The 54,665-nt window shown below is 39.8% G+C and overlaps 10 protein-coding genes across 12 annotated transcripts; 3 read left to right on the top strand and 7 right to left on the bottom strand.

Annotated features, from left to right (window-relative positions):
* Positions 1–5,842: 5,842 nt before the first annotated feature.
* Positions 5,843–11,112, bottom strand: LOC143431709 (multiple inositol polyphosphate phosphatase 1). Its single transcript, XM_076908648.1, has 9 exons — positions 10,990–11,112; positions 8,561–8,745; positions 8,334–8,465; positions 7,748–7,941; positions 7,557–7,667; positions 7,074–7,218; positions 6,806–7,016; positions 6,519–6,728; positions 5,843–6,080 (listed from the first exon to the last, which is right to left on the bottom strand). The coding sequence occupies exons 2-9, from the start codon at positions 8,721–8,723 to the stop codon at positions 5,843–5,845; spliced, it is 1,404 nt and encodes a 467-aa protein (XP_076764763.1). The 5' UTR covers positions 8,724–8,745; positions 10,990–11,112.
* Positions 11,113–13,260: 2,148 nt separating this feature from the next.
* LOC143431744 (multiple inositol polyphosphate phosphatase 1-like) lies at positions 13,261–15,574 on the bottom strand. Its single transcript, XM_076908688.1, has 8 exons — positions 15,400–15,574; positions 14,962–15,093; positions 14,703–14,896; positions 14,509–14,631; positions 14,301–14,436; positions 14,017–14,227; positions 13,738–13,947; positions 13,261–13,675 (listed from the first exon to the last, which is right to left on the bottom strand). Exons 1-8 carry the CDS (start codon positions 15,572–15,574, stop codon positions 13,525–13,527), a joined length of 1,332 nt encoding a protein of 443 aa, XP_076764803.1. The 3' UTR covers positions 13,261–13,524.
* A 3,084-nt stretch (positions 15,575–18,658) lies between these two features.
* LOC143431743 (dynein light chain Tctex-type 5) lies at positions 18,659–20,377 on the bottom strand. The gene is made up of 3 exons (XM_076908687.1): positions 20,231–20,377; positions 19,925–20,118; positions 18,659–18,824 (listed from the first exon to the last, which is right to left on the bottom strand). The coding sequence occupies exons 1-3, from the start codon at positions 20,375–20,377 to the stop codon at positions 18,659–18,661; spliced, it is 507 nt and encodes a 168-aa protein (XP_076764802.1).
* Positions 20,378–22,424: 2,047 nt separating this feature from the next.
* LOC143431812 (uncharacterized) lies at positions 22,425–23,754 on the bottom strand. Of its 2 annotated transcripts, none has more exons than XM_076908753.1 (5): positions 23,606–23,754; positions 23,230–23,450; positions 23,072–23,159; positions 22,767–22,997; positions 22,425–22,576 (listed from the first exon to the last, which is right to left on the bottom strand). In XM_076908753.1, the coding sequence occupies exons 2-5, from the start codon at positions 23,442–23,444 to the stop codon at positions 22,463–22,465; spliced, it is 648 nt and encodes a 215-aa protein (XP_076764868.1). In that variant the 5' UTR covers positions 23,445–23,450; positions 23,606–23,754; the 3' UTR covers positions 22,425–22,462. The 2 variants fall into 2 exon arrangements, with proteins under 2 accessions (XP_076764868.1, XP_076764869.1); XM_076908754.1 differs by having other exon boundaries at positions 23,708–23,743.
* A 2,759-nt stretch (positions 23,755–26,513) lies between these two features.
* Positions 26,514–30,461, top strand: Pig-g (phosphatidylinositol glycan anchor biosynthesis class G). The gene is made up of 16 exons (XM_076908686.1): positions 26,514–26,570; positions 26,634–26,791; positions 26,858–27,053; positions 27,121–27,330; positions 27,391–27,582; positions 27,666–28,008; positions 28,075–28,271; positions 28,341–28,580; positions 28,658–28,824; positions 28,898–29,082; positions 29,140–29,293; positions 29,358–29,652; positions 29,719–29,885; positions 29,947–30,139; positions 30,202–30,318; positions 30,363–30,461. The coding sequence occupies exons 1-16, from the start codon at positions 26,514–26,516 to the stop codon at positions 30,459–30,461; spliced, it is 2,970 nt and encodes a 989-aa protein (XP_076764801.1).
* A 697-nt stretch (positions 30,462–31,158) lies between these two features.
* Positions 31,159–38,939, bottom strand: LOC143431675 (transmembrane protein 94-like). 2 transcript variants are annotated; one of them, XM_076908598.1, is made up of 25 exons: positions 38,776–38,939; positions 38,569–38,703; positions 38,296–38,432; positions 38,028–38,221; positions 37,502–37,972; positions 37,263–37,424; positions 37,086–37,189; positions 36,912–37,006; positions 36,610–36,847; positions 36,036–36,129; positions 35,741–35,958; positions 35,440–35,675; positions 35,244–35,368; positions 35,035–35,183; positions 34,729–34,776; positions 34,222–34,356; positions 33,849–33,992; positions 33,637–33,781; positions 33,369–33,577; positions 32,358–32,532; positions 32,015–32,260; positions 31,709–31,946; positions 31,532–31,625; positions 31,297–31,458; positions 31,159–31,238 (listed from the first exon to the last, which is right to left on the bottom strand). In XM_076908598.1, the coding sequence occupies exons 1-25, from the start codon at positions 38,937–38,939 to the stop codon at positions 31,166–31,168; spliced, it is 4,191 nt and encodes a 1,396-aa protein (XP_076764713.1). In that variant the 3' UTR covers positions 31,159–31,165. The 2 variants fall into 2 exon arrangements, with proteins under 2 accessions (XP_076764713.1, XP_076764714.1); XM_076908599.1 differs by lacking the exon at positions 34,729–34,776.
* LOC143431862 (uncharacterized) lies at positions 32,651–33,295 on the top strand. Its single transcript, XM_076908843.1, has one exon. The coding sequence runs from the start codon at positions 32,651–32,653 to the stop codon at positions 33,293–33,295; it is 645 nt and encodes a 214-aa protein (XP_076764958.1).
* Positions 38,940–40,262: 1,323 nt separating the features above from the next.
* Med16 (mediator complex subunit 16) lies at positions 40,263–45,471 on the top strand. The gene is made up of 14 exons (XM_076908671.1): positions 40,263–40,334; positions 40,553–40,699; positions 40,818–41,016; positions 41,075–41,321; positions 41,393–41,548; positions 41,624–41,796; positions 41,861–42,188; positions 42,253–42,460; positions 42,533–42,707; positions 42,768–42,914; positions 42,979–43,192; positions 44,972–45,081; positions 45,139–45,284; positions 45,348–45,471. Exons 1-14 carry the CDS (start codon positions 40,273–40,275, stop codon positions 45,469–45,471), a joined length of 2,436 nt encoding a protein of 811 aa, XP_076764786.1. The 5' UTR covers positions 40,263–40,272.
* Positions 45,472–45,794: 323 nt separating this feature from the next.
* Txl (Thioredoxin-like) lies at positions 45,795–47,510 on the bottom strand. Its single transcript, XM_076908647.1, has 4 exons — positions 47,355–47,510; positions 46,766–47,033; positions 46,092–46,375; positions 45,795–46,029 (listed from the first exon to the last, which is right to left on the bottom strand). The coding sequence occupies exons 1-4, from the start codon at positions 47,450–47,452 to the stop codon at positions 45,816–45,818; spliced, it is 864 nt and encodes a 287-aa protein (XP_076764762.1). The 5' UTR covers positions 47,453–47,510; the 3' UTR covers positions 45,795–45,815.
* Positions 47,511–49,306: 1,796 nt separating this feature from the next.
* On the bottom strand, positions 49,307–49,894 carry LOC143431741 (uncharacterized). The gene is made up of 3 exons (XM_076908685.1): positions 49,768–49,894; positions 49,520–49,649; positions 49,307–49,436 (listed from the first exon to the last, which is right to left on the bottom strand). The coding sequence occupies exons 1-3, from the start codon at positions 49,892–49,894 to the stop codon at positions 49,307–49,309; spliced, it is 387 nt and encodes a 128-aa protein (XP_076764800.1).
* Between the last annotated feature and the right edge of the window lie 4,771 nt (positions 49,895–54,665).

The raw sequence follows: 54,665 nt of genomic DNA, 5'->3' as shown, positions 1-54,665 counted from the left end.
TCGTTTTCGTTATGGACATAAAGTGTGGAATAAAGGGGATTTAAAGTGCGTGCGATTCTTTGATGCTCGCAAAAAAAAAAAAGAAAAATGACAAAAGAGAATATTATGAAATATTTTCAAGATTCTTTCATTTGAAACAGAAGCTTGCGTTAACATAACATAAACTTAATAATATTTATCCATTGTAAGAAGCTGGTAACATTTAATAAAAATTATTTGAATGAAACTTATTTTATAGCAATTATTATTAATCTTAAATATTATACTAACTTATATTCCTCAATTACAATTTTATTTTCTAACTAATTAATTACATTCAATAGTGGATCGTATATAGACACTGTAGAGGCTGCAGCACCCCCTATTTCTCCTTTAAATCTCTCTTTATACTTGCACAACACATAATTATTAATCTTAAACATTAATAATCCCTCAGTTTATGAAAAATAAAATAATCTTAATAAATATTAAAATTAATTAATAAATATCCCCATTAATTACAGCCACGAGCCACCATTGACTATATTTCATATATAAAAAAGAAAAAAAAAAAAGAAAACCAAGAGCAAAGAAATATTTTTAATCAAATAAATTGCAATAATATTGAGAAACCTTTCTTTTGTTAATTGTGAGAAATACCCTCTGGCGATTAGTAGCGATGGTTCTATATATAGAACGCAGGCTGGTGGAAGTGCATAAAGCGAAACTCACGTAGAGGGTCGGAGGCGTGGGGTGATCAGGTATTGAAACAGCAACTGGGGTGTCCACGTTTACCACGCGATCAATTTACAAGTAGCTAGAAACGATACAACACCAGACTGTTGGTTGAAACGTGACGAGGCTATTGATTATCATAAATGAAGGAACTAAACTACGCATCCTTCATACTTAAAAAAAATAAAAACTCACCAGTGTAATTCGATTAAAAAAAAATATCTTAATAAAAAAAAAACTTAGCAGTGTAATTCGACTAAAAAAGAATATTTTAAGTCCTGAATATAAATTAAACCAAAAAGAATATAATATAATATGAATTTATAGCTTAGATATAGTTGCAAAGGAGAAAATGAATAATGGCGTCGAAATGACGAAGGGCAACAGACTTTCACATGAAATTATTACAAAACTCGATCAAATGAACCGAAATATTCGCAAAACTTGTTAACTTTCATTCATGAAATTAATATTTGCGACGTATAACTGAGCGAGACGTTCGAACTTAAATAACAAGTTCCACGTTTAAGTAACAAAATTAATTCTCTGTTTGCAAACAGAATACAATGTTTTACATAATATTCAATCAAAAAAGCAGTAGAAAAACGTGTGAAAAACCATCAATACATGTATACAACACACGCAACCAGTTATATTTTTCTTTCACTCGCTCTAAGACCAAACGCTGAGTCCACCATTTTGTTTATACCCACAACTCCACCAATAACGATTAAACGATCACTATTCAAATAAACGTAACGATTATAAACACAGAATGTACGTAAGAAAATTAAGAAAATAATTAAAAAACAATTCTTAGATTTAAGTTCGCCAAATTCTAAGGTTTAAATTCTTGGACTTAAGTTCGTTCGACAAAATTAAGAAAGTGATTCTCACTGAATAACAAGAAATTTAAGTTCGTTCTGATTAAATAGAACGATCTCTCGCGACAGCCACGATGCTCGATGCTCGCAGCATTAAAAATAAAGCGAAAACAGCGTCGACGGTGGCTGGTGCGAGCTTACGTGGGCGCTGACTGCTGGATTGAATGACACGAGGGAAGGAAATAACAATAAACGGACGGCGAGTCGACGCGAGACATCGTTACACGTGTCTGCCGTTCTTTTGTTAGAGAAATTTAATGCAGACCTCGCTCACCTCGATCGTTTTCCGGCTGCGATGTCGTTCGATGGAATTCCGTTCGACGATCATCCGGTTTTGCCTCGTGGGAACTGAGATCGCTGAGAAATGAACTGGTTTATGAGGAACGCGAACTCGTGACCCGCGCGCGTCGCCGGTCGGTTCGACACTGAGCGCTCGTCGACTACTTGCGCGACTTCGTAGCGAGAATTGAGGGTTGGAGTGGGGGTAAGTTGAAGCAGCGCTGGCGGGGCACTGGCGAGCGAGGGGACAGAGACGAAAGTGTTTAGATGCATACGTGAATATAATAAATATAAAATATCCTTTTAATTATTGTACAACTTTGGAATGTTAGTTTTTGTGCAGAATTTATTGTTTTACTTTACGATACTGATATTTCTACGAACTAGACTATTTAATATTTATGTAAACCAATTTACTGGAACTGGTAAGTGGTGGTCAGAAATGTGTACAAATATAAAATATAAATTATTGTGCAACTATAGAATTTATCATTTTGTTTTATACTATTAATAATTCTTCAACTATGATTTTGTATATATTATTATATTTTCTTTATACTAGAAATTGGATTATTTAATATTTAATTAAAAATACTCATTTTTCAAATATATAAATTTAATTTCCTAGAGAATGAAGAAAAGGACGAATTTAAGGACCAAACATTGCAAAAAAGAAAGATATGTTCAAATAGCATTTTTAAAAATATTAAAAATACCTAAAATATAACTACAACATTTAAAATTACTAAAATTCCTCTCTCTCTCTTTTTCTCTTAATAGAAACTAAAAAACTCTACACCAAAGCTTACTTAACAGCTGTATTAAGAATCGCAAGAACACAATCATCTCTTTTTGCACCCAGAAAAATGTTTAAACAGAACAATACTAATTCTTAATATTATTACTACATTAGTATCATTATTGTTATTATACTGATGATGATTCTGCAGTATTGAGTATTGCACAATAATTAATTTGACATACAAACACTGTACTACTATCCTTTTACAATTTGATGACTGAAAAGGTGTAGCAGTCTTGCTGCAAACAAATTGAATCCAACGTTGCAGTCATTAATATTTAATGTTTAATTTCCCAGGATTGTGCAGCTTCGTAGTCGAATTTTACAGCAGTGCAATGCGGTCAAACATGCTGAAAATAAGTTGGCATTTCAAGACACAGCTAAACTACAGGTTCATTAAGTTCTCTCTGACCGTAATATTAGATTGTTTAAATATCCTCAGACAGTAAAAACAAAAAAAAAAAATTAAGATTTCTGCAGTGAAACTGGCCTACCAGAAGAAAACGAGATGATTTACAATTTTTTTTATGGTAATCTTCACCATTGTAGCTGAGAAACTGCTTATTGTGTGCAAACAACAGCGCCAAACACGTAACAATATCTGCAAACCCAATATCTCTCAAGTAGAACTCTTGCTGCTCGGATATCCAGGTACTCGAAATACTCGTTAGGTCTCGAACCACGTTTTAAGAACCGCAGGTACTTGAAGACGAGCACCAGTGCCAGTACTCGACTGTCCAAAGTCGAGTTTATCTGTTGCAGCCTCTAAAACGTGACGATTCTCTTCTACACTGACATTCAGACCAAAAGAAACGTTTGTACTCTTATAAGAGTACTAATTCTAGGACTTAAATGAATTAATTTAGCTTCATAGAGTTTGTACCCTTATAAGAGTACATTTCTTAGAGTTTGTGCTCTTGTAAGAGTAGTTGAAGTTAAATTAATTAATTTGGCTTCTTGGAATTAGTGGAAAGCTGGTGACTGATTAGAGACAATCGAAGCGACAGAGACTTAATTTTTGCAGCCCAGAGGCAAGGTAAATTTAAACATTGAACGCACGTAGCGTCGTCTAGAAATATCACGGCACTATATCAACTTTTTCACGTATTAAATTCTCAGGAAAATTCGTTACTGTTAGAAGTCGACGCGAACGAACGCTTTTTGCCATTTTTGCAGCTGAATTTTGGACTCTGTGGCCAGCTTAGAGAAGATCTACTGAAACCACTGGGCGAGATCGTTGCTCGTAAATATCCACGAGTGGATTTTACTGATGAACCTTTACAGTTATTGCTTCTGATATACTCTGGACCATCGTATTTCCTTTAAAAGTGGCCAGAAATTGGAACTGCATCGCTTGTCGATCAAATCTCTCACTGTACCTTGAAATTTTCCATATTCTCTGCTTTCTAAGTGCTCGAACGGTTCTCTGAAATGCAAAATATGGCTGTCAATCATGTATTCTTGCACAGATCTTCTTCTGACGTTTGAACGTACCAAATTAACGTTCTCTGGGATGCACAGAGAGGCGACAATTTCCCAGGAATTGAACAGTTCAAAGAAATATGAGCAGCTGGCACGGTTTCAGGCATCCAGCATTGTAGATCTCGTCAATTATTTCAGAGCTGCCTCGAGTGAATCCTCCACCGTCTGAAAAGTATCTTAAATTAGTTAATTAACGACTGCTGCAGTTTATAAGTAAATTCTGGGAGAGTAAAAGAATTATGCAATCAAATCTCCCAGCTGTAATTAAGAAACGTTCACTGCTGGTCGTGCAGAAATGATTTCAACAGCGTCGAAGGCTCTTTTAGTTGATGGTTTTCAGCTGTGCAGGCGGAATACTCAATTAACTCTAACATTGTCGTCCACTTATCGGTAATTTGCACGCCCAATGCAAATTTTATTGACCATAGCCCAGAAACGTGTAAATCATCCTTGACAATGCATTACTCTCTGCAGTAATTCTGATCTTATTGACCACAATCATTGCAGTCCAAGCTGATGCACCGACCAACGTGTTCACATTTTTAAATTGCCTCTAATTAGCCAAAGAACAATCATTAAGTACAATGACAGACCAAGCAGTTAACAATTTCAATCGTTTCTGGCCATAAAAACAGAATCAGTCGTCGATGAAATAAATTTATAATCAAATTAAGAAGCTCTGAAGCAGAACAGTCGCTCGAGATTCCTATTTCTAATAACAATTACAACAATAATTAGTCTCTGAACCGTTTCATAATTTATTCGAGTACGAGTTACACAAGTGAATGAAGAGAGAACCCGCCACGTGGTTCGTACCTTATAATTAAGCGTACAGAGAGCACGTTAGAACCGCGAAAATGACGACGATCGTGCGTTAACACTTTGACCAAAAATGACGTCTACAGCCGTCAGGTCCTTGTATACGCAAATGACGGTTATAGCCGTCGTGCGTATTTTAATTAATAAAAAAGGAACAGCGTCAGCACGAAATGTACCAACGCGTACACTTGTTAAATTAGTGAGTAACGCATCTAGGAAAAAAGTTACAGCGTGCCAGACGGCGTATTAGTTGTCTTTTTTTAGCTTTGAAACATTTGAGTGTCCAGAGACAAATGACTGCTATAACCGTCGAAAGATGATTCTGTATTTCTCCATGAATAATTAAGTGAATACAATGAATTAGTGAAGCAAATGTCGTGTAATCGTCTTGACGGTTATAGCCGTCATTTGTTTCTGGAATAGAAGAATGACGTGCTGAGCAAATGACGGTTATAACCGTCGAAAGTTTTTTTTCTGGCAAAAACAGTGGCAAAATTGTGATAATTTTCAGCTCGAAACGTACAATTTATACTCGATTTTATCTGGCAGTTGTGAAAGATTGAAAAAAAAAATGTGTTTCTTAGGGTGAAGTCGAAAATGTGCGTCAAAGTGTTAAATATGTGGCTGTCTACTACATCACGAGTCGGACGGACGTAATTGGGATAGCATTTGCTATATCTGCGATGCGTAAACGACCAGGAGACGAGCGATAAACGACAACGAGGCGCGTATTTAATTACGTTACGCGATAACCAATAGAGGAGTAGAGGAAATAAATATGCGTGTTCGACGATGGACTCGAAATGCACGGTGCTCGATGCTGTCGATCATCGATTCGTTGATTTCTTTCTGTTATCTATATCTATTTCTGCGCGAAGACTAGAGAGAAGCATGAGAGGAGGAGGAGGAGCAGCAGATTTGGCGCAGAGACGACGCCGTTTCCGCTCCAGCAGACGTTGAGATTGCAATGCTTGAGGACTGGATTGAACTTCTGCTTCAGGTATTCCCAATCGCACAGGCCCACGTCGCATCCGTCGAGCAGGACCAGCTTCTCAGCCAAGTAAAACATCACTTTGTTTGGTTCGCTGCTGCTGTCGCATCTGTTAATGAAAATAGCGGAATCAGCTCTCTGATTTGAGTCCAATTTGTTTAATCTGAGCTCAGAGAATTTTGCAAACATCCAGTTTAAAGACCAGTCCTCTGACTTGAGAGCAATTTATTTAATTTAGACTTAAAGAATTTTGCAAATATTCAGTTTAAAGACCAGTCCTCTGACTTGAGAGCAATTTATTTAATCTAAGCTCAGAGAATTTTGCAAACATCCTGTTTCAAGATTAAGTTAAGACCAGTCCTCTGACTTGAGAGCAATTTATTTAATCTGAGCTCAGAGAATTTTGCAAAAATCCGGTTTAAAGACCAGTCCTCTGACTTGAGAGCAATTTATTTAATTTGGGCTCAGAGAATTTTGCAAGCAAAAGTCCAGTTAAAAATTAAGTTCTTTTAGTTTGTTGAGCTTAATAATTAAATCCAAGCTGTACCTGTAAAACACAGCGATAAGGTTCGCTGAGAAAGAGGACATGAACGACGTCCTCCACTGTCGTTTCGCCATATCCTTGTAATTGTAAGCGGTTAACTGCGTCTGATCCTTGTTGATGTTCAACGTGGTTAGCAGATTTTGCAGGCTTATGATATCGCTGAAGTAAAACACTGCTTTGGGTTCGCTCGAGTCCTTGTCCAGCTCGACTTTCCTGGAATTAACGAGTTAACGAGTCGTATTAGTGCGATAGCAGATGGAAACTCGATCGAAGGAAGCGGATGGACTTACCAGAAGTGATTCATCATATCTTGCAAAAGAGTGCAGCCCAGCAGCGCGTTGATTTCACGTCCGTATCCGGCTTTGTAGTAATAATAGAGATCCTCGCGATATTCCAGCACACGAAGCTCCTCCTTGCTGAAAGCGGCGCACCAGGCTGAGAGTTGCACCACTGCCCAAGCCTTCTCGTAGCGACACATATTGTACATCGTCAGAATCGACTCTGGAAGGTAAAAATTGCCAATGAAGCTGAGAAGAACGGCAGAAAAATTGCGATTACCTTTGGAGATGTTGTACAGAAAGCCAAGGCGTCTGCTGACGTTTTGTATCAGGCTCTGAAACTCTGGACCCTCTTCGAACCTGGTCACCTCCTCCATCGAGATGTTGCTTCCTCTGTTGTCCCATGTGTCGCATGATTTGTGCATCTGATGGAAGAATTCATCATTTTTATTATTTTAGTATTATTACCATTAATATTATTATTTTAGCATTAAAAAGTGAGGAGAAGATTGCATTTTTGCTGAGCACAGATCTGCTATTTTTTATTCTTTCACTCTGCAAACTATTTTCTAGCATTTCTGCTTTTTTTATTGTACAAACTATTATTTATTCTTTATTAATTTCAGAGCCAAATAAATAATACCAGCTCCTCTAAAAAGATTTTTGATATCTTCTGAGTTGTACAGTAGACATTATTAATTATTGTCACTGCATTTATGCTGTGATTTATAATTAATTAATGTCTGTTGGATAAGTAACTTACTGTAAGCAAAGTATCATTCAAAGAAACTTGTTCTGCCTCTATAGCGTGTCTATCACCAAACAATTTGTTCATAAAGTCTTCCATACCGCCACGAGCGTCTGTGGTTTTAAACTGAAAGCAATTTTTTCATTTTAAGTAATCCAATAAACAAAGTAATTGTAAAAATCTGATATATTGTGAAAGATATTTACTACATATTCTTTAGACGTTCTGTTCTCGCTGCTAGATTGCAGAAGCTGTGGAAAATTGCTTAACAAACGTCCAGCGAGCAGTTTCATGTCCTCGACGCCTTGTGGCGTCAGATCTTCAGCTCTCTCGGTTACGAGGTACTCGTTTGGCTTCCATTTCTTCAGATACTCCAAATCGCTGTTGCACATGCGACCATCTGAAAAAAAAAAGAGGACTCTGAGGGACTTGGTTCGAAATCGACGAGGCAGGCTCGCGCGACGAATCAATAAATCTGAAGTCAACCACTGGAAATATGACTATTGATCAACATGTAAAACTACGCGTGGCCAAGATCGATACAGAAAGGTGTCAATGACCTGAATTACCTGCTTGCGTTCTCTTCTACCAAAGTACTTCTCCTAACGAAACTTAAATCGAGACCAACAATCTTTAGTTTATTAACTTCTGCTTTTATTATTTGGTGAAAAAATCTACTCACTGTTGAAACTTAAATGTAGTTAAATTCTGTTGTTAGTTGGAACTTAAGAGACCAACAATTCTTAATTTATTAACTTCTGTTTTTATAATTTTGGGAAGAAATGTACTTACTGTTCCGTGCTTCGTGATTGTTAATGATTTGAGTCTGAAGTTCTGTTAGAGTGAGCATTTCTGTAATTTCTGCTTCTGTTGGACACTGTGTGCCATGTGTAGCGAACATCCAAATTTGTTCTGCACGGCAGTCTATAACGTGATTCAAATTTTAATGATTTCTCAGTAAACATTTGACAAACTGTGCATAAACGTGTGTTTATTAGCTAGATTTATTGTTTGCTTACTAGGTACATCTTGGAATCGAGTTTTTCCCGCGTGAACAAAATGGTAGGCAGTTTTGGTGGCCATGTACAGGTACGAATCCTTCTCGTCCGTGAAACAGAAGTCATGGTCGCGTGTGTAAACGTGATTTATTAAAAAAATCAGCAGTAGCACTGGTGCATTCATTTTAATACGTCGCTAACTAGATCTGCAAGAGGAGATGGGAATTTTTAAGTTAAGTTGAAAATCGTGACACAAGCAAATACAAGTCGAATGAAAGAAATAACTTTTTTTACTTAAAACTTTGTTCTCGGTAAAAGAGAATTTAAAAATTTGTCTGGTTTCATTAGATAAACGTCTTTTCTTGTTTTTGAGACGTCCTTTGCTATTTGTTTCAGTCAGAAAAACTAATTTCGAACTCGTTCTGTTCGAAAACGAAGCTTTCAGTAAAAAAATATTAAACATATTTTTAGATGCAAAATTATTACTAAATCAGTTGCAATACAATTCTTAGAACACCTAATATTATAAATTTAAATCAAAAAAGCTACGTTTCACTCAGAAAAACCATTTTTGAACTCATTTCTTTTAAAAACAAAGCTTTCAATAAAAAAATGTTAAACTTATTTTTATATGCAAAATTATTGTTAAATCAGTTGCAATATGATTCTTGAAACACCTAATATTATAAATTTAAATAAAAAAAACTAAGTTTCAGTCAGAAAAACTAATTTTGTACTATTTGTTTGAAAAACAAAGCTTTCAGTAAAAAAAATGTTAAACTTACTTTTAGATGCAAACTTATTATTAAATCAATTGCAATATGATTCTTGGAACACTCTATATTATATATTTCAGTTAGAAGAACAACGTTTCAGTCAGAAAAACTAATTTCAAATTCATTTCTTTCAAAAACAAAACTTTCAGTAAAAAGATATTAAACTTATTTTTAAATGCAAAATAATCATCAAATCAGTCGCGATACAATTTTTTAAACACCCTATATTGTCTACCTGAGTCAGAAAAAATTAGTAACAACGACCCAGGCCCGTTTGATAAATTCTCAGAATTCATAAAACGCTTTGTTTCGTCGGCGCACAGCGAGCAGTAAACCTACCTTTTCCTGCGCTGATGTCACATGTTACTTTACTGCCGGATTTATAAATTGCAACCAACTACACGTAAAATAGATCTTATGCAACCAATCGCATATTTATCCTTGTTCAATTTTTCAAACAACAGGTAATTACAGCTGTTTACATAATCCATAAATCTTTGTGCATTAAAACGCTACAACTGACCATTGAATAACAGATATTTCCAGCGTGAATGTACACATTTTTTTTGCCCAACGACTTAAACACCTGCGTGAAATAGATATTCGCGCGTGAAGGTTAACGATAGACGCAGAATATACTTGTGAAACGTGAAAGCCAAGAGCCTCAGTGTACACAAACCGTTCGCGAGCGGAATAGGAATCGAATTTCCTAGAAACTGTCCACTGGCTCGTATTTAGACAAAAAAAAAATTACCATCCGTTGGTGGACAGTGTTTGTTTGCTGTAGTCGATGACGAACGAGCAGCTGTGTTGCATAAGAAAACAGGTTGCAGCGAGATCTCGAGTTCTGCTGCGCAACTCCTTAACTTCTCAAGCGATTTTCAAGTGTAACTGTAACAATGTAAGCTGCTAATTTCCCTGTTAACATCGTCTCGCGAACGACAAACGCGGCAATGGTCGATTTTCTGTTTCAGGCTGGCTGAGAATCATTAAGAACCTATGCGCGAGGGCGGGAGAGGCTGTTAAAAGGCCAATTCAGGGATAAGTAACGTTCACGATAACGTAATTGGCTGAGGCTTGATTAGCGAAGCCTTCCCTCAGTCTAATAAGTCTACTTGTCCTACTTATTGTTAATGTCTTGTGTCCGCAAGTGCAGAAGCGTCGCGCAAGCCTGGCACAGATCTGATTCTTCCGGATAAACCTCGACGACGTTACGCTATTATTCTAAAAAAAATATAACGAGCATCGAATAACGGACAGTAAATTTCGATTTGACAATGAAGAACAGAAGTAGGACGCGAACGTCATGCTCGACGACCGCCGCAATAGCCATCGAAGCCGATTTAATTGTCCACAGAGCAGTCTATTTATTCAAATGGAGTCCTATGGTGAACTGCATGCCATTCGTGGCTCGAATGGAACCGATTTTGTCGCCCTGTTTCATCCGCGTCTCGCTTTCACGACTTTTCTTGACGCTACACCAACGATTTCACTTTTTCTCTGTACTCGTCGTTGCAAAATTCGCAGCTGTAATTGCTGTAACCACGCAGAATCGTGCAGAATAGTTTCTTAAAGGTAAGATACTGTTAGAGAATCGACGATTGCTGTTTTAGTGCGTTAAGTGGAGCGGCTAGCGTTAGAAAAAGGCAGAAAGAGAGAGAGAGAGAGTAATACTTTTCACTTGTTCCGGATCGCTGGAGTGCCTTGCCCTCTTCGACGCTCGAACGGGATTCTGTCAATGTTTCATAGCAGACACGATCGATCTTCCTCGCTGGGACTTAAAAACAGGATCATTACGTTGGTCCCACCCTCGAACTGGAACCAGATCAGAGTTCAGAGCTCTGTTTCAGACCGTTTAAGCTTCCATTTAAAAGGCACGACGAGAGTAGATGCTGTTTTTTATTTTTTACAATTTTAGATTGGTCGTTTTCGAGTCACTGAGGGCCACAGTCTCACCGCAGCGAATGGAAACGAGTCGTCGAACAGCCTCGAATGCACATAATCGTCTGCGAGACGATCGCGAAACACCTTTCCTGACAGCAGCCTGTGCGGCACTGCCATAAGGTCGTCGAGCTTCGTTGATCCCGACGGTGTATACTCTGGAAAAGTATAGTTTCAGCGATAAACACCGTGGACTGTGCTTGTGTTACAGTTTTGCGAGCCGCTCGTCTCTTGCACGGTACCACAGTGCTCCTATAAAATCGTCAGGCTCGTTACTTTCTGCTACGACGATCGATAAAGGGTTTTAGAAGTCGCAACTGAGAGTTGCTCACCTGTTGTAATTAATATTCTGGGTTTCGTTGTGGTAGTAGTCATTTGGTAACAGAAATTTGAAGTACTTTGGAGATTAAGAGCTTGAGAAATTGAGGAATTAAGGGAGATTTGATTTTAGATTTATTAAGTTCTCTTCTAATATATATTCTGTTCTTTTTTTTTATTGATAAGAGAGTTTTAATATTCTCTTAAAAATCTTTAATTTTATTTAATACCTCAAGTTATTTTTTTTTATTAATAAGAAAGCATTAATATTCTCTTAAAGATCTTTAATTTTATTTAAAATAAAAAATTGAAATACTTTGGAGATTAAGTTGAGAATTTGAGGAATTAAGGAAGATTTGATTTTAGGTTTCTCAAGTTTTTTTATAATAAATATTCTATTTTTTTTTTATTGGTAACTAAGCTTTAATATTCTCTTAAAGGTCTATAATTTTATTTGAAATACTTTGGAGATAACAATCTTTTTTTTTTAATTAAATTAAGAACTAGAGGAATTAAGGAATTTTTGATTTTTGAATATGACAAATATTCTGCTCTTTTTCATTAATAACTAAACACTAAAGTTTTTCAAGATTAATTTAAGAATTCGAATAACAAAAGAAGTGTTTTAGACCAATTTTCAAGTTAACATTTCAAGTACGAGATTATTACTCGTTGCATCATTTAAATAGAAATTTCTATTATGTTCGCGATTCGTCATGGTAATTCAGTTACCACTGACATAAGCTTGCTAAGCCTCGTTGACTCCTACATACATGGGACATACATTTTAAACCTCAATAAAAACACACAACAGCGGAACTGCAATAAAAACGAACGCTGTACTACAAAATTTAACAAAGAAAAAATTAAAAAAAATACAACAAACGTAAAATTAACGATAATTCAGCACCACAGCAATTACTAACACATCAATCTTAATATTTCAGCTGTAAAACATCATATTCGCACGCTCTGACGAACCAAAAACAGAAAACTTAATAAATAAAAATGTTAAAAACAGCAAGAAGTAAGTTTCAACTATTCTCGCTATTTATGAATGAAACAATAAGAAAAAAAGGTACGTAGCGATGCGTAAACGTTTATAGAATACTTTTCTTCTTTAAAAAGAAATATAAAATTCATTTTGAACGTTATTTCAGTCGTTTTAGGACTATGCGCGTCACAGTTCCAACGCTGTGTAGTTCAGCTCTTCTGCGCATGCGCGCGACGCTGCGAGCCAGCGCGATCGCTGTCGCTCGCGCAGTGCTGCCTCAGGCGTGCTAAAGGAAGGACGTAACTTTTTTACGCTCCTTTTAAAAACGTCTAAACACGTAAATAACTAAAATTTCATCGATTTCTGAATAAAACTACGTCTGTTTCTTCTCAAAACGAAGGCTAATCATTTTTTGCAGCAGGCAGCGCCATTAATTTTGGTTATTCGTCGACAATGTTGAAATTGCCACGAGAATTTAGCCTTTTCTTAGCCAATGGTAACTATAATCACTCGATACTCGATACTTGGTGGTTTTATCCACTCTTTTAACCCTATTTAACATTTATAGAATAAAATGGAAGAGATTGGTTGGGAACCTCTGCTCCACGTAACACTGTGTACTCTTTTGTTCAGCGTACGAGCATCGAAGAAGCTGGTTATTAATTCTAATTTCTTTTCACCGCTCTCGCAATCGACTCTGCTTGTACAACTCGAAGATAGGCGGACGAGGATCAGAGGGAGAGATAATATCTGTTAAACGCAGTGAAACCTCCAAGGTGGTATAATTGCACGAGCACGTATTTCGTCACGCTAGCTTGTGCGTTGTCCAAGATCGTTCAGCTTCGTTGCCTCTGCGATCTCTGACGAAAGCAAATCTGATACGCCTCGCAATCACTCGGACAGGATCGTTCTTACTGTTATCGTGTTATTCCATCGAGTCTGAAGCTGTTACAGAATCATTTGAAACAAAAGTCTATGTTACAATTCAATAAGCTAGGCTCCAGCCTCTTCTTCAGGTATTCCCAATCGCAGACGCCGTCCTCGCAGCCCTCGAAGTCCAGAGGCTTCTCGTTCAAGTAAAATCGAACTTTGCTCGACGAGTCGCATCTGAAACAGAGAACAAGCGTTGCAACTAATTGAAACCGAATTTAGAGTAACCGCAGGCTTACTTGTAAAAAATGGCAGCGATGTTTGTAGCGAATGGCACGATATGAGAGGTATCCCACTTTCTGTCCCTCATGCTTTCAAAATTGGAGGCTTTCAAAGGCACAGAGTCCTTAGCGATGCCCATGGCAGTGAAAAACAGCTGCAGAGCTGAACTGTGGCTGAAGTAGAAGATACCCTGAGGTTCTGCGCTCGATTCGCCCCTCTCGACTTCCCTAAATATCATTTTTAATCAAATAAACTGAAACATTATTTTTACTCGTGATAATTTTAGTAACAATTACGTGAAATGCTTGAACATGTCCTGCACCAGAGGGCATCCGATAATATTGCTCAGGTTTCGCCCATAGCTGGCGTAATAATAGTAATGCAGGTCTCTCTCGTACTCGAATACCTTCAGCTGGTCTTTCATAAATGCTGCGCACCAGGGAGACCGTTCTTTGATGTTCCAAGCGCTCTCATAAGCGCATGCAATGTGCATAACTCGAACATCGTCTAGATTGAATTGATTAGTCCAGTTAAAGTGCTGATACGGGTTTAAAAGTGCTCGTTCAGGATCATCGCATACCATGTGAAAGGCTTCGCGAAAATCCAAGCCGTTGACTAATGTCGGCGAGTACTTGGCCATATATTGGACTGCTCGCGAACTTATCAGCTTCAGAGTTATTTCCTTGGTCCAACCATGGCTTGCAAATTTTGTACAGCTGAAAGAACATCTCTACTCATCGTACGACCAAATTGAAAATTAATTTCGCTGAGTAATTGCTCTTGCGAACCTTCAACAGAACATCCTCAGCAGTTGGCACTACCACCGTGTTATTGACAGTAATATTACCAAAGAGACCACTGATAAAGTTTTTCATGCTAGCTATCGTTCTCTGTGTATCCGTGGATCTGAACTGCGCAGAAGAAAATAAGCATCGAGTAATCAATTAAGCGAGAATAGAAATCTTACGTATCGCTTAATTACTTTGTATTTATCTTCTAAGACATCTGGTGGATAAGATTGCAGGAGATCAGGGAAATAATGCTTGAAACGCCTGCCGAGCTGCAACAGATCCTCTTCTCCCTGCTTCGTTAGGAACTTTCTATTATTTTTATTAACATTCGAGTCCAGTTTCCATGATTTCAGCTTCTCCAGGTCTTTCTGACACAAACTGCCATCTACGACAAATTACGCAAGAGTGAGAATTAGTTACGAGTCATCGAATATATTTTTTTTTCCTTACTTCCTGCTTCGGAGTTTTCTAAGATACTGCGCTGAATCTCTGGCAAATTATGCTTCATACTGTGAATCTCATCTTTGGTGGGATAACGAGTGCCGTGTCTGGCAAGCATCCAAATTTGTATCGGCTTGCAATCTGTTTGAGGATAAAATGGAAGGTATAAACTTGAGAATTCGTTATTGCATAAAATATAATGTCTTGTGCTGAGTGTTCGGTTACAGATGGAGCGAAATGAAAGAGTTCTGACTCTAACAGCTGAGATTAAAATAAGAACCAGGAAGAAAGAGTCATAAATGGTTTTTAATCCTTCTGTTAATGGCTGAGAGGATCCGTTGGACTCATAAGCTTCCATCATTTGCGCACGCTGACTTAAAATGGTTTTTAAATCCTTCTTTCATTTCATCTTGTGCGATTGTAAATTAAATGGATATTATTATTTACTTGGCAGAGTGGTATTCGCGATTAAACCATGCTCAACCTCGTAAGCTGTGGTCGTTGAATGAAGGAGATAAGGATTCTTGTCATCAGCGTAGCAGTAATTGGCTTCAGCATCGCTTAAAGCTGATCGAGTGAAGCAAAGGGTGATTAGTACGACTGTGACCTTCGTATCGAACATTCTCTTGAATCTATGCTGTATCTGAAATTTAAAACAGAAGAGGAATTCATTTATTTGTGAAATTACAGTATTAATAATTTTAATTTCAATTTTTTACAAATTAAACTCACTCTTTTGGGACTTAAATTCGCTCTCTCGCGAGGAACGCAACTAATAAATTGAATTTAACTTTGCAGAGAGTGAATTTCGTTTGCAAAAGGGCGAATTCAATTTGCAAAAGTGTGAATTTAATTTATAAAAATACGATTTTGATCTACAAATGGATAAATTTTTTTTTAGGGGGAAAAATGTGAATTTAATTTACCAAAGTATGAATTTTTTCTTTGCAAAAGGGTGAATATAAATTGTTTAAACTGTGTAGAATCGTTAGAGAAAAATTTGCTGAAAAATACTGAGAATTGATGAAATTATCGAGCAAAAAGTAATTAAAAAAATGCGTTAAATGGCACAAGTGGTACTCACGTGCGATGCTCTTCACAGATGTTTAAAGACTAATCATTGACGTGCCACGATTCAGCGATAACAATATAATAAACTCAATGTTTCCTTGTATTTATGAGGAAACTATCAAGCCTGGATCCTATTAATAGCCCCAAATTGATGATTAATTGGATTCCATTATACATACTTGAATGTAAATTCGAATGGCTAATGAACAGCTCGATAATTCAAGGTGGGCACGTGTGCTAATGAGAAGAATCAACTGATGTGCGATATCTTTATTTATTGCTATTGTTAATATTGTTTAATATAATTGCTTATTGCTATTATCTCAATATTGCTATTGCTATTACTTCAATATTGCTATTGTATTTATTGTTATTCCTATTATAGCTAATGCTATTTGTTATTAATTAACTCTGATTTATATTTATATCAAATTGAAGACATCAAAATTTATAAAAAAAAATAGTGTACAATGCTTAAAAAATTTGAGAGCAATTTAGAAAATTCATGAAAGCAAACAACGAAGGACAAACTTTAAATATTATAAATTAAATTAGTAAAGTTTAGTACTATAAATATTATAAATTAAACTAGTAAAGTTTAATATTATAAATATTATAAATTAAATTAAATTAAACCAGAATATATTATAAATATTATAAATTAAATCAGACAATTTTCTACAAATGCCAACGATAAAAGTGCAAATCGAGAACAGAGATTTATTAATTAAAATTCCAGCAATTTTATCAACAATAAACGAAGGTCCTCTGAATTCAATCCTTGGCTACAATTGCGTCAATATCCACGTGCGTTTTTACTGTCACGTTTGCATTATTCCTCTGCTTATCAGAGCAACGTCCTCGTTATCTCGAGGCACGAGGCACACGTAGTCGAGTTCTTTGAAAATCGATATCATCGATAAACTGATAAATCAGCTCTAAAATTTTTCACAGATTTCTTCAGAGAAATCTTGGATCTTAAAAGCACGGCGCAATCTTACCAATCTGGCGTGAAACTCTTGTTTGTATCCGACTCGACGAGCAGACTCGAGATATCGCTTGGAGAACAGCTGATGAATCAGAATCCACTTGGTGAACGTTTCTTCGCGTTGCTCGAAGGAAAGTAGGACTTGCGAATTGTCCTCTGATGCTCAGCCTCGAAGGATCCCCTTTTATAGTCCTCGTTTTAGCCGCGTAGGTATATCTTTGTACTCCTACACGAGTAATATACAGAGAAGTTTACAGTAATCCCAGAACCTGTTCCATCTGTATGTATTTGCATCGCTCGAGCACTTATTTCTACGAAGGAACTGGTTCAGAAGGATCAACCAGATTTTTTTCTTTTCTGTACTTAACTAAATTTTTTTTATCGTTTACCTGGTATTTTGTGTAGGTTGATGGTATGTGTGTATTTGTGTGTTGAATATTGAGGAGTATTTGTTATATTAATTTAGGAAATAATAGGAAGGTTTTAATTATTAATGATGATATTATTTCTTTTTTATGTGGTCTTTAATTAGGAATATTTAGTTTATTGTTAGGAAATGTTATTAGTGTTATTCGTAGCAGAGTTTTCTTATTGTTGCTGTTATCGTTACTGTTGCTGGTATTACTATTACTATTTGTAGTATTATTACTATTGCTATTTGTAGTATTATTACTGTTACTATTTGCGCTAGTATTACTATCATTATTTGTATTATTATTACTATTATTATTTGTACTATTATTACTGCTATTATTATTCTTCTTATTATTCTTATTATTATTACTGTTATTATTATTATTCTTATTATTCTTATTAATATTACTGTTAGTATTATTATTAATATTGATATTACTGCTACTGCTATTATTGTTATTTCTTTTATTCTTATTGCTGTTATTGTTATTTCAATTATTCTAATATTGCTTCCGCTACTATTACTTTTGCTATTATTGCATATTGTTATTTTTGCTTTTGCTATTATACCAATATTGCTACTGCTTTTATTCCAATACTGCTCTTGCTATTATTCCAATATTGCCACTGCTTTTATTCCAATATAGCTATTGCTATCCTTACAACACTGCTATTGCTTTTATTAAAATATTGCAATTGCTTTTATGAAAATATTGCCATTGTTATTATTCCAATATTTTTATTGCTATTATTCCAATAGTGCTACTGCTTTTCTTTCAATATTGCTACTGCTTTTCCTATATGGCTATTGCTTTTATTCCAATATTGCTACTGCTGTTATCACAATATTTCTTTTGCTGCTATTATTATTAATAATTCGTAATATTCATTATATCATATTATCACTAATGTTACTTACAAATAGTTACTCACAAATCACCAAGCGGTGTCTGTTCTCCGTTACTTCTTTACACTTACATTCTAATCTTCATCTAGCGGTTGTATAATGAACCGGTTCTCAAAAGAGAAAAAAGAGGAAAAAATCTTGTCTTCCTGCCGCTTCACTGAATTCAATCAAGTATGCAAATGACACGTACATATTTTTAATATCTGCTTCGTCGATTTCGCATCGTGATCCGATTAAAATCCGGATGGACTTATGTTTATTCATCAGCTCCAATTTATACGTGCAATTGGACGCGAATCACGATCTAACGGGTGGCAATTTTCCATTTACTCGTAGTACAAACCGAGTACGCAACAACTGGCGTGAAATGTTCGAGCTTCGTACGCGAACGTCGAATAATTGTCCCGTTTCGCGTCCCAAAGGAATCCCATCGACGACTGCAACGATTGACTCGCCTTCTCAGCGATCGTCACGATCACCACGATCTTGTATCTGAAAACGAAACGTACCACCCGGTATATTAATGTCGTCGTACGCTTTACTCGATTCAGTTTCGAGGAAAATTGACTGCAGCGACTGCGACTACGAAAATAACGGTGATACAATGATCAATGAGGATAATTACGTGCTCGAACGTACAGTGTGTCCAAATAATACGTATCTGGAGCTGTTTTGGTTATTCGTCGATCACAAACAGCTTTTTAATCTTCATTGTTTAATTGTGAAGATGTAAATGGTGTACGAATTATTTAGCAACGAAATATGGAGGATTCAAAAATTTTTTTTTTTTGACACCCTGTATATTAAAAATTACGAAGATAGTTGGAATATTCTTAAGCAACAAAACTAAAATACTTTTTTATTTGGTACAGTTTATTTTGTGTTCAATATAAAAGTTGAGTGGTTTTTTTCGGACACCCAGTATATTAAAAATAACGAAGACACGCTATTATTAAGCAACAAAACTAAAATTCTTTTTTATTTGGTGCAGTGTATTTTATGTACTATATAAAAGTTGAGTGGTTTTTTTTTGGACACCCTGTATATTAAGAAAGAAACAAAAATGTCATTCTTGAACCACTAAATTAAAATTCTTTTTTATTTGGTACAGTTTATTCTATGTTCCATATAAAAGTTGAGTGGTTTTTTTTTGGACACCCTGTATATTAAAAATAACAAAAATATGTTATTCTTAAGCGACAAAACTAAAATACTTTTTTATTTGGTACAGTGTATCCTATGTTTCATATAAAAGTTGTGTGGTTTTTTTTTGACACCCTGTATATTAAAAATAACGAAGACATGCTATTATTAAGCAACAAAACTAAAATACTTTTTTACTTGGTACAGTGTAGTTTTTGTATCATATAAAAGTTGAGTGGGTTTTTTTGGACACCCTGTATATCAAGAAAGAAACAAAAAAATGTCATTCTTGAACCACTAAATTAAAATTCTTTTTTATATGGTATATGAATATTAAGTGGTTTTTTGTGTAACACTCTGTATGTGAAGAACAGCTGATCGTCCTTGAATATTCCAGCCAACATAACTCTGAACACTGTCAGCATAATAACATCAATTAATTAATTCACCTGTCGAAATTGAGCTTCCTTATCTTCTCTCTAATATCCACTGCTATGGATTCACAAATTTTTGGACAGTTCACAGGATCGTAAGAGATATCCTCCAGATTGGTAATCATCGTCGTTTTCACGATTTTATCCACAGGATCTACCTTGAAAGGATTGTAAGCTGTTAATCGGTAAGCGTTCTGGTATTTGAGCACCTGAAAAAATTAGAAAGCGTTGAGAATAGAAGTAATTATCGATTCGTTCGAGTGCTTTGTAATCTAAGAACAACGAGAGTCCTTTTTTACTTTTTTTCTTTCAACAAATTGCTTTAAAGTTCAGTCTAAAAATTTCTAAAATATATCTTTCAAATGCGAGTAACATTAACTTTAAGTTATTAATCGTAGAATATAACAGATTTATGTAATAGAATATTATCACCTCGTTATCACAATTTATTAAATGATTTTCCTCCATAATTGGAATTATGAAGATTAAATAACGAATATGATTAAAAATCTCAGATGAAAACAGGTAGAATTAAAAATACAGCTGTGTGCACCACTTAGTAAAATTTATATGTTAATTATTCACAACTATAGTGATTATTATAGGTAAACTTGTGTTAGAAATGTTTCTTTGGCTCGTAACTACACAGACAATATTGTCTTAGATGGTTACTTAGAAACCAGACTAAATAGAGTTGATTGATCAATTCCATGAAAGCGTAATCGATACTTTCTAGTTATACTAACATTAATATTAATATTTTCATCGTCTTTTGTATATATTACACGTGTCTTCCTTTCCAAAGTTAAAATTTTAGAAAAAGAGAATTCGAATCTACAAATAGCCATCAATTTCAGTAATTAACTTCTAATTGGTTTCGAAATAGAGGAGTACAGGCATAAGAACCATTCAAATCTATATCGATATATATCGTATTGAACTATTTCAAATAATCGAATTAATACGCACGCATGCGCAGAAACTGTGCGCATAAGAACCATTCAAATTCAAAGTATCGATCTATATCGATATATATTGTATCGAACTATTTTAAATAATCGAACTAGTGCGCAGTGCGCACGCATGCGCAGAAGCTGTGCGCACAAGAATCATTCAAATTCAAAGTATCGATCTACATCGATATATATCGTATCGAACTATTTCAAATAATCGAACTAGTGCGCAGTGCGCGCGCATGCGCAGAAGCTGCGCGCAGAAGAACCATTCAAATTCAAAGTATCGAACTATTTCAAATAATCGAACTAGTGCGCAGTGCGCGCGCATGCGCAGAAGCTGTGCGCAGAAGAACCATTCAAATTCAAAATATCGATATATATCGTATCGAGCTATTTTAAATAATCGAATGAATGCGCGTTATAAAATTGCGCGCTTCGCAGTTCCAACATGGCGTTTGACTGTTCTGCGCATGCGCGTATAATGCTGCAAGGGTGGGGAGGTACTGTCGCTCCCGCAGTACCGCCTCTGGCTCGCTAAAGGAAGGATGTTTTCATTTTGCGCTGCACTTAAAAAATGAAAAAAATAAAGATTTTATCAAATTTCTGAATGAAACATGTTTGCTTTCTTTTACAGAATTTTAAAACAGAGACTAACAATTATCTTAACCAAGCTCCACCACTATAAACCGCCATTAGTTACGTGTATTACATTTTTAGGTTAAATTGGGTTAGGTTAAACAGAAAATTTAGGTTACATTGCTTACTTAAATTAATAAACAGACGATATAAAGCTGAAATAACACAGTATTGAATCTATTTTATTATAAATTCGTTACAAGTCGAAATAATTGCGTTCAATTAAAGAGATAGAAGCCTAAAATAATGTATAAATATTCCTATTATTTTGTATATCTCACAGCATATTCGTCAATTTGATTAGTTATCGAGAATAAATGATGTAAATGATACGTCAACAATTTTTCTAGTTTCATTTTCATCGATTGTTTCGCATCTGAAACTGACTGGTATTTAATTCGATGCGACAACATTTAAAATCAGTCGAATAACATAGAAATTCCTTAACACCTTTCGCAAGTATCGTATAAGACAATTTATATTATTAATACAAAAATCTGACCAAATGGAATTGCACATTTTATTCTCCGACTGGAAACACGTTACAGAAAGAAAGTAAACCGATAGACGAATGTGGAAATGTTAAAACAGAGCCACAGTAGCATACAAATATACATTCGTATCGTTGACTCAACAGCAGAAGGTCTGCCTTCGCAATTTCTCTCGTTACGAGAACTCCAACGCTGCTCGAACAGTTTTAATGCTAAACGTGGGACACGGATGTACCTGATACCTAACGATATATTACATTTCTGTGCGACGTTGTCATCGCAGTGGATGCTAATACAGAAAATATACATTCGTGCTACCTTCACTCTACGTGGTGTGACCAAAGTCTACGGTAAAAGAGTTTGGTGGTACTCGAAAATCGTTCTCCCATTTAATCATTAAATAATAAACATATCTGACAACAAGGATACATCCGTCGCTCCATAAAATTCCTTAATTAGTCATTAATTTATTAAGACAACAATTCAACTTCGGCTTGGATGTTCTGTCGGGCTTGCTCCTCATATTTCTCACGGAACTCCTTCGTGGCGAAGATATTTGGGATCTGCACGAAGTTCTGCAACACCTGATATACAATTAAAAACTAATTAGAAAACAATGTACAAGACGCACCAGAAAATACTGTAGAAATAAGTCTACGTCCCTTCTATTTTAAATTTGATGTTTCAGTTTTATTCTCAGCTTAATAAAGGGTGCGCAGTTTACGTTTTAGCATAAATCTTCAGCGCATCGTAATTAATAGAGGCTGGCGTTACCTTTAAACGCAACGCAGTGTACATTGGCTCGCTAAGGAAAGAATACTCTCCCCGTATCTTCTCTTTGTAATCAGCGTAAGCTTCCGGAGAGGAGCCCAGCACAGCCATGTCCAAATCCAGAAAGTAATGAGCATCTTCACCACCGAAGGCGCCTCCGATTTTGTGTGCATCCGTGCTGTGCGTTGCAGCCACTTTCAGAAGCTCGCAGGTCTCTTCTCTCAGCTGCGCATCCTGCGTGTACAGAAAATAACGTACATTTCTCTGATCATCATTAAGCAAGCTTTGAAAGAAAACAGAATAATTACAGCAGGGATCTCAGCCTCGTCGGCGAACGCGTTGAAGTGCTCTAAATTCTTGTTCTCGCCATCTAAAGCTTTGGGATCATATTCAAAGCTATAACACAATTGCAGTTTACTCGACACAGTCTCTGGATCCTCGTCGCGGTGCTCTTGACGTTACTTACTTCTGGAAAAATAAGGCAAGAAGCACAGCTTGCGGGTTCTTCAGGTTGTCCTTAATCTCGTAGTAACAATTGAACTTGTCGCGCAGCGAATCTAAATTGTGGTAGGTGCGCTTCTCCTCCGAGTAAGCCTCCTGCAGCTTCGCCAGCCACGTATCACAGACACCGCTGTCCAACCCATCGGTTGCCTCCTTCCAGCTCTCGTCTAGCGTTACCATTTTTCTCTGCAACGATCGCAGCACTCTGTGAGTATTATTCTAAATATTTTCAGCCGCAAACTAATTGTTTAATCAATTTATGTGTTATTTGTGTTCGCAGGTTCAAGATTTAGGTGGAAAGAAATTTTTTCTCTGGAATTAAGTTTACTGATGGTACTCACGGTTTGTTAAATTAGTTAAATAAGAGGATTGATTAAATTAGAGACGAAAACGAAGAAACTGCGTTGATTACCGAAACATAATGCGTCGCTGAGGATGCTTACTGACTGAGTGGACTCTGCTAGGTAAAATAAAGCCCGCGTCCACTTATTGATCGACTCTTGGGCTCGAGTTTCGTCAACGAAACACGCGCATCGAGATCTGTAATTAATATTATTTTCATGAAAGTCGAGGTTTTAATTTGTGGATTGATTTTAGGGATCAAAAAGGAGGAGATTGTGGGACGGAATGTGAGGATTAACAGAAAATGTTTAATGCTTTAGGGTAAGTTAAGGGCACTAGTTCGAGTGGACCAAAGTTGCTGCTGGTTGGTAGCATTGAAGTTTGTGGTGGACTTCCCCGAAATTAGAAATAATTAGTTTGGAAATTTGCAAAATAATACATTAGAAATTTGCAAAATAATAGTTTGGAAATTTGTAAAAGAATACTTTAGAAATTTGTAAAATCACACTTTAGAAATTTGTAAAATAATACTTTAAAAATTTGCAAAATAATAGTTTAGAAATTTGCAAAATTATACTTTAGAAATTTGTAAAAGAATACTTTAGAAATTTGTAAAATAATAGTTTAGAAAGTTGCAAAATAATACTTTAGAAATTTACAAATTAATATTTTAGAAATTTGTAAAACAATACTTTAGAAATTTGCAAAATAATACTTTAGAAATTTACAAATTAATATTTTAGAAATTTGCAAAATAATACATTAGAAATTTGCAAAATAACACATTAGAAATTTGTAAAAGAATACTTTAGAAATTTGCAAAATAGTAATTTAGAAATTTGCAAAATAATATTTTAGAAATTATCAAAATAATATATTAGAAATTTGCAAACTAATACTTTAGGAAATAATGGTTTAGAAAGATTTACTTTGGAAATTTGCAAAATAGTACTTTAGAAACTAATAAAATAATACTTTAAAAAGTAATACTTTAGAAACATTTGCTTTGGAAATTTGCAAAATAATGCTTTAGAAATTTGCAGAATAATACTTTGGAAAATGATAATTTAGAAACCTTTATTTTAAAAATTTACAAAATAATTATAGTTTAGAAACATTTGCTTTGGAAGTTTGCAAAGTAATACTTTTAAAATGAATAAAATAATATTTTAGAAGCATTTACTTTGGAAATTTGCAAAATAATACTTTACAAAATAGTAGTTTAGTAACATTTATAATTTTATTGTAATTTCTTGTATATTTCAATAAAACTAATATATTGTGTATTTGAGTATTTTATTGTAATTTCTTGTACATTTCCTTAGTTTTATTCAATTTTATTATTTACTATAATCGATTGTACATTTCAATAATTTTATTGCAATTTATTGTACATTTTACTAGTTTTATTGCAATTTTTTGTATGTTTCAAAATACTGAATATAATGAGACTGTACTTTCATTATAATTTCTTGTGTAGTTTAGTAATTTTCTTAGAATTTATTGTATATTTCAATAGCTTTATTGCAATTTATTGTAAAATAATACTTTAGAAATTTGCAAAATAACACATTAGAAATTTGTAAAAGAATACTTTAGAAATTTGTAAAATAATACTTTAGAAATTTGCAATATTATACTTTAGAAATTTGTAAAATAATACTTTAGAAAATAATACTTTAGAAACATTTACTTTGGAAATTTGCAAAATAATATGCAATAGAAACATTTGTTTTGGGAATGTGCAAGATAATACTTCAAAAATTAATAAAATAATATTCTAGAAGGATTTACTTTGGAAATTTGCAAAATAATACATTAAAAATGAATAAAATAATATTTTAGAAACATATTTATACTTTGGAAATTTGCAAAATAATATTCTAGAAAATAGTACTTTATAGTAACATTTATAATTTTATTGTAATTTCTTGCATATTTCAATGGTTTTATTGTAATTCATTGTATATTTCAATAATTTTATTCTACTTTCTTGTATATTTCTCACTTTAAAGGTAAGAGAGAGAAAGATATATACGAAAGCTATAAGAAAGAGTGAGAGAGAAGATGATGGCTCTGTTTTGGAACACGTGGCGCCATCTCTGTGAAAACTGCTCAAACTGCTCGCACATTATTATCGACAGCGAAGTGAACTACTCAAGAACTACTAGCGCCATCTCTGAGCAAAATAGTGAAACTAATTATCGACCAGTTTCAGTGTTTTTCGCAAAGATGGCGCCAGTGTTTGCCCAGTTCACTTCACTGTCGATAAAAATGTGCGACCAATCCGAGCACTCTTCGCAAAAGATGGCGCCACGTGTTGTCCAATAGAACCATCATCTTCTCTCTCACTCTTTCTTACAGCTTTCGCGTATATCTCTCTCTCTCTAACCTTTAAAGCGGGAAATATAAAAGAAATTAGAATAAAACTACTGAAATACACAAGAAAATGCAATAAAATTGCTAAAATATACAAGAAACTGTGAGAAAAATACTGAAATGTACTATAAATTATAATAAAGCTATCTAAATATATAAAAATTAAATAATTGCTACAGAATTAAGTAAAACAGCTGCGATGGGGAAGAACGCGAGCTTTAACTGCAGAAAAGTAAAAATTCATCGCGTGAAAATTATTTGCTCGCAAAATTCGACTGTATTCTCACTAAATAATTCCACATAAAATAAAAAATGAGAATTAAAATAGCCAAAAATAAAAAAATCAGCGAATTCTGTTCTTGCTTTTAGGTTAGCTTCGAGATCTTAGGTTATATGAAGAGTAAGTACTCATTTATCTCAAAAAACTAACATTTTCTTCAACAAAATTACACTAATTAATTTTTGTAAAATAAATTACTATTTCTAAATTAAAACAGTAATTCACAAAATAAAAAATAATCAATCATCATGAAAATTATACTAATTTATTTCTGCAAAATAAATTACAATTTCAAAATTAAAACAGTAATTCCCAAACTAAAAACATTCTTCAAAACCATCCTCTAATCTCCATCTCTTCGCTTTCAGAAAAAGAAAATGGACAAAAACACAATTACGCTATTCTACGTTGCCTTAATTGGACCTTTTTCCATCTCGTTATTCCTATACGGCTTCTTTCCCTTGGTAAACCTCGATAACAGCGTATCGACTCAAGACGATATACCAACAACGATAGAAAATGCCAGGTGAGTTCTGAATTCCACGAAAAATGCCTTAAATCTCCAACGATCACTTAACGTTTCATTTTTCAGGATAAAATTAGAAACGTTGTACCAACCGATGGTCAAAAGACTGGTTTTAATGATAATCGATGCTCTGCGATGGGATTTTATTGTGGGACCAACAGGAATAGCTTCGATGCCAGTAACGAGTGCTCTAATAAACTCGTCTGCTTGTTTATTGCGAACCAGAGTGCAGCCACCGACTGTGACGATGCCCAGAATCAAGGTCAGCCATCATCGCTGAACCTGCAGCACAATTTTCCAATTTTTAACTCAGATTCTTCGCAATCCAGGCGATTACCACTGGAACGATACCAAGCTTCATCGATGTGGTCTTAAACTTTGGTGCGAAGCCAGTTTCTGGGGACAGCGTGCTTCTGCAGGCGAAGAGAGCTGGTCACGAGGCTGTATTCTACGGAGACGACACATGGATCACCTTATTCCCCTCAATCTTCGCTCGCTACGATGGTACAACATCATTCGTAGTCACAGACTTTACGCAGGTACTCGAAACTCCTTCGTTTCAGTTTACGATTGAGATACAAAGTGGTTCTTCGATTCAGGTGGACGACAATGTGACCAGACACTTGGACGATGAGCTGTACGACAGAACAGATTGGTCCGTAATGGTGTTGCATTACTTAGGACTTGATCACATCGGTCATGTGCAAGGACCGTTCAGTCCTCTGATCGAAACGAAGCTTGCAGAAATGGACGCAGTGATTGGAAGAATTCAGTCGAGGGTCCACGAATGGGTAAATGCGAAGCGAAGCATCTAAACAATCCTCAATACAAGCTACGCCTTGTTTTCTATGCTTTTTAAGCTTGTTATTCGCAGAATGAGAGAAATGAGTCAACGCTGTTCATTATCTGCGGAGATCATGGGATGAAGGACTCAGGTGGTCATGGCGGTTCGACAATATCTGAGACCACAGTGCCTTTAATTGCTATCGGTGGCGATTGTGCTCAAATCGAAGATCATTTCGCTGAGATATCTCAAATAGACATTGCGCCTACCTTGGCCATGGCTCTTGGGCTTCCGATACCACATTCCAACGTGGGAACAGCCTTTCTGGACACCTTGTACGATCTGCCTGCATCGAAGAAGCTGTTTCTCCTTTATTACAACTCGAAACAGCTGTTCGAGCAGTTTAAAAGGCTCGCTGGCTACGAATCTGAATGTGAGCAGCTTGATTGGACTTCTAACTCATCGTACGAGTCTATAATAAGTTTATTGATGATTTCAGATGCGTACGAGAAGTATTTGGAAGCGATGAGGCTTCATATCGCTTGGTTGAACTCCAAAGACCATCCTGAAGATACGATCAATGATATTATGCTTTCTTATAGACTCGCATTGCAGAATATGAAAGAAATACTCATAAATAGCACAATAAAGTATGATTTTCAGATAATAACGATGGCTATGCTGTTTCTGTGCCACGTAAGAGTCAGAATCGAAGTCAACGGTCAATTATAAGAAGCTGTTTCTGCATACGACTCGCTCTTTCAGATTACTTGCATCTCGATGGGCAGAATGTCCTCTGCGCCAGCTAAATTAAGGAACGTTGGATGTTTTCTGCTCTCAAATTTGATTCTTTGGACGCTGGTGAATTTTCTGTGGCAATCTGAAGACGTATCACTGCTACGATCAACAAATTCAATCGCTTTTATGATTCTACTGCCTGTAATATTGATCGCAAACTCTTTTCTACTCGCTGGCATCGAAAGCTACAACTTTCTATCGTTCGAGGTAAAAAGAAAGCAACGCAAGACTTCGAATGAAAGATTGCTGAACGTATTACGAATCGATTGCTTCTTATGAACCAGAAAATGGACAATCGCAGAGAAATATGGCTCTTTTCGCTGGGGTCTTTGATACATGCGATCAGCCTTGGCGGAAGCAGCTTCGTAGAGGAGGAACATCAGACTTGGTACTTCTATTGGGCCACGATCCTTGCGCTGCTGCTCTACGACTCCATCGCAACACTTTTTCTGCACCTGCAATCGTAAGAAACCCCATCGAGCCTGGAATCACCGAACGCACCCAACGTTGACTTAAAATTCCAGCTCTAAGGATTGCCAGCGGTGCTCGTGTGCCCAGAATTGCCTGAAGCTTGCGCTGCTGCTCGCAGCGCACAGGATACTCAGGAAATTGAACAGTACGGGGGACAAGTACGCCAATCTTCCTGATATTGCTGCGTTTCTGATCGAACAGGAGAGTTCGCTGGCTATGACCATCGTTTTCGTCTCTGGTAATCAATTAAGTGACTAGACGCAGCCATGGATCGCTCTGAAAACAATTCTTTTAGGTCTTGCGCTTTTAATATCCATCGATTTCAATTCTGGCGACGAAGAGTACAAATATCAATCGTTAATCCTAAATTTTGTCGCCAGTATCTGTATTTACCTTCGCCACATGGAAAACAACAGCGTCTTGGAAGCACCAATCAACCAGCACTCCGTGTAAGCTCTCCGACCTCATGCTGCAAGTTTAACGTACATTTAAAGACCCTACGCTTTGTTACAGGGGATCGTACGGAGCGAAGATCTTCTGGCTGGTGCTTGCGATGCACTTTGTGAACTACGCTCACTCTCTGGTGAGGAGAAAGCGCAGCGCAGCAGACTTTCTGAGGTCTACGTTGTACTTTATTCTACGTATGTGGATTACGATGGCTGCTATGCTGCATCAGCCACAGAACGTGGCGCTTTTGCCTCTTCAAGTGATCCTCAGCAGCGTTGCAAGTGGGATAACTCAAGACGCAGAGCATCGAGTGGCTACGTTCCTGTACAATTGGCTTGGAAATGTGTTCTACTTCTATCAGGTAGCAATCGAATGTCCAACGATGGAAAATAATCTAAAATTTCAAGGGAAAACCAATGTTTTGCAGGGTAACTCGAATAGTCTGGCGACTATTGACGTAGCTGCTGGCTACGTTGGCGTACAGTCTTACGTGCCATTAATTAATGGCTCGCTGTTGATTATCAACACCTACGCTGCTCCAGTTTTAGCTTATCTATTGCTCGTTTACCACATCGTACAGAATGAGCCTTACGAGTGAGTAATTCAAGCTTCGCTCAAGCTTTCATCTCATTAACGCTTTCGTTTCTCTTTTTAGCTTCAAGAAAACTTGCGTACGAGTCAGTAGAGCTTATATCGCCTGCAGATTGCTGCCGTTAACTCTGTACACTGTTATAATCAGCATACAGCGGCATCATTTGTTCGTCTGGTCAGTATTCTCACCAAAATTGCTGTACGAGACTGCGCATTCCATTATTATTTGTTTTACCACATTAATTGTGCTGTTTCTGGTATCGTTGGACAAGGCGATAGGCAATCTTAAGGATTAATCCTAATTTTCTTCCCTTCGAAGCTTGTAAAGTCGCTTCGACGGAACAGTAAAAGCAAGTTTCGAAGAGAAAGATTTATTTCGATGTCAATTACCATTTTTTACAATCGTGTCCCTATAAAAAAATCAAACATACAAAAGGTTGTACAGAAAACAGCGTACGCAGTTGGGTTTCCTCTTCGCAGTCGAACATTCTAACTGAGAACTGCGAACGTACGAAGAGAGGGCAGCCGCGCAAAGTTGTTTCAGCTTTGATCATCGAAACGAAACAGTGGCGAAGCTGAGAATTGCTGGTACGAGTCCACCGGACGCCTTCGAACCCTAACGTCTCTGTACATGCAGACTATCGCCTAACAGCTAGCTAATTACAGATCGTAACAGCTATCCGTTGCGCAGGATGATGCTTCGAGCTGGCATCCTTGCGTACGGATGTCTACGAGCTGAGCCAGGCTTCTAAAATTGAAATACTATCTATAGGAACGCAAGAAAATGTTTATTACGAATAATACTAAGACCGTCCCATCGAAAGAGCTGTGGCTCTTCGTTCAGTGGTTCGCCACCACTTTTTCTCCAATTCGCAGGGCTCTTTCATTGCGAAACAGATCTCGATTCGAACGGAGAGGAGAATATTCCTTAAACGAGTCCCTAAATCCCAATCGTCCATGAAATCAGTGGCTACGATTGGAACGTAGCTCACATTACCATTCGTATTTGTACAGGAGATTACAGCGTTCGCCATTCTGTCCAAAAATAATATACGCACACCGAATAATAGACGTATACTATTTCTCTAATAAATACGCTAAACATTCTGGCCATTCGTAGAGTCTAGCTCAAGACGATGGTGCTATTATGCGAAACATGAGTGTCTCAGTCCTCTACGATCCATCGTTAGCCCATCGTACGTATGTACACACCCACGCAGTGTCCTTCGATCAAGTTCAACTCCGTATCACCCTTCGATCAGCTTGTTCGAGAGAGAAATCGCTCAGAACGGTGAGTTCATCCCAAGTTTGGTGCCAAACTCCAGTCGTGCCCTCTTCTGGTACCTTACGTTTATCCTGAAAGGTGGCGAAGGATTAACACAAGCTTCTTAATACCAAAACGCAGCCAACGTACTTGATTTCTTGCCACTTGATCAGCTCGTTGATCAGAAAGATCAACGGCAGCGAAGTCAGGAAGAACAGGGGTAGGTGGAGAGGAAAATCCTGCATACTCTGCCCCTCGTCTCGCCAGAATTTGCAGAACACTGTGCCAGAGAACGCTGCTTGTGCGCATAATCTGAAAAGCGCAACTCCAATGGAAACGCTGGTACGACAGAGGTTTTCAGAGGGTCCACGGTTTCTTAACTTACGCTATAAATGCACTTAGAAACCATACGAAGTTGTTAAAGGGCTGCTTCTTCCAGATCGAGTACTCTCTGTGTACGAACCCTATGGATATCGTAACTGCACCAAGAACAGAGCTCAGAGTCATTGAACGCAGTCGATTCCATTTCAGAATGAAACGCAGGGTGCGACAGAGGATTTACCTAAATGTAAGACCAACAGCGACAAGGCGAAGTGCTGTATCACCAGGATGATGTTGGGCTTGTCGCCCCAGCCACCCCAGGAGACTTCGCCTTGGGCGTCAGGGTAGACGTACAGGCATTTCGAGTCCGCAGTGTAAGTTGGACACAGCGTCAGCAGCGAAATGCATTGGGAGAGGACAATCGTCACAACAGTTGGCAGGAATTTGCTGCCGTAGCACCAGAGGACGAACAGTGCCACCTGCGTAGAGCAAAACGTACCCTAAAATCTGTATTCTGACTCAAGCGAGGCAAGATTTGTGCTCTTACCTGGCCACTGACGGTGCACTGGTTCTTGCCAGTCGCTCGCTGCATGATTGTTGGGTCCATGGGGGTGGCGATCATGGATATGGACAGCATTGGAATGATTAAGCAGCACAGCCAGAGGATCTGATCGACTGAGAACAGAGGCGGCAGCAGAAGGAAGCAAGACGCAGCCTGAGCGAAGGACAGAGTCACCGTACAGCAGAGCCAGAACTGTACGCAGTTCCAGAGGCAGGTCATGTAGTGTCGAGCCTGGATTTGCATTCGATATCATTGATTAAGTCTGGGCGATGCATTATTCCTGCGGTTTATTCCCAATCGTAGACCTTTAAAGGGAATCGCAGCTCACCTCCATGATCAGATGGAATATTGCGATTGGGTCCTCTCGTCTGACACTCAGGGAGCAGGCGATGGAGTTCAGAGCTCTGCTGAGGTCCACCGGGGACAGACCTTGGTCCTCGGTTGTTGGCGTCAGCACTGGAACCCTCTGGCAGACTTGTGGGTACAGTGGCTCCACCGCAACTCTGAAAGAGCAGATCAGTCTGTTTACGCTTGAACGTTGCAGGAAATAGTTGAACGTTGCCTGACGTTCCTTTTGATTTTGGAAGATCCAGCTCCGAGCGAAGCTAAATTGCTACGATTATGTCCAGACAACTTGAAACCGCATCAAAAATTCAGCGACAAGTTAAACGGAGGCCTTGCAAGAAGGCAACTCCTGAAATTGAGACCGAAACCACATACAGCTCATCGTACATGAAGCTCGATGGCCCTCCTAGACCCAGAATTAGTTACGAGCCAAGAACAGCTGGTAAAACTGGGAAATTCTGCTTCGAAACCATGCACAAGCTCTCTTATCAACCTTCGACTGGCATCGTACGAGAACCATTCGTTCCAAGACCACAATTGTCCATCAATGGGAGCCACGATATGGTAACTGTCTACGAAACATCCTATTCGAACCCTGGATACGTTAAGACAGCATCCTACAAGCCTTGCGCCAAGAAAATCCCTTGTTCGAGACCAATGAATTGCAACTCGGTGATGAAACAGTCTTACAAGAAACTCGATGCGCTTGGTGCTCGTAGAGCCCAAAGATGTGGGTTTTGGAGGACCAAATTCAAGACAGACTATCGTACGACAAGTCAGATGTCGTATCAGCACGTAGAGCCAGTTTCGAAGGGGATACGACTGCTCTGTCGCCCAATAATCTCTGCTCCGCTTCAGAGAGACACTGTGTACAGTACAAGCTATCGAACCCCTGTATCTAAGAAAAACTGTAATCGCTGAATGATCTTTTATATTTAATACATTTTTCAAAAGCTTCGCTCGCAGTCGGTTCTTTAAAAAATGAGAAAATTACCCAGCGTCAGCCTGCATGAAGATGGGCATGTTCTCAGCGTTCGCTGAGGAGCCAAGCACGCATACAACTTCTCCGTAGTCCTGCATGATGTGCAACATCTCTCTGGTGACAGTGGTGTTGCAGTCGGTGAACAGAGAGACCAGCAGAGGCACGTTGTCTATCAACTCGATGTGGGGTCTGATCTTGTCGATGCCTCTGGGCAGCTTCGCCTAGGAATAAATGAGGATACAAGTCTTCTGCGGAGCAGAATAAGTGGTAACGAGCTTACTCTGTTCGATAGATCAAAGTTCACAGGTGCGCTCTGCTCAGTACTGTCCGTAAGGCAGCTCAGAGACCTCCACGCCTCCTGTCCTGAGCCCAGGTCCACGCTTTGCACCAGAACACTGTCTTCGCTCCTCATCGTATCCTGTTCCCTGCGAATCGATCACCAGAGTCACCAGAAACTGGCCAACGCAGGGCAAAATCCTTGAGACAACAAACCTGTGGCTAACTGCGCTCTTGACCTGAGACGTTCCAGTGTCGTTCCACTCAGTGGTCTCATCATCGAACTTCACCGTAGAGAAGTCAGTGTTTATTGCGCTGGGCGCAGACATGCTCATGGCACGACTGTTGTCCAGATTGGTGCTGGAATGCGTAAGAGATTGAGTCGTTGGGTGGAGCACCTGCTGTACGGCTCATCGCTCATGCAGGACAGAGTCGTTGGGGGGCCACAGACACAGCGCAGCAGAGATCTGCATCGCATGCTCTTTAAATTGCCTCTGGCATTCGTACGACTAAGCGAAAGCGTATCAACTCTGAATCGCAGGCAGCGCAAGCGTTTACGTCTGATAAAAGTTGGTATTAAGTAACATACCGAAGAGAGACACGATTAAGCAAGTGGCTGGCCTCGTCCATGCAGGAGCAATTATGCTGATGAGATTGGGCGGAGGGTGTGGGTGAGGACATGGCTGCCGCCTGGCTCACCCACCAACCCACTGGACTCTCCGACCTAACATTGGCGTGTTAGTTACATACATTTAATTAATGCAGCTCGTATAATATTAACAGAGGTGTGCGCAGGGTGTGATCGATGGTGTACGAGGGACCAATCTTGGGGTCTAGCCATGAGAAAGCTATCGGACAATCAGCGTAACACCATTCATTCGTAACTACCAACTCAACTTTGGCTAAACGTTAACTCGTACTGAGGCTGGTGGATGAAACGCATGGCTCAACAGGGGCTACGGAGTTCAGAATTGGTCAGAACCAAAGGCGCAGGGGTCAGAATGTGGCATTCGATGGTGGGCGTACTGAGAAATGGTCAAGTAAAGCGCATGCGAGTCAGTCGAACAAGTAACGAAAGAAGTAGGTATAGACAAACATATACGATGGGGTCATGTGTGGGTATCTCTCCAGCCATCGCTGTCTCCTGCAACGTACATGCACAGTTTACATTCGCAGTCAGTCTGAACCGGTCGAATAGAGTGAATTTATTCTGTCCGTTCGCCAGCGTTTACTTTAAGACAGTGAGCGAACATTGAGAGACGACACAGATTAATGACGAGGGACTCGGTTTATATTCTCCGCAGCGAGGACATGCCTCGAACTCTTTCGAATAGTCCCAAAGCGAAGGAAAGCGAAGCGAAGTAATTGATTGAGAACCGATGGAGAGAAACTGGTACGATACCTGGCTCTTTCGCTGAGCAATGATATGTGGCAGTTCCAGCCGCTCTCCAGGCCCATCTTCTCTGAGAACACCCTTGAGCGTAGCTCGTTCTCCTTGCTGAAGTGGACGAAGCGAATACAGGCTCTGTCCAGCTGCTCGATTAGCTGTACCTGGCGAAAGATTGGCATTACTCTTGCGATGGCTCAATAAAACAGCTGAGAGGCTCTCACCATATCCGTCTGCGCTTGGTACTGCATGGTGACCATACCGATGAACACCTGGTTGCACTGGACCTCGAAGCAGCTGTCCACATCGCTCACATTGTCATCCTTGTTCTCATTGCACAGCAACGAGTCTGCGAGGAAGCAGACGAGCAATATTGGTGGCTGATGTAGCAGACGAGGCTCTATCGTAGCTGATAATTACCAGTCGAGTGAAACTGTCCTAGTATCCCTTTAATTCTTGGATCGAGCACATTTTTGAAGTCCCACGGCAGAGGCGTAGGACTTCTGTGGGGGGCGTACAGGTGTTTGCTGTCCGCTGGAAGCTCCAAGTAGATCCTGGACATCTTGTTGCTGATGCCACGAGTCAGTGGCCTGTATGCGAACGCAGTGCAGTACGATGTCAGGCTGGTCCTCTGATAGAAGTCCTGCACCTTTTTCCTGAAAGGTACGCAGGCGGTGAGCTTAAGTGAGCAAACGCAGAGGAAGATTGCAGCGTTGGGTACCTGTCGGAGGCAGAAAGGGGGCAGAGGTCATGGCCATCCCAGAATTCGATGCACGAGTCCAGAATGATGTCAGCTGTGCCCTGCGTCAGCAACTGCAGGCCACCACCTGTGCGCTCTCTGACCACCACAGCGACCATGTGAGGGAAGGGGAATTTGAGCTTCGTGGCGATGCTCAAGGACCTTGCGAACTTTATGTCCCTCCGCACCATCTCTGGTTGCTGCAACAGGGCGCAGAGAAGTTCAGACGCACCTCTCAGAGGCTGACGGAGGCATAAATGGTTGGAACGATGCTTACAACGTGCCTGAATGTGGACAACTGCTGCTCCAGCTGGAATATGTTCTGCGCCTGGTCCTGGAAGCCTATCTGCTTCGCTAGCTCACACAAACACCTAGACGAATCACACGCGTAAGCTTCAACGGGGCTGCTGGCGAATGGCAGAGGTGAGCGGAACAGAAAAGAGTGAGATCAGAGTCCCACGAGTTGGGTGGCACGGTCACCCCCAATACGAATCGATTAAACTCTAAGTAAACGCAGGATTAAGAGTAACTATGGTTGGACTGACCACGTATGACCAAGGCTCCCTGACTCGTCCACTAAATACCCCTGTCTTCGACTTTGCACCGTACCATTCGCTCGACACCCACTCTTATCCTCTACGCTGTGATCCTGGTTGCTGACAAATGTGTATGATCAACGTTACTGGTGATTGGACTGGCGTTACCTTACGGACTGTCTTGGGATTACGCAGTGACAACAACACTGGGGCGCAGTTAGCTACTTGGGACGATTAGTGCGCAGTTGAGGATCAGGGTGAGAGATGATATGCGAAATGACCAAGACGCGCAAGAAACAGAGCCAGAGGACATACCGTCTGTTGGTAACTGGCACAAGGTTCTCATTGTACAAAGCTTCGCAGGTAACGTGGCTGCAGAACTGCATGTAATGCTCCTGCGTGTCCATGTTGCAGGTGTTTAAGAGGATCGCCAAGCCCAGAGGCTTCAACGAGTTCAAGTGCTGCCTCCAGGAATGGTCATCGAATTGCAGACGGAAGGGCAACGCATGGTCATGGGTCAGATCCAGGACCTCAGCGGTCGAATGGGATATATCTGAAGCCATTCGACTGGTTAGAACCAGCAGCGTTTCAACAATTATGCTGCGCTTTCTTCTTACCATGAGTCACGTATGATGTTTTATTGGAATCCTGTTTCGAGTCTTCCGTTTGGGTCTGGCATTGGGGCTCGGAGGTCCTGTCTAGACTGCCAGTGCTGTAAAAGTGATCGCAGAAGTCGATTGAGCCTCCGCAGGCTTCGTAACTGAGCAATTTCATAGGGATCAGCTGTTTACCTTGACGATGGGGACAAAGTGCTGGCGTTCCTCAGGAAGAACACCTTCTCCGCAGTGGGATTTGGCCATGAGAGGATCCCTTTCTTGTCTACGCAGCACAGCGCCTGGAAATGGTCCCAATTACACATCCAAATTTCAACGTCTGCTTAGCTAAATCGTTATTGTGGCTTGAAGTACCGTGACTGATCCTAAAACATGCAGTATATTCGCGGATCTCGACATCATGTGTTCTTTACCAAGTAGGATATTAAAGAAGTAACGCTTCAGCTCCAGCCAATTGTAGACCACCTCCGGATGGCTGGGCCCAGAGATGTCTGCGTCTTCGAATGGGTCCACGAACTGAAAGTTTAACGCAGTTCTGAGTTCAGCGAAGCCAGATCAAGCTCTGCGATCCTTCAAATCCAAGGCGCACTCACCTGAAGCTTCTTCGACGACTGGTAGAGCTTGAACAGGGCTTTGAAACGAGCCATGCCAAAGCAATTGAGAAATATCCAGCAAGTTGGGAACACTAGAGGGAGCAAAGGTATACTGATAGCAATCGGTTGCAGCAGGAACATCTCGTTCCAGTATCCGACACCAAAATACTCAGACACATACAGGTATCGGAACAGATTTACAATCAGTACAATGATCAGTAGCACCGGATAAGCCAACTGTTCGATGCAGCAGATCATCAGCAGGTGTCTCTTGCGATTGTGATAGGTGACAGGCCTGTCCAGGGCCTGGTCGAGCGCCATCCTCAGGTTCATCAGGTACGGAGTCTCCTGGAGCTTGTAGATCTTGTTCTTCAGCGGTGTTCTTGCCTGTGGCGTTGAGAAGATCTCATTCGCACTGTGGACCTGTGGGCTGTATATCTCCCTCGCATGCAGCACCGGTGCCTCAGAATCCTGAGAATACTCTACGTTAGCCTCCGTTTGAAGCGGATGAGGCCATGGAACTCACATCGTAAGGCGCAGAGTAGCCAGGAGCCTGCTGTCCAGGCTTGATCACAATAATGTCGCCAGCGACCAGCAATGCCCAGGGTAAATTGACTATGTGGCCATCTCGGAAGGTCCACTGCAGAGTCAAGCAAGGGGACAGCGGACTGCACAAGTGTGGGTAGTTCTTCGGCTCCCACTGGCAAGTATTCTTAGCGACTGCAATGGGTGAGATGTGTTCCAACGGAAGTGGTTTTTATGGCAATTAACGGGCTGTTTGGGTGATTTTGTACCTTCCAGCTGATCGAGAAGCACTCGTATCCTGTATGGGATCTCCTCGTGGCGTAATTTGTTGTCCGATACAACCAGAATGAAGTTCAACGCCACCAAACAGCAAACGGTCAGTCCTTCGTAAGGCAGTGTAGGGTACCTGCGTTTATGGAGAATCATGAATGAAAAGTATCGAAGTATGGTGTTAAAATGTTATCAGTGCGTAGTAGAGGCTTCGATCTACTTGTATCATACCAGATTCTTTCATTCGTTAAGTAGAAACGATTATTTCATACCACATATCGTTTATCGTAAAGAATGCAATGATAAGGATAATCGCATTGATCAAAAGAGCGATCGCTGAGGTCCAACAGAGAGTCGTGTACTGGCTACGATGGTGCAGGGTGTCCTTCAGCCAAGCTTTGTACTTTCTGCGCGCAATCCAAGAGAATATAAAACTTGTTTTTTAATTGAAAGAAGACCAATAGCGATGATAATATTACTTATTCTTCTTGAAATCCTCTTCGTATTCTTCCAAGACCCTTCTAATGTCTCGTTGCAAGGTTTCGAGTGCAGTTTTTGTGCTTAATCCTAGCGGTTCCTCAGATCTGTTGCTCGCATTCTCTCGTAGCTTGGAAGCGCAGTCTTTTTCCTGGTTACCATCCATTTTTCTCGTATTGCGGGGTCATCAAATTGGTCTGTGTTTCATAGATTCACCTGCGCAGTGGATATAAAAATTAAATTGCCAGTTTCGACTGTTCAACGCACTCGAAATAACTCGAACATACAAATTAAAGGATTTAAGCGTAATACAATACAAAATATCAACGTTCAAATCAAACAACAACAACATACGCACCAACACATCACAAAACCTATAAAAAAACCAAAACAAAAAATACATAAACAAAAAAAACTCATTTCAGGCAATCCATCCATAAACCACGAAACGTAACCTAAAACAAGCAAAAATGAAAAATTAATAGATATAGGAAACACGATTCATTAAAGTAATCAGTTTGAAATACACTCGAAGCAAAATGAAAACAAACGAAGTGAGGTTAGGTTGCGTTGACAGTTGCACAAATCGCTGGAAAAATTCGACGTACCGTTTGTATTTGTTCAAATCGATACGCGATTGGTTGTTTCAGAGTGTCCACGTGTTTCGCGCGATCAACAGCGATCCGCGAAGCTTCATAATTGAGTGACCTGGATCAGAGCAGCGAGCGTTGTGTACTCGAGCGAGCCGCCATCTTGAACGCGCTCGACTCGTGACGTATCGACTCGGCGAGTGACGTAATCGCGTGATGCGCAAGATGTCTGCGCACGTCGCGCGCGTCGATCAGTCGCCATCTTGCATCGCCATCTTCTCTCGTCGTCGCGTATAAACAAAGTTGTTTTTACTTTCACAGTTCAAATTCTCGCGTGTTAAATAAAATATTCGCGAGATAAATGGAAAGATTTTTACTTTCGTGATGCAGGGTAAATGTAACTGGAAGATGAATGCGATTGGAGACTAAAGTGTACGTATAACCTAAAAATCGAGTGAATCGAATTCTCTTGTTATTTTGAGACAATTTTTTAGTTTTTGGGGTTGGAATTGGTGTGTGTGGATATTCGTGAGTGTTAAGTAAGTAATTCTTGATTTTGAGATGTGTTTGACTGTAATTGGTGACTGAGTAACAACCTAACCTAAAAATCGAAAAACTGTATTTTCTCAATACATCGCAAAAATTTTTAAATTTTACGATTGGAATTCTTGTTTAAATTGTTATAATAAAGTAATTTTCAATTTTCAGATGGATGCGACTTTAATTTGTGATTGAAATGTAAGTATAACCTAAAAATCGAAAAAATTGAATTTTCCTACTCCATTGAAAATAATTTTTTTATTTTCACAGCTGAGATTCTCTCGTAAGAAGATATGCCAGTATTAATAAAATAATTTTTACCTTCGAGATGAATATTAATATATAATTGAGGAGTAACCTAACCTAGAAATGGATTTGTTGTACACTGTGAATAGAAGAGTGAGTGCGAAGCCGTTTATTAATCAAGAAAGGTATGTTATTGTATATGATTTCTATGCTTTAATTTCTATTTTTCAGGTTTCTATTGCTTTAATTTCTATTCTTCTGATTTTTATTGCTTCAATTTCCTCCGCTATAATTTCTATCGCTTCAGCTTGCATCGCCACGATTTCTATCGCTCTAATCCCTACCGCATCAATTTCTAATTACCAAAAAACCATCGCCAACCCCTGAGTAATCAAATTTTTAGCCTGTACGATGGCCAATCGCTCTGCACGCTGTCCAGCCGCAACATAGCTGCCTTCGCCACCACCACAGAGCTGGACGACAACAGCGGAAAGACATGGGGCTTCCACGTTTACGTCTGCGACTTGAACATGCCCTGGCACGCTCACAAGTACGAATACTCTCGAACAACAACTTAACGCCTCAAACTCAATTAATCTCTGCGACTCTCCGAAACCAAATACCATTTTTATAACTCAACGTCGCTTAATTTCATTGCGCGCCATCAGAGTGCTGTCGAACAGGAACACGATCACAGCTCTGGAGTGGGATTTGCCAGGCGACAAACTGGTGGTCGCTGACTCCACAGGCAACGTCCAATTGTGGATGCTGAAGGACCACGTACTCAACGACTGGGCACTGATCGGCTCCACTTGCTTCGTTGGTGAGCACATACTGGGCGCAGCTTGGTTCCACAATGGAAAGAAGGTACGCAGAGCCAAAAACCAGCTGACGAGTGAACCGTAGAACAAATCTGCCCTTTCAGACTGGACTCGTCACAGAGAAAAGGGACAGCATACACTACAGCGAGAAGTTCAATCATCTGCCCTTCGCTCCGTCTGTGAGGCAATTCGGTGGCAGAGCTGCGGAGGGTGTTCTGGTGGTGTCGACTACGAGCATGGTGGGCGCTGTGATGATAACGAGGGACTTTCAGAACCCCGTCTGCTCCTCTACGGAGAGTCTGGGCAGCACGAGGCACAGAATAACAGCCGTAGACCTGTGCTATGGCAAAAGTAAGCAGATATTGGTCCATCGATGAATTAAAACCAGCTGCAAACTCTGTAACGACTTAGTTTTCCTTCAGATGGTCATATATTGGTCGCAGTGAGCAGCGGAAACATTTGTCTGCCCATCAGATGTTACAGAGTGCTGGTTCGTAAGAACGATGACAAGTGTTCGATCACTTCGCAGGCGCTTCCCAGCTTTTTTCTGCAGGACGGAGCACCAAAGGACAACACGTGTGAGTTGGAACAACTTCTTCGTAGCTTAATCGAAGGCTCTACGTGTTTAAAATAACAGATTTCTGCTCTCGTAGACACCAATGTGACCCACTTGAAGTTCGTAGTACGAGAGGATGCTGATTCGCTGGTAATTGCTGTGAACAGCGACAGTGGGGGCATCGTAGAGGTCTGGGAGCTCAGAGAGAAGTCGCAGCCGGTCCACAAGCTGTTTCAACCCAAGACGTTGGAACCGTTCAAGACTGTAGTGGTTCGTACTCCAATTAGAGTCAGTTTCGCTGGCTTTCGATGGTCTAATTGGGCCCTTTCGCCAGGTATGGCAGCACCAGTCCCAGTATCGCTGCCAGTCACCCGTTACAGCAATAGCAACCACAAGACTGTCCATCGTTACCACTCTGCCACCTCCAAGCTACGTAGTGGTGGCCTTAACGGACTCCTCTGTGTACTGTCTGAGCAGAGATTGCCTGAAAGAGCTGTCGTTCTCCTCCTTGAACATGGCTTGGAGGCCCGAAGAGCCCAACAGCAAGTACTTCAAGTCCTCCGTCTCCATAACGAGCATAGATCTCTCCTGGCTGGGCTGCGTACTCCTTGCCTGCGACACTCGTGGCAATTTGTATCTGTACAAACTGCTGCCTGACGGAGGTAAATTGGGTGCGCAGGGGATCAGAGGGCTCAGAGACGCAGCGTAAGACCCTGGACTTTTCAGGCTCATCCCTGACGTTGAACTACGCCTGTACGTTGCTGGAGTACTGCCTCGTAACGGGATTAGACTGGCTGGATATACTGCTGTGCCTGAAGTCTTCGATGATCGAGCCACTCTGCGAGAGGCTGGACGTCTCCTTCAACAGGCAGCTCCAGTCGATCCAGCAGTACCACTACATCCAGTTCCTGTGCATCAAGACATCGCTGTACAGGTTTCGTAGCTTGCGAAAAGGCTGCTGCGCCTTTGAGAGTGCTCAGAGGGACCGACTGAGGTTTGCTTTCAGGATGCTGGTCTCCGGACAGAGCAAAGCAGCTGATCTGTCTTCGCTGCTGATGATACATTCTGTGGCGACTGCCTTCAAGTCCCTGCTGCGTCCCTCAGACCTGATTTCTCATGACAAGGGTCCAGCGGAGAGTTTAGCGACTGTGATCAATGATGCGATCACTGATGTGGACAAGGTAGAAGCGAAACTGACCCCTGCGCAGGACTTAATAAGCGACTGTCCCTTTAATCGCCAGGTACTCCTGCATCTGGACCCGAAGGAGTTCACCGTAGAGCCAAGCACTCTTCAGTCGCTGCAGCAGCTGATCCAGTGGGTCGCTGACCTGGCTCTGAACCTCCTGGCTCGTCTTCCGGAGCAGCGCTTGCAGATGAAGTCTGGCGGAGTCAGTATTCTAAGTCGCACGACTGATCTTTGGTTCCATCGATTACAATTTCTATTAATCGCAGTACGAGCTGCTGAAGGATCACAAGGCGTTGAACACGCTGAGGGAGCTGCTGGTGATCATTCGAATCTGGGGACTGCTGCGCCCATCCTGTCTGCCAGTGTTCCTTCGCAGCGCTGACAATCTGGATGTGCTGGCGCTGCTGTTTCGTCTGTTATCTAAATTGGTGCTGCCCAACGGTGATGGCCAGGCTCAGCAGGTGGACGATGGCTTGATCGGTGAGCTTCCTCTTGTTCGCTGCTTATCAGCCTTGCTCTAATCAGTCGAACAACACGTACGAACCTATTCGTGTGTGAATCGTATGAGTAAGTTTGGATCTTATCGCATTCCGTTGACTAGTAGGAAGTGAGATAAAATACCACATCCTGGGCTGTTCGAAAGGAGCAGCAGATTTTTTTTCCCCTTCGTTAGTGGCAAATCTGCATTCGAAGAGATACGTGGGATGCTCAAGCGCTCTGGAATAATTTGAATAAATTTATTTTGGGACTGAGAGACTCGCTGAGGAGCAGGCGTAGTGGTGTCGAGTAAAAACACGCTGCGCTGTTGATTGGTAGGAAGTGAGATAAAATACCACTTCCTGGACTGATCGAAAGGAGCGCCAGGCCTTGTTCATTCACCAACGGTGAGCTTATGCTGAAGGGGACACATGTTCGAGAGCAGATTCTGTACATAGCTGCAAGAAATTGATTTCGAGATGAGCGAAAGGCTCGCAGCGAAGCATACAAACTCAGTGGCACTGAAGAAGACTGTGCTGCTGGCGAAGGACAGTAAACCAAGAGGGTGCTGTCCGTACCCCAGACCCTACAGACTAGCCATATTCTGCGTAATAGCTTGCGGCATCTTTCTGCTGTATTGGTTCCTTCTGACGCCTCCTTTGATGAGCGTAGTCATTGCTCATCCTTCGCAGAGGACTGGTTGGCTGGTTCTGTACTGGTCCATCGCCTTTTTAGTCTGGATTCTCATCATGTTGTGTCTCTTCTTAATTTGGAAGTGCTCGAAGACCAAGTCCACCGATGACCCAATATTGCAGTCGTACGGGACCAACGACTCGCAGAAGCTTCTGACCTTGGCCAGCAGGAGCCACGACCAGCCTGACAACCTGAGATCGAAGGACACGAGGCAGACTGGGCCTCAGAGCGAGCCAACTTCTGATAAACCTGCTCCATCGAGCACGAACACCCTGGACAAGCCTACGTTGGGCAAAGTTGGGAGGCACAAGGATCTTCCTCCCCTTGTGATCCATTGTCGCAGCTCTGGCAATGATGTGGAACACGTTGGCAGGGTCAACGTCAAGGAAGACAGCTCTGAGAACGAAGAAGAGAGGCGTACGCAGGAACCAGGAGGAAATAATGGAAATCATGACAGAGAATCGATGAAGGACTACTTGAAACTGGTGGAGATCACTCCGCAGAGTGCCAACGATGCCAAATCACCCAAGGAATCTCTGTCTCCGAGGGAGCTGTTCTTCATCGACTTGATCAAAGAGGCTGAGAAGGCGGAGAGGAACAGAAGGAGCAATCCTGAAGGCGCAAGACACTTTTTCCCACACGATTTCTCACCAACGAAGAAGAGCGCAGAGGAGAACCCTCAGAAGAACCCGAACGAAGCCAGCGATGAGCCTGAGACGACTTACTTCATCGCTGACGTAGGAAGTCCGAAGGAGGAGAAGACGGAAGTGTTTTTACAGATCACTCCCAGCGCTGAGCCAGTTAAGGAGTGGTCAGTGGACTTGACCAGCGAGAAGCCTATCCTGGTGCTGAGGAACAGCTCCTGCGATGAGGAGAGCAAAACTGCGGAGGAGAAAGTTGTTCTGTTCGAGATTTAGCCAAACGCTCTTCGATTCCACGAAACAATTACTAACACATATACGCATATTTTTTAAATTAAGTATTAGAATTAGAGATACTGTTAAGCGCAAGCGAGAGACCTTATAGTAAGAGTTTACGGATGAAGAGGTGGATTTAAAGAGACGCTGAGACAGAGAATCATTTTTCTAGATGACTGTTGCTTGTTACCCAATCAGATAATGATACCGCAGCTGCACCAGGGCAACTGCGTAACTGCCATAGCTACGCCAGTGCTTTTCTACCAGAGCTTTCCGTTGCAGGTAAAGACGCAGAGAGAAATATCCTCTCGCACCATGCTAAATCTCTGTAAATTTCAGTTAGAGTACGGCATAGAGCCAGAACAGCTGTTGTTCGTGCCAGAATTGAATCCAGTCGAGGGCTGCATGCACAGCGGACAGATTGTGGACGGCATCAGGCATCTGTACCTTGGCAAGCAGCCGCTGCTGGTCAAACAGTGCACGAGGTAACATTTTCCCCTCCGAATGGCCAGCGTTGGTTCTAGCGAGCTACGTGTGGATGGTTCCAGGTGTGGCGGAAAGGCTCAGGTCCAGAACATGACCAGGACAGCTGCGATCAGGGCCTGGGACCAACGGTGGGCCAGAGCCTGTCGCTGCGGTGGCATCTGGAGGATTCACAAGACTTGTCCGTAGATTTAGCAGCGTTGCAGTGTGTTGTACATAACAGCGGATGGAATTAAACAGCTTTATTTCTGATATATAATACCATCGAATCATTTTGTATTTCAGGCTCTCGCTCGAACAACTGCGCTCAGTTTCTGAACTATACAAACAAAACGATAATTTCTCAGATCAACTCGTTCGATTCGATCTCACAATTACAGATATACATATATTATTTTTGTTTCGTAACTGGTGATCGCATAAAAAATAATACCAAGCCCCTTCGAACAAGAGCGATCAGTTCGAAGGTAGCCATTGAGAGTTTATTCGAAGTAACATCCAGCGTTTGGTGATCTGTTCGCAGTTAAACGCTGCTAATGGCTCTCTCCTTTCTTACCGATCACTCTCTTGAAGTCTCCCATGTTTGTGATCAGAACCGGAGAGCCAAACACAGCCAGATGGTCGATTCTTGTCGTCTCACTGCCACTTTGATTATCCTTCACGAATATCTGTAAGTTCTGCACGTACTGGAACTTTACGTAGCGCAGAGGCACTGGGTTGCCCTCTTCGATGTCCTCCGCTGACAGTCTACGCAGAAAACAAATCATTAAGCTAACACTCAACGCAGTGGCAATAATTGAGAGTCTTACGTTAGATCTTGAACGCTTGTGTTCGAGTCAGCCATATCGAAGTCGATTGTCCTCGGTTGGTTGATGTACAGCCTGATGTTCTTCGGCCCCTTGTCCTTGGGCGCTTTGATCTTCAGCGAGTGGACTTTAACAGCCTGCAGGAATGCTATGGACAGGATCAGCTGTTCATCGCAGTCGCTCTCCAAGTATCCATCGTCTGCGCTTAAACACTGCTGGAGATTGTGGTCATCCGATTCGTTCAGGCATTCGCACTTCGTTTTGCAGATGTACGTAGTCAAGTCCATCTGTAACGAGAGATCGAGCTTACGTTCTGGTGGTATCGTGTGAGACGAAGTTGGGTACAGACGTTCAGGGGAATATATATATGTATATATGCTCCTTCTACATATATATATAAACGAATGAGCTTTTATTGAGAGCAGAAATGTCCAAATGCGATACAAGTCTTCTGTGTTTTATAATAATGAGTTAATTCGATTCTACGCTGGGGTATTTAAAGTGTACATGCGAGCGATGAGACGTCCAATTGGAATCGTTCTCCTGTTGTTAACGTCTGCTGAAGGAGGGTCACCGCAAGTTCTCTGTTTTTATTGGTACTTATTCCAGAAGTACAGAACAGCGACAATTAATAGCATTCCGAAGATATGATAGTAAGCGTTATCACTATTTCGTACATGTCCGGACACAGGACTCTCAGAGTCGTCCGACTCTCCGCTGCTGTAGAACTGTTGAATCTTGGACTCGAGCCCGACAGGGTCGGCGCCTTGGCACAGGCCCAGCTTGGTCTGGTTCCGGTAGAATATGAACGTCGGCATCGCGCTCACCCCCTGCATCGCAGCTGTGTCCGCGCATTTGTCCACGTCCACCTTAAGGAACACTGCGTTCGGGTATTTCAGGGACAGCTGCTCGAACACCGGTGCGATTCTCTGGCAAGGTCCGCACCTGTGAATTATAACAACGACATTAAAAAACTTACTCGTTGATGCATTAAATACATTGTTTTGCTCGACGATTGTGAAATGCGAGATTGTACAGTGGACGAGTGTCTCGCAGAGGGTGTAATCAAGGTGTAAATAACGTACCAATGGTCAGAGTCATGTAAACATTGAAGTCAAGCTCGATTCTACAAGGAAATTGTTGTCGTTTAACGAAGTTTCAGGGTTAAATGTGTGAAACGAGAGATACGAGAGTTAGTGAGAGTAAGAAATGATGGAATTGTTTGAGTTTGTGTTTGGATAGATTCTAACCTCGAAAATAGCTTACCATGTCGCTGTGAAATCGACTACGACTAATTTCGCGCCAGCGCTGGCAATTTCTCCGAAAAACTGGCTGTCCTCTTTGATCACGCGTACGGCTCCCATTGTAGTCTCTAATTGGTTTAATACAACATTAGTGAAGGCAGCTACGATTTGTGTGAGATGTTGAATGACTGGCACTTTGAATATTCACGAACATTCAACGTTCAACTTTATGGCTGTTTCGCGTTGAGAGACAGCTCTGGGGACGTCCTGCGCAGCTCACATGAGAACGCGCACTGAAGTGGCACGTGAGACACGTGAAACTGTCAATGCGCATGCGCGAGTTGAAAATTCACGTGATAGGTTGACGCTCGCGAAGAATTATTACTGCGCATGCGCGAGCTTAGAACTCGCGCGATTGGTTGATGCTCGCGAAGAATTATTACTGCGCATGCGCGAGTTGAGAATTGTCGCGATTGGTTGACGCTCGCGAAGAATTATTACTGCGCATGCGCGAGCTTAGAACTCACGCGATTGGTTGACGCTCGCGAGAAATTATTACTGCGCATGCGCGCGTTGGACTCTCGCGATAGGTCACGTGCGAAGAATTATCAGTGCGCATGCGCAAGTTGAAAACTTACGCCATTGGTAGAGACGCTTGCGAAGAATTGTTACTGCGCATGCGCGAGCTGAGGACTCACGCGATTGGTAGATTCGTTTGCGAAGAATTATTGCTGCGCATGCGCGAGCTGAGAACTCACGCGATTGGAAGATACGCGTGCGAAGAATTATCAGTGCGCATGCGCGAGCTGAGAACTCTCGCGATTGGTAGAGACGCTCGCGAAGAATCACCAGTGCGCATTCGCGAGCTGAGAACTCACGCGATTGGTAGACGCTCGCGAAGAATCGTCAGTGCGCATGCGCGCGTTGAACACTCGCGATGCGTACGCGTGCAGAGGATCGTGAGTGCGCATGCGCACGAAGAAATGACGCGATGGTAAATAGTTTAGAACATGCGACTCTCTAATGACATAAAAACGTGCAAACCAGTATTATATTATTCTTTTTATGTGTTCGTTGACCTATTTTGTGATTTATTATAAGCAAGTGTGTATTTTTACGAAAATGCTGTCGTTAACCTCGAAGACAACCAGCTTTCTATCGAATGCCACAGGTGATCGAGATTGTTTGCCTTGCGATTAGAAATCTCTCGCGCAGGTTACGTAGAAAACTGGTATTAAAATGCAGATGTAAGTCATGTTTTCGATACAGTTCGTTCGACGAGGCGATATCGTAAGTTATTTGTTTACGAGAGAATGTTTTAAGAGATAACCTAAAAATGTAGGTAACAGGAAGCTCTGCGTTACTTGTGGTGGTATTGTTTGCTTGTATTTTGTATTTCAGACTCTGTTAGAGTTCAAATATACTGTTTATAATCTTTATTACTCTTTTACAGAGGAAGTTAGGTTATAATCTTGTTGGTTAGGATGTTTGTGAGGTTTCGGTGGTAACAGTTCACGTTGGTCTCTGTTTAAGTTGAGTACGACAGATTTAAGTCCACTCGTTCACTGTCAACTTTGATATTTCTCGTAGCAAGCATCTGGGACTATGAGAAAACTCGTACTTTGCTGCGCAGTAAGTATAAACTTAAAATAGAGCATCGACAAGTCACAACATAAAACGTTTTCAGTTTGTCTAGCATCGAATGGGTCGTACGCTAAATATTAACGTACTTCGATCAATTATTTTGATGAAACAGGGGCTTCGGACATCGATGTGTTAGTTCGATCGCAAGCGAACCAATACTTTGATGCGTGACAACATAATTACAAAAATAACTTCACCGTATCGAAACAGTGAAACAATATATCTGTATATAAGACTCAGTTCTCTTTTAATTCGATTTGTAATTCAATTTTCTATTTTTTTTTACTTTTCTACAGCATTAACGCTGAGAATATCCATGTCTCAGGGTTTCTAGTTCGTAGCGCAAAGGAAAAAAATATTTCTTCCTTTCCCGTAGTTGGTACCCAAGTAAATCTTGCATCTGGGACAATAATGCGCCGTATTTTTGTATTCGTTCGAGCAGTACGGTATCATACACAAACTGCGAAGAGAAAAACCTTATTACTCATAAATAACTCAGTTTTTGATGCGAAGAAACTTTCGTTGAGCGATGCGAGTGCTTACCAAACAGGAATTAAACTTGCAGCTATCGCGTGAGTCACGCCAGTATTAAAATGGTAAATTTTGGTCTCTATATAGCTCAAGCAATTCGGACAGGTCGTTTCGTACGGATATTTGTCGAATTCAGTGTGCTCTGTAAGTGAAATATTTTTTGTAATGCAACGAACACATCGCTGTGCTATTTAATGTATAGTTTGACAATCAAGGATGCAATATAGCAAGCGAAAGATTTTTATTTCAATTTCATTCACCTCGAGTTGAACGAGGAAATTTTCTTTTATACGCTGGCTTCTTTAGAATGCGTTTTATATTGAATTTTGATATCAAACGATGTTTGTTATTTTGTTTAAAGCTGCGTAATGCGCTATACTTTTCCATATTAAAAATAAAAGATTCGCATACTTTAGAAATTCATTTAGAACGAAAATAATTCTAGGTAACTGGAGTTTATAAATCGAAAGCAGTTTCAAAGATGTAAATTAAATAATTGAGAAACTTAAAACTGAGCGCTGGCATTCTAAACGGTCTTCGTTGGTAACGAAACGTTTGTAATCTCGCAAGTTTGAAGTTTGATCTCTCTCGAAAGTTTGCAGCGCAACAATTTAGCAATTCTTATTAGATTATTCCTCGATTGATGCGTCAGTTTATTAATTCATTGAAATATTGCCAGTAAACTGCATCTGGAAGATTGGTTATACGTTAGCGTTAATTATTAGCTGGTTATATAATAACAAATATTCATCGAGTGATGCAATGTTTTTAATTAATTATCACATACAATTGTGTAATCCTTTTGAGTGTTGTGTTATAGGTTATATTCTTGTTTCGTTGCAATTTTTTTGAGGTTAGATTATTTTACACTTTTTGAACAGTCAAAAGTTAATTTATATATAATGTTGAGGATCAAATTTCATTAGTTAGAACAGAAAATTTTAATTATTATGTAATAATTAGTTGACGTCAATATTTAAAGTTCGATGTATCGATAGTTTGAAAACAATTATATTTCTTATCGATATATCGAAATTCAAAGTTCGATGTATCGATAGTTTGAAAATGATTATTTTTCTTATCAATATATCGATATTTGAATCTTGATATATTAATTTTTTCGACAATAGTTGTTTGTTATCGATATATCGAAATTCAAAGTTCGATGTATCGATAGTTTGAAAATAATTATATTTCTGATCGATATATCGATATTTAAATCTCAATACATCAATTTTTTGAAAATAATTGTTTCTTATCGATATATCGAAATTTAAATATCGATATATCGATAGTTTGGAAACATTTATATTTCTTATCGATATATCGATATTGAAATCTTGATGTATCAATTTTTTGAAAATTATTGTTTTTTATTGATATATCGAAATTTAAATATCGATATATCGATAGTTTGGAAACATTTATATTTCTTATCGATATATCGATATTTAAATCTTGATGTATCAATTTTTTGAAAATAATTGTTTCTTATCGATATATCGAAATTTAAATATCGATATATCGATAGTTTGGAAACATTTATATTTCTTATCGATATATCGATATTTAAATCTTGATGTATCAATTTTTTGAAAATTATTGTTTCTTATCGATATATCGAAATTTAAATATCGATATATCGATAGTTTGGAAACATTTATATTTCTTATCGATATATCGATAATTAAATCTTGATGTATCAATTTTTTGAAAATTATTGTTTCTTATCGATATATCGATGTTTGAAGTTCGATATATCGAAACCATCAATTTTCAAAATTTCAAATATCGAACGTCGAATTGCAAGACGCGTTTTTTACCCACATGACAACCCTAATTGCTGGTACACGTTAGCAATAGAAATTATTGCTATAGTTTCGATTGCTATAATTTTTATTGGTATAATTTCTATTGCTACAGTTTCTATTACTACAATTTTTATTGCCATAATTTCCATCACTATAATTTCTGCTACAAACATTCTAAGAAGCACCAAATACAAAATCTCAAAAAGCACAATACTCAAGTACCCAGACTACCCTTCTAAGCATCAAATTCTATTTCACAATGTCGCTATCACGATCAGATCTATCATTCGCAAAGCGAGCCACTTCTCCACGTGTCCGCCTATACGCATCGCTGTCAGCCTGGAAGACACGTATTATAAATCAGTAGACAGGAAGCGACGTCGCGAGAGCGCAAAATCCTGTGAATAGGAAAGGAAGCTTGGTCAGAGAGGGCAGAATCAGAATGGACGAACGATGAAACGGCGCCATTGTCCCAGGAATCCAATTGTCGAACCCAGGGGCGAGCGACAACGCTGTTTTCAAAGGAGCCTCGACACTTGACCCAGTAACGATCAATGCTCGACTCAGCCAGCGGTTTAATTTTGCCAACACTCGTCGAGATTGCCTGCGCGAATCAATTAGGCAGAGAATCGTCGTCGATCAGACGGTTCTGCGTCCACAAAACCGGATCAATATCGCCACAGGGTGGATTTTAAACGAGAACTCCTCTGCTTTCCTTAAAAATATTCTAATTTCGTTCAGGAATTTAATTGGCGTCGAATTTTCATCTTAAAAGCTGGCTACAGGTTTAATTTGAGCTGTACAGCGGATACAATGCATGTTTTCGCGATTGTTCTGACCGATAAGCAGTATTGTTTGAGTCCAATTGCTCTGTCGGTTATGTCTGGACTCTGTTTTCGATGGTACAGCTGATTGACAGAGCAATTATCGACTTGTCCTTGGGTTTGGCTGATGAACAGTGATAAAGGGAAGGGTTGGGTCGCGTACTTACCGACGGAGGTGCTGTTTGTCAAGAAACAGGCGCCATTGCGCGGAATACTTGGGAGTAAGCGCAGTTATCGCGATTGTATGAAGGTTTAACTGTAATAATAACGCCTCTAATTTAATTTTGATGAAGTCTAGGCATCTCTGGGACTCCACAGTAGCTCCACATTAATTTATAATGAAAGAAATATGAGTTTATTTGAAAAAAAGTTGAATGCAATAAGAGAAACTTGAAAAAGTTCACTGTTGGAGTAAGAAAAAGTCGTGTATCTTAGGAATGGATGGACCAATCGCGTTGAAATTTGGTACAGTTTTGTATTGGGAGCTTCTTTATCCATAGACGCCAGTTGTTTTAGGTTTTTTCAAAATTTGAGGGAGTTAGAGGGGGGAGAGTGCGAGCAGGGTCAGAATACAATTTTCTCTGCTTCTAATGGGCCTATTAGTTCCAAATTTGGTATTTACATCCTGTATGTATTAAAATTACGATTGAGCATCATAAAATGGTAAAATAATTTAATATTTGCAAGAAAAGTCTGGTTTTTTAGGGACAATAGGTAAGGTCACTGTTGGTCATTTAAATGGTAGATATTGGACTTAAAAAGGGGCCTATCTTTACCAAATTTGGTACATATATTCCATATTTACTGAAATTACGATTGAGCATCTTTAAATGGTGAAATAATTGAATATCTAGCAGAAAAGTCTGGTTTTTCAGGACCACTGTTGGTCACTTAAATGGTAGACGTTGGACTTAAAAAGGCACAAGTAAATGATTGGTCGTAAAAGAATGAAGAACAGCGTTGGTGCATCGAATGGAGACGACGAGAGAAAACCATTGTCTGGGGAACGTGAACACTATTTGTTGGTAAAGTAGATTAGATCCGGTGTATTGATAGAGAGAAAGCGAAAGATAGCTCAGAAAGGGGAGGGAACGCGTGGAAATAAGACGGGCAGAGTGGATGCTCGATGAAACGGAGGAGGAGGACGGGATGAGAGGGCAATATAGACCCTCGAGATGGGATATAGCAATAGAATTTCGCTTACGAGGTATAACCGCGTTAGACGATGCCCTTTGTTGTATCAGTGCGCAATTGCCTTAAGTTCTGATCTTGTTCGATATCGATGTTCGAAGGCCTGGCGAAACCTCCGATACGATGCTAAAAGTTTCTTACCCGCCCTCGTCGATCGTGAAACGATCGTGTCCGGTTTAGTTACCAACTTTTTCCCCTCCACCGTTTCGCAAATTCGCAGTAAATCAAATTTTATCTACCTCCGAGTTGCCATGGGCTTTCTTCGTTACCTCCATGAAATCTTTTCTATCGAATAACTGCGCTCCACAATTTTTCACGTGTCTTCTCTGCCGCTCGTCGAGTCGTTCGAGTCTTGCTTGGGTAATTAGAAAAATCGTAGAGAGTTTTTTCTTGACATCTTGTTGGACGAGATGGAATTTAACGAGTAACGAATGAATTTATGTTTTTAAAACAGTGCTTTGTTTTTTTGCTGGCTTTTGGATTGTAGGATTACGCGAAGTTCTGTGCATGAAAAGCAAAGGCGAGACGAGGAGGGAATTGTGCGAATCGTTCTGCAATGACACCTAATTAAATTCAGCATTATGCTCGAATATCGAACTGTCTGGCGGTGTCTTCTATTCCAATCCCTAATTCAGCCTTAAATTATCGGATAGTTCAAAGTGAATAATTAGACGAACACTTTTATTAATCGTCCTGAAAATAGATGATTATGTAATGTGTTCTATTCAGTGGTTCTCGGTATGTTTATTCGAGATTAAATCGCGATTAATGCGATCGTTCACTCGACTTATGCCACGTTCGTTATGTTCATTAATTAACAAAAGCACGTTGGGACGTTATCTCAGTGGTTCTCGATTTATCGATTGACAAAATTTTGGTTGAAACGAGGAGATGTTATTAAATAGCAATTATTATTGTTATTGTTGTTAATAAAATTGTTTTTTTTTTTACACTATCTCAGTGGTTCTCAACTTGTCGATTTACAAGTTTGTTTGAAACGAAGAGATATTATTAAATAGTAATTATTATTATTATTGTTATTATTATTATTGTTAGCAAATTGTTTTTTTGAACACTCTCAGTGGTTCTCAACTTATCGATTTTTTAAATTCTGAAATAAGCAGATACTATCAAACAGTAATTATTATTATTATTATTGTTAGTAAAACTGTTTTTCGGACACTATCTCAGTGGTTCTCAACTTATCGATTTACAATTTTCTTTAAGACAAAGAGTTTACGACTTAAATCATTTTCGAAAAAACGACACGTGTCATTTTCAAATTTAATTTTTGTGGAACAAACATCTCAGTGGTTCTCAACTTGTTCGTTT

Source organism: Xylocopa sonorina, unplaced genomic scaffold (assembly GCF_050948175.1).
Source record: "Xylocopa sonorina isolate GNS202 unplaced genomic scaffold, iyXylSono1_principal scaffold0014, whole genome shotgun sequence".
In the NCBI taxonomy this organism is placed as follows: Eukaryota; Metazoa; Arthropoda; class Insecta; order Hymenoptera; family Apidae; genus Xylocopa; species Xylocopa sonorina.
The sequence above is the reverse complement of the archived record's forward strand: the minus strand, read 5'-3'. Positions and strand labels throughout refer to the sequence as shown.

Excerpts from the sequence above, each read along its gene's own strand:
- LOC143431709 (XM_076908648.1), bottom strand. The coding sequence starts at position 8,723 with ATGAATGCACCAGTGCTACTGCTGATTTTTTTAATAAATCACGTTTAC. Across the intron at positions 8,466-8,560 it reads TCGATTCCAAGATGTACCTA|ACTGCCGTGCAGAACAAATT; the intron begins GTAAGCAAACAA and ends ATCACGTTATAG. Across the intron at positions 6,081-6,518 it reads CTTATCGCTGTGTTTTACAG|ATGCGACAGCAGCAGCGAAC; the intron begins GTACAGCTTGGA and ends TTTCATTAACAG.
- LOC143431744 (XM_076908688.1), bottom strand. The coding sequence starts at position 15,574 with ATGTTCGATACGAAGGTCACAGTCGTACTAATCACCCTTTGCTTCACT. Across the intron at positions 14,228-14,300 it reads TTCGCGAAGCCTTTCACATG|ACGATGTTCGAGTTATGCAC; the intron begins GTATGCGATGAT and ends AATTCAATCTAG. Across the intron at positions 13,948-14,016 it reads GACATGTTCAAGCATTTCAC|GGAAGTCGAGAGGGGCGAAT; the intron begins GTAATTGTTACT and ends AATGATATTTAG.
- LOC143431743 (XM_076908687.1), bottom strand. The coding sequence starts at position 20,377 with ATGGAGGAAAATCATTTAATAAATTGTGATAACGAGGTGATAATATTC. Across the intron at positions 20,119-20,230 it reads TTTTTAGACTGAACTTTAAA|GTGCTCAAATACCAGAACGC; the intron begins GCAATTTGTTGA and ends TAATTTTTTCAG. Across the intron at positions 18,825-19,924 it reads AGGAAGCTCAATTTCGACAG|ATACAAGATCGTGGTGATCG; the intron begins GTGAATTAATTA and ends TTTCGTTTTCAG.
- LOC143431812 (XM_076908753.1), bottom strand. The coding sequence starts at position 23,444 with ATGGTAACGCTAGACGAGAGCTGGAAGGAGGCAACCGATGGGTTGGAC. Across the intron at positions 23,160-23,229 it reads CTTGCCTTATTTTTCCAGAA|CTTTGAATATGATCCCAAAG; the intron begins GTAAGTAACGTC and ends ATTGTGTTATAG. Across the intron at positions 22,577-22,766 it reads ACACTGCGTTGCGTTTAAAG|GTGTTGCAGAACTTCGTGCA; the intron begins GTAACGCCAGCC and ends ATTGTATATCAG.
- Pig-g (XM_076908686.1), top strand. The coding sequence starts at position 26,514 with ATGAAAATTATACTAATTTATTTCTGCAAAATAAATTACAATTTCAAA. Across the intron at positions 28,825-28,897 it reads TCCATCGCAACACTTTTTCT|CTCTAAGGATTGCCAGCGGT; the intron begins GCACCTGCAATC and ends TTAAAATTCCAG. Across the intron at positions 29,083-29,139 it reads GACCATCGTTTTCGTCTCTG|GTCTTGCGCTTTTAATATCC; the intron begins GTAATCAATTAA and ends CAATTCTTTTAG.
- LOC143431862 (XM_076908843.1), top strand. The coding sequence starts at position 32,651 with ATGTCCAGACAACTTGAAACCGCATCAAAAATTCAGCGACAAGTTAAA.
- LOC143431675 (XM_076908598.1), bottom strand. The coding sequence starts at position 38,939 with ATGGATGGTAACCAGGAAAAAGACTGCGCTTCCAAGCTACGAGAGAAT. Across the intron at positions 38,222-38,295 it reads GCTTCTCGATCAGCTGGAAG|TCGCTAAGAATACTTGCCAG; the intron begins GTACAAAATCAC and ends CACCCATTGCAG. Across the intron at positions 33,993-34,221 it reads CTTAATCGTGTCTCTCTTCG|CACCAATCTGGACAACAGTC; the intron begins GTATGTTACTTA and ends TACGCATTCCAG.
- Med16 (XM_076908671.1), top strand. The coding sequence starts at position 40,273 with ATGGATTTGTTGTACACTGTGAATAGAAGAGTGAGTGCGAAGCCGTTT. Across the intron at positions 41,017-41,074 it reads GGTTCCACAATGGAAAGAAG|ACTGGACTCGTCACAGAGAA; the intron begins GTACGCAGAGCC and ends CTGCCCTTTCAG. Across the intron at positions 41,797-41,860 it reads AACCGTTCAAGACTGTAGTG|GTATGGCAGCACCAGTCCCA; the intron begins GTTCGTACTCCA and ends CCCTTTCGCCAG.
- Txl (XM_076908647.1), bottom strand. The coding sequence starts at position 47,452 with ATGGGAGCCGTACGCGTGATCAAAGAGGACAGCCAGTTTTTCGGAGAA. Across the intron at positions 46,376-46,765 it reads AGAGTCCTGTGTCCGGACAT|ATGGACTTGACTACGTACAT; the intron begins GTACGAAATAGT and ends CTCTCGTTACAG. Across the intron at positions 46,030-46,091 it reads ACAAGCGTTCAAGATCTAAC|ACTGTCAGCGGAGGACATCG; the intron begins GTAAGACTCTCA and ends TTTTCTGCGTAG.
- LOC143431741 (XM_076908685.1), bottom strand. The coding sequence starts at position 49,894 with ATGGAAAAGTATAGCGCATTACGCAGCTTTAAACAAAATAACAAACAT. Across the intron at positions 49,650-49,767 it reads ATTTCCTCGTTCAACTCGAG|AGCACACTGAATTCGACAAA; the intron begins GTGAATGAAATT and ends TTTCACTTACAG. Across the intron at positions 49,437-49,519 it reads GCAAGTTTAATTCCTGTTTG|TTTGTGTATGATACCGTACT; the intron begins GTAAGCACTCGC and ends TTCTCTTCGCAG.